Below are 72,089 nucleotides of genomic sequence, written 5' to 3' on the forward strand. Positions count from 1 at the left end.
GTTTTTTGTTCCCTCCTCCATCCTTTTTCAGCTATTCCTTCACTCCAGAGGTCATCCACACCTTTACACTTCTCCCCACAGGCTGGTAACTCCTATTTACTGTATAATAACCATCACCAGCCTTATGCGTCCAGGCCCAAGGCAGGCAAATCCAACTCTCTCTGCTTGATTCACTGGCAGTTTTCATGCCTTTTCTTTTCTTTCTTTCTTTGGTTTTTTTTTTTTTAGAGATTTTGTTCATTTATTTGACAGAGATCACATGTAGACAGAGAGGCAGGCAGAGAGAGATAGAGGAGGAAGCAGGCTCCCCACTGAGCAGAGAGCTGGATGTGGGGCTAGATTCCAGGACCCTGGGATCATGCCCTGCACCCAAGACAGAGGCTTTAACCCACTGGGCCACCCAGGTGCCCCTCTCGTTGCCTTTGAAATAAAGTCCAAATGCCAAACATCACGGGGAGCTCCTGATTCAGTTCTTTTGTGTTCCTTTAGGATTTCTGCAAGCTGACTGCCACCAATCCCCATCTGCCCTCCACATATAGGGGTCTGTGTTTCCTGCCAACTGCTTTTGTCTTGGGCTTGGACCATGGGACCTCATTTCCATACCTTCACACCTTCTCTTCCTCTGGATTTTCTCTGAAATGCTTTACCTTGCTTCTGTGTCCTGCCTCACTACCATTTGGAATCCTAGATGTCTCCGGAAGCCTTTTCATCAATCCAGTCAGTGTAGCTCATCTTTGTAACACTCGAGTTGTATTTTTATTGGCTTACCTCACCCTCCAAATCGTGTACAATTAGTTTAACACTTGAACAGAAGTTTTATTGGATCTCTGATTACATTTTACCATTTTTGAGGGTAGGACCTTTTGAAAACAAAACAAAACAGTACAAATAAACCTAATGATTTTGAGGGGGGTGGGGACAGAGGGAGAGAGAAAGTTTTAAGCAGTCTTCATGCAGACTCTGAGCCCCACATGGGGCTCCATGATGACCCTGAGATCCTGAGCGTCTGACCCTTAACTGATTTGAGTCGTGTCAAAGAAGAATTGTCAATAAAGACACTGCAAGAAAACTGCAGTGTTAGTCAGAAATCAGGAATAGTGGAAATCATAAGGTAAACAAGGGAAATTTTAATTTTTCAACAAGATTAGATAATGCTCTCTTTTCCCTCCCTTTCTCAGTTTAGAAAAACTATTTAAGTGATCCTTTGGTTGAGAAAAGTAACTGGTAGAAGGGATATGTTAAAAATAATCTTACTTAAAACTTCATATTAAGAGCATTCGCAATACATTTTAAGATGAAGTTACTTTTGCAGGGTTAGGAAATTAAAGGGGGTGTAGGCTGCCAGTATTATCAGCCTGTATTGGATCTTCAAATCTGTCAAGTACTTGGTGGTTAGTCAGGGAGAAAACCAAACATAAACCTGATGACTGCTTTTTGAGAAGAGATGAGATTTCCTATGTACGGTAGAAGGTTTATACACTGTTCATTCTTTTCTAGAAGTAAAAGTTGTCGAATATCATAAGTCTGCCAGAATATCCGAGGTTTCAAGAAATAAAAATTCAGCTTAAAACGACCTTCAGTCAAAACCAAACCGTTCTGTGGTCTTGGGGTGCCTGGGTGGCTCAGTTGGTTAGGTATCTGCCTTTGGAACAGGTCAGGATCCTGAGGTCCTGGGATTGAGCCCCACGTCGGGCTCCCTGCTCAGAAGGTCTTACTTGGAGAGAAATGGGGCACTTACCCAGGTGGATAGGAGGTAGCTACCGTAGTAACACCTGCTTGTAGCCGGGTTAATACCCATGTGTTCACTTTGAATTTCAAACCTTAATAAGCATGAAGGTTGGAACTCGGTTTATCTGGTACTACCAAAGCCTCTTTTGAATTTTTATCCCACGAAGGAGAGAGATTATCAGCACATTGGTAAAATTTAAAAAATAAGTGATGTATTTGTAGGGTATGTTCCTGTATCATTCCATATATTCCTGATTCTCCTTTCTTTTGGTTGTGAAGGTGGTAATACATGCTTGGATGGAATTAGGGGACAAAACAACATGAAGGTCACTTTTATTCTGCCCATGCAGAATTACTTTTATTTGACCAATTTATTTGTTTATTCCCTGGACCACAAATATTTGCATAATTATAGTTTTCCTGGCGCTGTTTAATATGCTAGTTCATTGAATTTTGAACGTGCTATAGGTGGTAGTTCCATGTAGAAATGGGGGTATCAGGCAGTGTATGATCCAAAACTAATTGAGTCTCTGGTTTGAAAGACATCAGTTCTGACCTGTTGGTTCTCTGTGGTTCATTTTGGGTTTTTCTTCTCTAAGGAAATTTTTTTGTGATCACTTCATAGTTTTAGGTATTCCTTTTTGTAGGAAAGAAAGCTAACATCCAGTTTCCAGTTTTCTTTTTGTTTTGTTTTGTTTTGCTTTGGGGGAGAATGAAAATATGTCTCTGGATTCTTAGGATCTGTGGCATGATTAACTTTGCTGAAGTCTTTCATGAAAAGAAAAGGTATGGAAGACAATCCAGATTTAATGTTTTTCTACTAAACTTGTTTAACATTGTGGTGCTCCAACGTTCCTATGTATCGGAATCCCCTGGAATGCTTGTTGAAATACATTGCTTGATTTCCGGCTCTACCCACCACCTTCTGGGTTTTTTTTATGAAATAGGTCTGGGGTAGGGTCTGTGAATTTGCATTTATTTCTTAGAAGTCACCAGGTGATGTTAGTGCTGCTAGTGCTGGTCTAGAGAGCGCTATTTGGAACTATTGGTTAGATGACCTTAAATGCGAAAGAGAGGCCAGCCATGTTTCTTAATGAAACTGGAGATAGTTTTATTGTTACAGAAAATTGACGTCTTGGTATTTCACAGGGAATTTAAGAGAAGTGATATCCATTCACGTATTAATTCATTAATTAATTAATTAAAATGATTTTATTTGACGGGGGAGGTGGGGGAGAATGAGGAAGCACAAGCAAGGAGAGAGGCAGGCAGAGGCAGAATCAGGCTCCCTGCTAAGCGGGAAGCCCCATGAGGGACTCGATCCCAGGACCCTGGGATCATGACGGGAGCTGAAGTCAGTTGCTTAAGTGCCTGAGCCACCAAGGCATCCCTGAATTCATTTTTTTCACTTAGAGCTGGAATTAGATGTGGTTTCTTCATAAAGACATTGTGTGTAGTAGAAGAGCACTTATCAATTGGGGAACCATATCCACTAAATTTTTATCATCCACATTGAAAAGTCAGATATTGTCTTGGGCTATTAATATGTGTTGGATTTCAGATACATGTAGTTTTTTTTTTTGTTTTTTTTTTTTTTATATACAATTTTTATTTGTCAATTATACTGCAATGAAGATGAAGAAAATAAAAACATCTACTAGAGAAAGAAAAAAAGGAAGAAGTTTAGTTGTTAACGTATGTGAGATACATGTAGTTTTAAAGGATGTTTCTTTTTAACCTATGTTTGAGCCAAGTTTGATAGTCAGTAAACTAACCTTTCAATAGAATGTTGGCCAAAGAATATGAATAGGTAGTTAAAGAATGACAAATTAAGTTCAGAAACATGAGAATTATATAACTTCTATTACTTCAATACAAAACAATATTTTTGGGAAGTCAAATTTTAAAGACTACAAAATTGTTAGTGCATCTAGTAAGAAGTGGACATTGTAACAGCCTTGGTGGCTAAGATAAGCTGCTTTACATTTTCTGAAGGCCAGTTGGTAGCAATTCCTTTAAAAATATTTGTAGCTTGTGACCCAACATTTGCACTAGGAATTAGTGTTCTCTGAATATGCATTTTCTGTGTAAATTTATTTGTTACATCGTTATTACAACAAAAAATAGCTTCCTGGCCAATATACTCATTAAATGTTGGTAGTATGCTTCATGAGGGGCAGGTCTTTTGCTAAGACCACAAGGGTCTGTGGCCCAAAATGTAGAGTTTGATAGTAATTCTTGCTGCAAGTTAAAAACAAACAAACAAAACAGTCTACATAGAGGTCAGGGAATTGATACAAAACTGTGTTATAGTTACAAATATTTTGCAGGTCTTAAAAATGTCAGCTTTACTTTTCGTATGGTAAAACTGGAAATAACCCAAATGTCCTTCAGTACAAGAGTGGCACATCCATACCAGATGGAATACTTCTCAGCAATTAAGAAGGAACAAACTCTGGATGCATGCAACAACTAGTGTGGATTTCAAGGGCATGATGCTGAGTGAAAAAAAGCCAGTCTGTACAGTTCACACACTGTAGGCAGCCATTCACGTTTTTGTTATCACAAAGTTAGATTAGCAGTCACCAGAGGGTTAGGGCTGGTGAGGTTGGGGGTGGAGTGGGTGGTTGTGACTGGAAAGGGTTACTGAGAGGGAACGTTTTTGTGTTGCTGAAATCTGATCTTGATTGTGGTGGTTGTTACCTGAATCTACACTTGTGATAAGGTGACCTAAAATGGTACACATGTGTTCCAGTGTCCGTTTCCTGGTTTTGATGTACTGTAATCCAGAGGTTGCAACCCTGTCTGGGAAATGGGGTGCAAATTATATGGGACTTGATACTGTTTTTGCAACACCCTGTGGCTCTGTAGTTATTTCAAAGTAAAATGTGAAGTTTTAGAAAGAATATATAATAAGAGGAAGTGTTCACAGTATTAGAATAAAACAAGTTCCAAAGTGAGAAAACATATGATCCCACTTTAATATTTCATATCACTTAATACATTTACCTGGAAGTAATGAGTGATCAAAATATTCTGAGCAGTAGCATGGTGGATTCTTTTGGATTCTTTTGTGAGTGTTAGTATGCTTCTCTATAATGTCGATAGTTTAGATGAGCTGGTATCACTTTTGTTGTTTGAAAAACAGTATTCATAATAAGTTCCAAAAATCTAATTCTGGAATGTTGAAATTTAAATAACAGTTACATTGAGATTGTAAAGTTTTGTTTATATTGGTTACACCAAGTTAGCATTTAAATAGCTCTTAGCTGAGATTAGAGAGTACATTTATCCTCTAAAACGTGTTGTGTATGTAAATGTAAAGCTCTTTTTTGCTCTTGGTATTACAAATGTCCTGTTTGATGTTCTGACTCCCCAGTGTTGTCCAATGTAAGTATATACATTGCAGGCCACATGAAATTTCAAGCTTCATTAACCACAGTGAGAAAGTAAAAAGCAGGCGAAATGATTATTTTTAAAGATTCTATTTATTTTTTGTCAGAGAGCAATAGTGAGAGCAAGAGCTAGAGCAGTTGTGCTCTCAAGCCAGAGAGCTCCTGTGGGCACATGCACAATCCAGGGGGAGGGGCAGGCAGAGGAGGCCGACCAGGCAGAAATGAGAAGCAGGCTCCCTGGTAAGCAAAGAGTGGATGTGGAATTTGATCCCAGGACTCTGAGATCAGGACCTGAGCTCAAGCTTAATTACCTGAGCCACCAAGGTGTCCTTTGGTGAAATCTTTTTTAAGAAATTTAGTTTGTTTAATCAGTTATATCCAGAATATTATTATTTCAATATGTAATCAGTATAAAATCACAGTGAGATGTTTTACATTCATTTTATCATACTGTGATAAAAATCATACTGATGTGGGAAACAGAGGCAGAAGAAGAATTATTAAATTTCCTTACCTCCTGAAAAGCCCTTAGAACAGGCAGCGACTCTCCTCTAGGGACTCAAGTACCCACACCTTAAGGGCTTGCTAAGGGCAAAGGGCAGTCCTAGCCTGACGGACCCCCTCTCCCTCACCAGGACCCTGTGAGCACTTTAACAATTCCTTTGGAAACTTTACCTCTGAACCTGCCAGATAGTGCTGATGATCATTCCCAAGCATATGGCCTACTGATAGACATGTAAAAGGTCTCACAAAAAGGTGTTACTACTATTAGTGAATAACCTTTCCCCCCCCAAAATAGCTGGCCCCTCAAGGTCCTAGAAACCTTGCTTCCAAAATTCCTTAGAGACTGACACCATGTCTAAACCCTTCCCCACCTTATAGATATATAATAGACCACTCCTGAGAACCCCAGGGCAGCATCTTTTCCTGCCCACACGTCCTGTCCCCATTCATTAATACATCACTATTTTGCACCAGAGAGGCCTCAAGAATCCTTTCTTGGTTCTGAGCTGCAGACCTCACCCCACCAAACCTCAACTATGTTCTAGAATTTCATCATTTGGCATCCAGCAGGGGCTGTGGGTCTTTACATTTGGACTCTGAGCTTTGGTGCAAAGTTGGTGAGTCCGTTCTCGCTTCTTCCTTTACTCTCACTTCAGGGCTTTTCAAGGAGTATGGTCTAATTGGAATACTTGCATGTCAGTTGCTCAGGCTTTAATCCTCTAGCCCGTGGCTACTCCACAGGGAAGAAAACTTCAGATTTTTGGCTGGAAGTTAGTACACTGGCCGGAATGTTAATAAGACCCAGAAACTTGATGTCCTCTCTTTATTCCTGTTCTTACATAAAGTTGTCTTTCTTGGGCACGGGGCAGCCACCTCAGTCACCAGGAAGGACAGCTGCCAATCTTAATACTCCCATGTGAGTTTTCTTCCTGATTGATCTAATGTGATCTCCTCCACATGCCTGGCCTCGCCACTTCCTGCCATGGGACTGCCACTGGGAGATGGCCAAAAGCACCCCCAATTGAATTAAAATGCAACCAGGAATCGTTTCCTAGGGAAGTGAGCGGTAAGGACCCCATGTGTTGAAATGTCACATAGACCATGATGGGTTTCAGTCTTTACTGTTTCACGTCAGGGTCTTCTCCAAACTACTTAAAGCTATGAAATTGTGTAATTTCCCCTTGCCAAACATTTTTTTGTTTCCCATGGTTTAAAAATGGTAGGGAAGCCACACAATTTATAGAGTATAGGATGGCACAATATCCTAGTCCATTCACCGGGCACCCATCTGTAACCTAGGATGCGATGGGGAAGAAGAGGGATGCTGGCATCCCTCCAGGGCCTTTTATGGCAGGAATGCCTTCCCGAGAAGGTTGAATGGTGATCAATAGCGAGGTCTTGAGGGACACCTTCTTGAGGGTGGCTTTTGACATATGGGCAGCTCTGACATATCCTGTGTGGGACGCCACCCAGGCATCAGGGAGGATTTGGTAATGGACCTTCTTTCCTTTTCTGGGAGCATGGCCTCAGTAGAATTCTTCAGTCCCATGGACTCTACCGTGGGATGCTTTTGAACCCACTGGAAATAATTTGGATTGCAAAACTTAGGAGAGGACTGAGCTCCTGTAACACTGCATGGCCTCAGTGGGATCTATCAGTTAGATCTCCTGTGCAGGAAAAGGGGTGAATGAACCTAGGGTGCCTTCATTGTTCATGCCTAGGCCATCATTGCTCTACACCAGGACCCCGACCTAAGGGCGTTTTACAGAATGTGTTTGCCTGAACGAGTGAGCTAGTCAACTCCCTCCTGATATATTGGGTGATAATTCCGGTCAATAAGCCTTCTAGTAAACCCAGGTTGCTAGGCCACCCCTAGGAAAGGGGACTCTGAATTTCCCTCTCTCTGTTTCTCCTCATAGATGGGGGGAGGCTTCTCCTTTACTCATTTCTGTGTTAATGGCTAAAACTGGAGGCAACTATGGTTAGTCTAACTCAAGATGCAGACTTTGAGGAATATTCCCAGGCAGCTGCCAAAACTCCCTTTGTTTCAGGGAAATTCCCTTTCTTCTTTGGCCTGACATGGACTGCTTAACCCCTCCTTCCTGGCGGGAAAACATGGCTTCTGCTCCTCTATTGGAGCTGTCCTTTTAACCATTGCTGCTTCTCTAAGGTTTGCTCTTCCAGACTAAGGAAACTTTATTCTTAAGAGGTCTGTGACTTAGAGCAATGTAAAAATATTTATTTGTAAATAAAGCCTTCAACTTTTCTCTCTATCTGAACCCTCTAAAACTCAAAAGGTCTCAGGAAGTACTTTCCTCCATGGCAATCAGTCATTTGAATAAGTTCAATAAGAATCTGTTTTCCTTGTAACAGAACACCATGGGAAACATGGGACATTTTGCCAAGGCTTTGACTGGAATGCCCTATTTGAGAAAGACAAAAAGAACAACTCAGATATGACCAGACAGCATTAAGGAGCTAAGGTTGCCTTTTTGAAACCTGGAGCCATAAAGCCCCTTGAAACTGTTGGCCCAATACCTGGCTTACAGTGTTCCCAGCAGCCTCACCAGGTGAGTAAAGAATGTCACTTTCTGGCAGGTGCTGGAACCTTGGGATACCCTGGGGGACCTCAAGAAGAGGAATTCACCCAAATCCACAGGTATTGCAGGCATGTCTGATGGCAAGTACATGGCTTGGCTTCTGGCCTGGAGAGGCTATAAAAAGTTCAACCTAGAAATTCCTTACAAGAAGTTCCAGTAAAGCAGATTCTAAAAGATCTATATGATCGCTCACTGTTCTTGCTGGGCTTATGTAAATAATTAGGCCACATTTGTTAAAACTGGACTTGTTTTTCAAATAAACTAGTCCTGATTTGCCTATCTCTGGAAATGAGGGTTATTTTAGAGAGAAATTTACGTTTTAATAACACACCTTTATGAAGGTTACATTCTAGATTGAATTGTCTTTAAATGTTTGTTTACCTAAGCAAGAGAATTTGAGGTGAACTTCAGAAAAGTTGCACAATAGCTCATTCAGAGGATCTTCTTGCATTTTTATTCTGTGGGGATAATAACAAGAGCCCATGGCACTTCGTTAAACCACTGGAAAATAAAATTGATTCCCAAACAATTGTATAACTTAACTATCACCTTGACCATTGTACTTCTCTATACAGCATAACTGTTCAGATGTTACTGATCTTGCTTACTGTATTTGGCCAGATTTAAGATGCCCTTTTTTAAAATACAAATGATAGTTGGTTTACTGATGCCATGAGTTTTCATGAAAAGAGTAAGAAAATCTAGGTGTGCCATAGTGCCCACTAGCACTTTGTAATTGCCAAAGCCTTAAAAAGTTAAATATTTCCTGCATTCAGCCTGGCATCCAAAATCTTCTGGAAAGGTAGAAAAAACTAATCATACTTTAAAATGTCATATTACTAAGCTTATTCTATAAACCCAGGAAAATTGAATTACTCTCCTACCAATAGGACTTCTCATGGTGAGAACTGCTCCAAAACAACCTGTAGGACTCAGCCCTTTTGACTTATTATATAATAATATTATATAATAATTATTATAATTATTATTATATAGTAATGAGTTATTATATATATGTATATAAAATATATGTATTTAAAATATCTCTTTCCATAGATCTGTTATTAGATGAAGATTATAATGCCTTATTAAATACTCACTAGAGGCTGCTTTAACGTATAAGATACTCAATGAAGATACTAATCATGTACTCCCCAAACCTGATTTAATTATAGCTGAAAACCCACCCCATGTAAATCTCAGAGACATGGTTTATTTAAAAAAAAATTGGAAGTCACATACAACAGAAAGCCTACATCCAAACTGGAAAGGTCCATATCGGGTCATACTATGTACTCCCACTGCAGGAAAGCTAGAAAGATACTCTTCATGGGTGCGTATATCTAGAGTAAAACCCTAACCTCCTTCACAGAAACCGAGTGAGCAAATGAATGTGCCTTCTTACTCCTCTGAGCCCATAGAAGACCTCAAACTTCTTTTCAAACCAAAATGAAGGTTGTAATTCTCTTTATCTTCCTTTCACCTATCTTACCTGACCATTCCTTTCTACCGTGGGCACAGCAGTACACTGAACTACATAATCAGTTTGTTGGATATGTGGAATTTTGCCTATGTCAAGTACATCCAGGTTACCCTGGTGTGTTTTCCCTTTACAGGGCACTGATTGGCATTCTCTGCAGGATTATATTTCAGATATAATATATGGAGACAGTATGTACCAGGATAACTCTATCACTAATCCAGGTGTTTCTTCCTGGCCCATCCTCAGTGAAACATAGAGTTCACCAGGACTCCATGACCAAACTTTTTCATACTCTCAAACTATTAAAGTCTTAACTGACCTTATAAGCCTACAAATTAATACCCAACAACTAGGGCCTAAGCCTAAGATACAAAACCCTCCTCATTGCTATACCAAGGATGGCATATATCAAATTTGGGATACATATTTGTGGGTCCTACCCACCATTGGACAGCTCAGTCAAAAGGCAGTTTTATGCCAGGAACAAAGAAATCATACATATGATACATGGGCAAAATGCACACGACATCTAGCACGGCTATCATTAGAAATATGTTCTGAAATAATAGTATTCCAGGCTACTGACTGGTTTGCTACTGATTGGGTAAGGTGTCCTGGCATTAGATGGACAGCTCCAGACGGAACCCACTGGCTATGTGGAACTAACCTGTGGCCCTGGCTTCCTCCAGGGTGGATAGGTTGCTGCACCTTAGGATTTGCCTGGATTCATGGGTGCGATACTAAAATCATCACTACTCCAGCTAATCTCCCAGTTTAAAGCAAAGATGGACACGATCTGTTTTTAAGTGCTATGATCACTTCACATCCATTTTTGCCCAATCTTTGGGACTAGAGGATGTCATTTGGCATATAGAAGCCCTTAATAAATATACTGCAAAGGCACTCAGTGATTCACTACATAGCGTCTCCTTACTTAATATTGAAGTCTCACAGATGCACAAGGCAGTCCTACTTAATAAGATGGCCTTAGATGTCCTGACAGCAGCATAGGGTGACACATGTGCAATTATCAAAGCAGAATGCTGTGTGTACTTCCCAGAATATCACAGAAATGCCACAGGACTAGTAAAAATAAGAATACCCAGATTGAGACTCTTCAGGATCCTTCTCTCTCTCTTAGTGATTGGTTAAGTTCCTGGTTTAAAGGAGGACTGTGGCCAACAATTAAATATCTCCTTTTTGGCGTTCTCATCCTTACGGCCTTGATAATCTTAATGTGTTGCCTTGTTCAGTGTTTCTCTGCTTGGTGCCAAGCTCCATTGCTGCAATGACTTCATGACGACAGATGATACTTATACCACACACAGAGACACTTCCTCACTGTCAGCGCTGGATTCAGCTGCCTCCCTCTTCTGTAACTTCCTTACACATTCCTCAACTGATCAATGTTGACCCAAGTAGGTAGGGACCACTCTACACCCCTATTCAGCAGGAAGAAGTTACAGAAGATGAGACCTTCCATCTTCAACTACTGTAAAGATTTAAGGGTCAACATAGTTCAGGGGGGAATGATGTGGGAAACAGAGGCAGAAGAAAAATTATTAAATTTTCTTACCTACTGACAAGCCCTTAGAACAGGCAGAGTGACCCTCCTCTAGGGACTCAACTACCCCCCACCTTAAGGCTTTGCTAAGGGCAAAGGGCAATCCTAGCCTGCCTGACCTCTACCCGCAACCAGGATCCTATAAGTCTACTTTAACAATTCCTTTGGAAACTTTATATCTAAACATCCAAGATAGTGTTGATCAACATTCCCAAGCATATGGCCCACTGGTAGACATTGAAAGGGTCTCACATAAAGGTTTAATTACTGGTAATGAATAACCTTTTCCCCAAAACAATAGCTAGCCCCTCGAGGTCCTAGAAACTTGCTTCCAAAATTCCTTAGAGACTGACACCATCCCTAACTTATTCCCTCCCCAACTTATAAGTACATCATAGACCAATCCTGATAACCCCAGGGCCTCTCTTCTTGTCTACCAAGCCTGTAAATGTACAAAGAACGCCTCAGCATTCTTTATGAAGAACTCATTTCTGATTTTGGTGAATCTTAGCAGCAGGAAATTCTGCAATTAGAGTGTTTTTTTTTTTCTTTATTGAACATTTGTGAGGATTGTGGAATGTGGCTGTCCAGACTAAGTGAAATTCGATGTAATGATGTTTCATAGATTTTTTTTTTTCTCAGTACTTTAGGGTGTCTTAAAAGTTTCAGTATATACAGTGTCTGTTTATTGCCATTACTTTGTGGATAAAAGCTTTAAAAATATCACATTGAAGGATATTATGTATGTGTAGACATATGCAGGTTGGGATTTTAAACGCTGGGTTGCAGTTAATTGAAGTTCACTGAAATTCATGGAACTGGATGATTTCTTGGTTCCGCCAGTTATACTGTGATTTATGTCAGTTTTGGAAGTTTCTAATGCAATAATGAAATATCTTGTTGCCAAATTACTTGTCTAAAGTTTATTGAAAGTAATTTATTGGTAATGTCTCACTCCTCCACCCCCAGGATATGTCAGTAGCTATTTATACATTTCCAAATCTCTTATAGGAAGGTTTTCTCTGTTAAAACTTGTTGGCAAGAGTATGTGTAGTTGGAGATGCCGGGTGGGTCAGTCGGTTAAGCGGATGCCTTTTGCTCAGGTCATGACCCCAGGGTGCTAGGATTAAGTCCCTCATCTGGCTACTTTTTAGGCGGGGAGCCTTCTTCTCTCTCTCCCTTTGCCTGCCACCCTGCCTGCTTGTGCTCTCTCTCTCAAATAAATAAAATATTTTTTTAAAAAGTATGTACAGTGGAAATTTCCTTATTTAAGTTATAATTAAGCTTTATATTTTGAAATCCTTCACTAATAATCCTTCATTTATGGACTTAAATATATTTGCCCTTCTCTTTCCCAGTCTAAGAATTTAAACTCATCACAGACTGACCAGATGACTAGATGCAGTAATCCTCCTATTTACAGATCTTTAAGATAAGAGTTTTCTGTCAAAACACCTGGTGTGGAAGGTGTATTCCCTACAGAATCGTGTACTACAGCCTGAGGGGTCATCATAGTCTTTGCTGTTTAATTAAAAGAAAGACTCGGTGCTTCGCTTTTTCTTTATCGTTCGTTCTTTTTTTTTTATTTTGTTTTTGGAAAGTGTATTACTGAAATAGTTAATACTGTGTGATGCCCCAAGTTAACGTTTGGTTCTGTTAAAACAGGTGTACATTTGCACTTTTTCATGCTTAGTGTTTATTGAATGGCCATTATTTTTTTTAACGATTTTATTTATTTATTTGACAGACAGAGATCACAAGTAGGCAGAGAGGCAGGCAGAGAGAGAGAGAAGAGTTAGCAGGCTCCCCGCAGAGCAGAGAGCTCCATGCGGGGCTCGATCCCAGGACCCTGGGATCACGACCTGAGCCAAAGGCAGAGGCTTTAACCCACTGAGCCATGCAGGCGCCCCTTGAATGGCCATTATTGAGGGAGTAATCAGAACAACAGATGGAGAAGGAGCTTTACTGGGTAACAGGAAGAAGAGTGGGACACCTTATCAAGTCTTCATCGGTAACATACACTCACCCTAATACGAATGCTGATAAGGGCCACCATTTAACCTGCATTTAATAAATGGGCAGTATATTAAGCCTATTTCATGGATTGTCTCATTTAATCCTTTTAAGGGTGTGATTCTTCGCTCCATTTTTCAGATAACAAAATGAGCCTTAGAGTTTACATTTCCAGCTGGGTTTATATTGTACTATTGCACTTGACTCAGATCTTTTCCTACTTCACGTTCATATTGTTTTTAATAATTTTTTTTCTGAAAACGGTATTGCCATCACTACAGCCACCAGTCTGTATGCATCATTAGACACACACTGTAGCAGTCAGATGCCAAGTTCTGTTGTTTTATTATTCCTAAGGTCACTACCACCTTAATTTAAGTCCTCATTCTTTAATTTTTCAGTTCAGTGTGACCTTCATTAATTGCAAATCTCTATAGTACAGACCTACACCTGGACTCTTGGAGTAGCTTTGCTCAGCCATGTGTCCAGTGATCTCTCTAGGAAACATAGAGCTCACATAGCTTGTCTGCCTAGAATTCTTGGTTGCTGCCTGATGGCTGCCTGATTGCCTGAGGAGGTATTGCCTTTTTTCCTTGAACGACCTGTGAGGCCTGGTCACGGTCTGGCTCTGTCCTACCTACCAGCTCATCTTTGCCACTTCTTACCATGCACCTTCAGGTTAAACTTGTGTTCCTCAGCATGTTCTCTCATGTCCCTGTGTTTCCTGAAGACTTTCCACCTCTTAGTTTTACTGGTAAAAGCCACTTTTAGATGTAAGACCAAGCTCATGTAAACTCTTTTGGGAATCCTCTTGATTCCTTTTTTTCTGTGGTCATTGAAGAAGTATGTGTATTTAATTTTATGGTGGAATTTCCTTTTTACATTTTTGCCCCAGATTTAAATTGGAAGCCCACTTGGCCAAGGATTGTGCCTCCGACACACTGTTAAATCTTCAGAGGCAAGGTCCTAATGTGCTACAGCATTTGTACTCTTAGGTATAATTTCAAAGTGTAATCCATTCTCCCAATCTCTAGTTTTAAAATGTTTCCTTTTAAAAATAATGTCCTATATTGGTCAGTTTTTTCTGCAAATAGGGTATGTCTATAAAAATTTTATAAGGCACTGGGGGGGGGCACCTGGCTGGCTCAGTGGGTTGAACTGTTGCCTTTGGTTCAGGTCATGATCTCAGGGTCCTGGGCTCGAGTCCCGCATCAGGCTCTCTGCTCAGCAGGAAGCCTGCTTCCCTCTCTTTCTCTCTCTCTGCCTGCCTCTCTGCCTACTCTGTCAAATGAATGAATAAAATCTTAAAAAAAAAAAAACTAAAAAAAAAAAGCACTTGGGGGGGCGCCTGGGTGGCTCAGTGGGTTGAGCCTCTGCCTTCAGCTCAAGTCATGATCTCAGGCTCCTGGGATCGAGTCCCTACAGCAGGCCCCTGCTCCGCAGGGAGCCTGCTTCCCCGCCCCCCCAAGCCCTCTCTCTTTGCCTCTCTGCCTACTTGTGATCATTGTCTATCAAATAAATAAATAAAATCTTTTTTAAAAAAGCACTTGGCAAATGACTTAGATACACTGCCAATATTCGTTTACTTCTTCTCTTTAGTTTTTAATTTTACTCTTTGTGTAGCCCCTCTTTAAAATTTTGTTTGTTTTTATTTAATTTCTTTTCAGTGTAACAGATTTCATTGTTTATGCACCACACCCAGTGCTCCATGCAATACCTTCCCTCCATAATACCCACCACCAGCCTCCCCCAACCTCCCACTGCCCTACCCCTTCAAAACCCTCAGATTGTTTTTCAGAGTCCATAGTCTCTCATTGTTCATCTCCCCCTCCAATTTCCCTCAACTCTCTTCTCCTCTCCATCTCCCCATGTCCTCCATGTTACTTGTTATGCTCCACAATTAAGTGAATCTATATGATAATTGACTCTCTCTGGTTGAATTATTTCACTCAGCATAATCTCTTCGTGTTCATGTTGATACAAAAGTTGGGTATTCATCCTTTCTGATGGAGGTATAATACTCCGTAGTATGTATGCACCACATCTTCCTTATCCATTCATCCGTTGAAGGGCATCTTGGTTCTTTCCACAGTTTGGTGACCATGGCCATTGCTGCTATTAACATTGGGGTAGAGATGGTCCTTCTTTTCACGACATATGTGTCTTTGAAGTAAATACCCAGTAGTGCAATTGCAGGGCCACAAGGAAGCTCTATTTTTAATTTCTTGAGGAATCTCCACACTGTTGTCCAAATTGGTTGCTCCAATTTGCATTCCGTCCAACAGTGTAAGAGGGTTCCCCTTTCTCCACATCCTCTCCAACTCATGTTGTTTCCTGACTTGCTAATTTTGGCCATTGTAACTGGTGTAAGGTAGTATCTCAGTGTGGTTTTAATTGGAATCTCCCTGATGATGAACATTTTTTTATGTGTCTGATAGCCATTTGTATGTCTTCATTGGAGAAGTGTCTTTTCATGTGTTCTGCCCATTTTTTTGAGATGATTACCCGTGTGTATTGAGTTTGAGAAGTTCTTTATAGATCCTGGATATCAGCCTTTTGTCTGTATAGTCATTTGCAAATATCTTCTCCCATTCCGTGTGTTGCCTTTGTTTTGTTGAGTGTTTCTTTCTTGTGCAGAAGCTTTTGATATTTGACATGGATTTCTTACATGCAGATATGATTGTGTTTCTTTTTTGTAAATATTGTAGTCTTTGCCTTTTTAAAGAGACAATTTTGGGTTTTTATGATCATTGATATGCTTTGTTTTAAACCTGTCTTGCTATTTGTTCTCTGTTTTTCCCACCCATCCTCTTTCCTCTTTTCTTCTACTCTCTTTGGCTTAGTTGAATTGGTTTTTGTTTTTGTCTTTAAATCCAGTTTTTATCATTTCTTCTTAGCTATAACTCTCTGGTTTTAGTTGTTCGTTTAGTATACCTCTTTAGTATGTATCTAAGGTTATCTTCCAGATTTTTTCCCTATCCAGGTCACCCCTGACCAGCTTGGGGATTAGGGATGCCAGCCCGATATAGAGTTGAAATCCCAATATAACTTATGAGTCCCCCAGAACTTACATACTTCCAGCCTACTGTTTACAGGAACACTTACCAATAACATAAGCAGTCAGTTAACGTATTATGTATGCTGTCTATATTTTACACTGTATAATGTGGTGAATTAAGTTAGAGAAAAGAAAATACTAAGAATATCATAAGGAAGAGAAATACTATATGAAAAATACAGTATTTTTCATACCATGTATTTTTTGAAAAGAAATCCACTTGTAATTGAACCCACGTAGTTTAAACCATGTTGTTCAAGGTTCATCTGTAGTTGAAGAGTACAGGTATGTGGCCACTTTCCTGTAACTAGCCTTTCTGCGATAGTGCTGTTGTAATCCTCCGTAAAAAAAAAAATTTATATAGTCACTTATCTTTTAAAGTTATTGCAAAATATATGAGAAGAAATCTTTCCTATTTTCCCACTCCGTACAAGTTCTGGTGCTCTCCATTCCTTTGTGTAGAGCCAGATTTCCATGGGGAATATTTTCATTCTGCCTGAAGGACCTCTTGTAACATTCTTTTTTTAAAAAAAAAAGGTTTTAATTATTTATTTGACACAGAGAGAGATCACAAGTTGGCAGAGAGGCAGGTAGAGAGAGGGGGGGAGGCTGCCTCCCTGCAGAGCAGAGAGCCTGAGCAGGACTCGGTCCAAGGACCCTGAGATCATGCCCTGAGCCTAAGTCAGGGGTTAACCCTCTGAGCCACCCAGGTGCCCCTTCCTGTAACATTATTGTAGTTTGTGTCTGCCAGTGATTTATTCTTCTATTTATTTCTCAGTTTTTATTCTGCTTTTCTTCTGATAACAGCTTTTTGAGCTATAATGCATATATAGTACGGTTCATGTAGTTAAAGTGTGTGGTTCATTGGTCTTGAGTGTATTGGCAGAATTATGAACTGTGACCTCCTTTCATCACCCCCAAAAGGAATCCCCTGGTTTTTCCTTGTCACTGTTCAGGGTGCCCCCAGTCCCAGTGCACACAGCCATCCCCAGTGCTAGGGAACCCCTGATAATCCCTCTCTCTAAAGATTCAGGGTTCTGGGTATTCTGTATAAATGGAATCAGATGACATGTGGTCTCTTGTGACTGGGTCCTTTCACTATCATCATGTTTCTAAGGCTCACCTTGGAAACATGTATGTTGTAGCATGTATCAGTACCTACTCCTGTTAATAGCCAGATGATATTCTGTTGTATAGGTAAACCACCTTTTGGCTATGAATGAATAATGCTGCCATAAACGTGAGTGTACACGTTTTTGTATGGATCCATGTTTTAATTTCTCTGGGATTTAGGCTTAGACTCAGAATCACTGGGACAAATGGTAACTCATTAACCTTTTGAAGTATAGGCTGTTTTCCAATGTGGCTGCACCATTTCATGTTGCCAACGGTGTATGAGGCTTCCAGATTCTGTCCTTGTTTTGAAAGACGTTTTCAGTGGGTATAGAATTCTGGGTTCAGTTTATTTCTTTCAGTACGTTAAAGATGGTGTTCCATTGCTTTCTGGGTTTCATTATTTCAGATGAGTAATCTGCTGCCATCTACCACCCCCTTTTTTCCTTGTCTACAAGGTGTGTCTTAGTTGCTTCTAAGATTTCTCTTTATCCTTGGCTTTTAGCAGTTTATGATGGTCCTTGGTGTTTTTTTCTACATGTTTCTTGTGCTTAGGGTTTGTTGAGCAGCACTGTGCTTTCTACTTAAAGCCTGTAGTCTGTTGGGAAATAAATAAGGAACATTTTTATAAAATTAACTAATGTTCAATCTACATTCCTAATGACTATAGTTGCAGCTGGCCCAGAAGAGCTAGAATTCTTTGAATTGCCCCGGGTACTGTTTTTCCTCCATGGAAAAATTGCTTTAGAATGGACCTTAGAGATCATTTTATCCAGTCATTACATCCAGGAATCCAGTGAGCTTAAGTGACTGGCCCCAAGTCATGAAACAGGTTAGTAGTAATAGAACCTGGACTAGACTTCTGGACTAGTTTTGTCCTCTTCTGCCAAGTCGTATCACCTTTCTGACAGACCAAGCATTAGGAAGATAATAAGAGGCATTCCTCTATACTCTGCAGTATGAGTGCTATTTGCCTTAGATTTTATGGTTTCTTTACATTGAAGATTCAGAACTGTGGTAGACACGTATGTATTTCATAACGAAATAAGAACTGTTTCTTCTCAATTCCAGCCCTCATTTTTCTCTGTGGAAAGCACTTCCATGAAATACTCCCCGTTACAGTCTGAACTATCTTAGACTTCCAATACTTGGGTGTTGTCATAGGAAGCCCTGTGATTTGGTTTGCACAACAGGGAAATTTGATACAAGGGGATTCAGGGTGTGAATTAGCTTTCTCTTGATTTGTCTGTGGACCTAATGTCTCCCAGTGGGAGATATTTATGAATGTGGGTGGTGATTTGTTGTTGTTGCCATCACATGCATAAAACTCCCTAAGATTTCCTTTGTTTTTCAACTCCTTTCCTTTGATTATTCTTCTCCGATGATTTTCTTCATAGATGATTGTGGAGCTCCTGTAGTACTTTGGCAGAGGAGGAATGCTTTACATGCTTTTATCCTTTTTGAAGTTTATGAGATTAGCTCTACAAAACATGCATTGGAAATACTAGATTGTCTCGTCATATGGAACATCTGGTTGTCTTGGAGTTGAAGTTTGATCAGTATGGTTATATGAGGCTTTCAGAAGTACATTTAGAAGTACATGAATAGAGGATTTGTTATAGAAGTTTGAATGGAGTTTGGAAAACTGAAATGTTAAAATATTTTAAAGAATATACTTAAGAAAAGGATGTTTTTTTAAAGGTTAGATATACATATACAGAATAGTCAGATTAATCCTTCTTGGTGTACAGGTCTGTGAATGTTCATGAACTTATTAACCCTGTAATTACAAGCAGTAATAATATTTGCATCATCCCCAAGAGAACCATTTTGTTTTTCATCATCAACAGTGTAGAATTTCGTTTGTGCATCCTCAGTATTTGACATTGCTGGTTCTTTGTCCTTTTGTAATACCAATATAATAGATATAATGGTCTATCTTTGTAGTCTTAATTTGCATTGCCTTAATGACTAATGATAAGTGTCTTTTAATGAGTGCTTTTTTTAAAAGATTCAATTTATTTTACAGAGATCACAAGTAGCCAGAGAGGCAGGCAGAGACAGAGAGGGGGAAACAGTCTCCCCACTGACTGGAGATCCCTAGGTGGGGCTCCATCCCAGAACCCTAGGATCATGACCTGAGCCGAAGGCAGAGGCTTTAACCCACTGAGCCACCCAGGCACCCCATCCTTTCATGTGTTTTTATGCAAGTCACCCATCTATCTCTGGGGAAATGCCTTCAGATATATTTTTTTTGCCCATTGCATTTATTACTCAGCTTTCATACAGGTTTTCATATATTCCAAATAACAGTTTATTAGATACATATTTTGCATATTTTCTCTCCTAGTCATTGGCTTTTCATTTTCTTCGTGGTGTCTTTCAGTGGGAGAGGGAATTTGAGGAAGGTGGTCAAAAGGCACAAATGCCAAGTTAGAAATAAGTACTAAGGATGAAATGTACAGCATCATGACCATGAGTCTGTTGTATTATGTATAGGAAAGTTGTTAAAGGAGTACATTCTGAGAGTTCTTACCCAAGGAGAACTTTTTTCCTTTTTATTGTATTTAGAGAAGATGATGGCTGTTTCAAACTTGTAATCATTTTATGACATATGTAAATCAAATCTTCATGCTGTTCACCTTAAACTTTTATAGTGGTATGTGTCAATTATTTCTCAAACCTGTGGAAATGTCCTCTTTCAAAAAATGGAGATTTTTAATTTTTTAAAACTCAATATATGTATTTTTTTCTTTTGCATGTTATGCTTTTTATGTTTTGTTTTTTTTGAAGATTTTGCTTATTTGACAGAGATCACAAGCAGGCTGGGAGGCAGGCAGAGAGAGGGGTGTGTGGGGAAGCAGGTTCCCTGCTAAGCAGAGAGCCCGATGTGGGGCTCCATCCCAGGACCCTGGGATGAGGACCTGAGCTGAGGGCAGAGGCTTTAGCCCACTGAGCCACCCAGGCACCCCTGCTTTTTATGTTTTATCCAAGGAATCTTTGCCTAGACATGGTCCTAAATATTTTCCTTTACTTTTTCTCAGAAGTTTTATAATAACTTTAGTTTTACAATTTGGTATTTAATCCATTCTTATATATGGATAAGAATATGGATTGAGGTTCTTAATTTTTATGTATGGACATCCCACCTTTTTCTGTACCAGTTATTGAAGACTCTCTTTTCTCTAATGAGTTAAATTGGTATCTTTGTTCAAAATCAAATGATCCTATGTATGCATGTATATGTATCTGAACCTTGTGTTTTTGCCAATACCACACCATCTTTAATTACTATTAGCAGGCATCATAAATCATGAAATCCAGTAACATCAGTCTCTCAGCTGGGTACTACTTTTTCAGAATTTTAAAAAATTACTTTCTTACTCATTTAGAGTCTATGAGGTCCTCTTTTTTCATCCTCATTTCTGTGAAATTTGGTGAGATTGTGACTGGATTGCATTGACTCTGTAGCTAGCACTGTCCAGTAGCAATAAGAACTTCTTGGAATGAGGGGGATGTTTCCCATCTACTCTCTCCAGTATGGCAGTGATTGACAACATGTGACTTGAGCACTTGGAAAGTGATTAGTGAAATTGAGGAAACGAATTCTAAATTTTATGTGATTTTAATTAAGTGCAAATGTAAATAGCCATGTTACTAGTGACTGCTGTGTTGTGTTTCATATCTACAGGTCATTTTGAGGAAAATTGATTTTAACATTAATAAGTTCTCTCACCTACAAGCATGGTATACCTCTTATTCAGTTAAGTCTCTGATTCTTTCATCAGTGTTTCGTATATTGTAGCGTACAGATCTCCTACATATCTTTTTACATTTATCCCTGAATAGTTAATGTGTTTTTTATGCTATTAAGTTGTACTTTATGTTTTATTTCCAGTTGTTGGTAATATGTCAATAATATTGTATTTATTTTAGTATTTTTATGTTTCAGGTATGAAAGAACTTTGCACTCCTGGTAAAAACTCAATTCTTTATTACATTTTACCCTTTTTATGTATTGCTGGATTCAATTTTCTAATTTCTTAAGGAGTTTTGGTTCCATATTCTTGAGAGAGCTGGATCGTTCTCTTGTGTTGTCTTTATTTTTGGTGTTCTGATAATGCTGACTTCATAACACTGAGTTGAAAAGGGTGTTCTTTTGGGAAGGAAGAATTGGTGAAGAATTCTTTCTTAAATTTTTGGTGGAAATTCACCAATGAAGTTGTCTTGTTGGGGGTATTCTTTTGGTTTTGTTGTTTTAGTTGTTGAAGTCTTTAAGTACAGATCAGTTATTTTAAATATATATAGGTCTTATACTTCACCTATTTTTAAGTAACCTTTGATAATTGGAGAAATTCTTTGAGACATCTCATCTAAGCTGTCACATACACAAATTGTAAGTTTCCCTTATCCTTTTAATATCTATAAGACTTGTAATGATGTCTTTTTCTTGATTCTTGGTAGAATTTGCATCTTCTTTTTTCCTTTGACTTAATGTAGTTTTCCGTTTTTGAAACCTTTGGAAAGACTATCTTTTAAACTAGTAGAAAAAGATGAAGTAATACTCATTCCCTAAATTTAAGAAATGTTAACTCTTTTTGTGCATTTGATTTGGATAGTTTCTTTAATTAAGATTTTATTTATTTATTTGCCAGAGAGAGAGAGAGAGAGTGAGCGAGCACAGGCAGGCAGAGTGGCAGCAGAGGCAGAGGGAGAAGCAGGCTCCCCACCGAGCAAGGCGCCTGATGTGGGACTCGATCCCAGGTCGCTGGGATCATCACCTGAGCCAAAGGCAGCTGCTTAGCAAACTGAGCCACCCAGGCGTCCCTAATTTGGATAGTTTTGATTAAAATATTCAAACACTGAACAATTTGCAGGAATTGAAACAGTGAGTACGTCTTCTTTTTCTCCCTCAGTGACTTTCCGAACCACTGTTACTGAAGGAGATCTACATCATTCCTTTGCATATTTCTGTATTTTTTGGTACATATTTATATGAATTCATCATCTGTATAAACCTTTTTTCTAGTTGGAAAAACTGTCTAAATGGTGTACTTTACGTATCTTTTTGCACCTTGGGTTTTTTGTTTTTGTTGTTGTTGTTATTTGACTTAGCTTTGTGTGACATACAACCATGTTGATACTGAATCTAGCATGCATAAACAGAATTCCAATTTTCTTGTAGAATACCAACAGTTTGGGGTTATCAGGTTTCAGGTCTAGAAAAGAGAGTGGAAAATGGGAGGGTGGTAAATGGTATTCGAATCTGTTACTGTACATTTTCCTTATCCAGAAGTATAAACTTCTTTTCGTATGTTTGGTAGCTGTTTGAAATTCTTCTGTTTGTTAACTGTGTTGGAATGTTAAGAAAGTATAATCTTCTGGACATTGTTCCCAGAGTTATAATTTGAACTTTGGTGTTCCTTTCATTTAGTGCCTTTATACACTTTTCTTATGTTTTCTGTCCTTTGTCTTGTTACCTGTAATTTCAGGGTGCAAAAGGACCAGAGTATGTGCCCGTCTTGATTTTCTTTCTTTTATAAGTTTCAGGTAATGTAAGGATGTTACAGTTTTCAGATGGCTCCTTTACTGTTGCTTTTTACTTTGAAATGGGAAGGAAAGCTTCTCCACCTTTACTCTCTGCCTTTCTTTTTCTGGCAGCATCCATTGCATGTGAAGACTTGCTGGGTGCCATCAGTAGGTCACCAGGTGGAAAGGGGATAGCTTTGCATGCTTTATGTGGAGTTAAGAGACAAATCGGGCTCCCAAAAGATTTCCACTAACCAGATATCCTATCAGATGGGAGTTGAGGGTGTCAAGGTGCTAAGAACCTAGGTTGGTGATTTGAACTGACTTGGTAAACTTGGAATTAATAATAAAGTGTATGCCTTTGTGTGTGTCCTACAATCTCGAAGGCATGGCTTCATCTGTACCATACCTTTCTGATTGAAGAGATTGTTCCAGGGTTTTTGGTTAAAAATTTAAATCCACCTCTAGAGATTGTTTTTTGCAGCTCGATGTAGAAGATTTCAGTGCTGAATTTCTTTCCTGTGTTTGTTCTCTGGTGTTTAAGAATCAGTAGCTAATGGTTGTTTGAAATCACTTTTCTTTGGTCTGCTGTGTGGAGGGTTTATACCCCATAAAAAAGATTCATATATTGCAAAACTTCAAACATGATGCGGCCTCAGAATATGTGAGCTACCGGTATTCTGTAGAGGTAGCAGTGCAAATATGCTATGTGGAAATTTTTTTAACTTTAAAAAAATTTTATCTTGAAATACTTGTAGATTTATATGCAGTTATAAGAAATACTAGAGACATCTCACATCTCCTATAACCTTTATCCTGTTTTTCCCGGTGTTAATGTCTTGAATGACTGTAGGAAACAGTAACACATTCAGAAACTTGACACCGACACAATCCAGACTTTATTTAAATTCCCAAGTTTTACTTAGACCTATCTGTGACATTGTCAGGTAGAGGAAATGAGAAAGAAAGAGAGTGTATGCGTAATTAGTTGTAGGTAATGTTACCATACATGTAGTTTGGAATGCCACCATCACAGTGAAGATACAGAGGAAGTCCGTCACAAGAATCCCTACAGCCCAGTCCTCTGCTCCCAGCCTCTTCGGCAACCACTCATCTGGCCTCTCTCCAGTGATGTTGTCATTTCAAGAAAGTTTTGTAGAAGGAATCCTATATATGTTACCCATTAAGTGTGGACTTTTTTTCACTTAATCATAATTTATTTAAGGTGAATTCAAATTGTGTGTTTTACTAGTTATCCCTTTTTACTCTTCAGTTGGTATTCCATGCTGTGGACATACTGAGGCTATAATATCCACCCATTGTAGGTTATTTGAGTTGTTTTTCAGTTTTGGGCTATGATCAGATAAAGCTGCTAGAAACACTTACGTAAAGGTTTTGGTGTGATAATAGGTTTTTCTTTCTTTAGAATAAATGCCCAAGACTATACTTACGGAGCAATGTATTGACTGTTTTTTTTTTTTTTTTTTTTGACCATGTAGATGAGAATGAAATACCTGCTGTTAGACATTGCTAAACAATACACCTTAAATGGAAAACTGTCATCTTAAGTTCCTTTTAATTCTATTACAGTTTGTGTTTGAAAACACAATTTTTTGCCTTTGGTAACTGTGAGAATTTGTTGAAAACTAAATTAGCTTCTACTAAAAATTTTGAAGGGTTGGGTTTTCACTTATAACAGCATTTTTTTAATATTATTATACACAATTCACCTGTCAAACAATTTAGCGAGTTTATACATGTGTCCATTAAACAGATATTTGTGGAAAGAGGGAGAGAGAATCCTGAAGCAGACTCCCCACTCACGATGAAGACCAACGCTGGGCTGGATGCCAGGACCCTGAGTTCGGGACCTGAGCTGAAACCAAGAGCTGACCGTGCATACCATTTGGTTTAAATGGTAAAGATGTTTGTTAATTCCCAAGATACCCATTGAAGGGCAAAGGTCAATATGGCTTCAGATTGCCTTAGAGATCCAGGCTCCCTCTGCTACTTCTTGTTTCCCTAAGACTGGTTCCTCACAGTTGGCAGAAGACCTTCACTGGTAATTTGGGCTTCAGTTCCTGGCTTAGAACACTAAAACTTTGGTTCCTTGTAGCGTACACCATGGAGAGTTTAGGCTACCATAGCATTTTCCAGGTTGTGTAGATCAGAGTTCAGGCTACTGCACCATTTTCTACGTTGTAGCTATTATGTTTATTGGTTCCTGGTTTTCCCACTGCGACCTGCCTAAGGGATGTGAAGGAGTGGTACCTATTACAGAGCTGGGGGAAAGGCTTAGGAAGTCATTCAAGTGAGTTTTAGGAAACAATCTTGGAGCTCTTTTCCCATAGACATAGAACTTGGGGTCGAGCAGAGTTGTCTGACTGGCTCTTGCCAGTGAGTTTGCTGAGGGAATAAATGGTGGCAGTTCTTCTAGGTGAGGTATGAGGTGAGATGCTGTGCTCTGTAGGGTCCTGGGAAGGGAGTTACGCACCTGAGCAAATAAAGAGAAGAAACGGCCACTGGCGAGGGGTGGAACGGTGAGGGGCTGTGTACGTGAGCACCAAGACAGATGGCTGAGTCTGCTGAGGTTTGTAATGGTGCATGAAATGTGCCTCTGATGACCTTTGGAGGTAGCTGATTGTCCTCCTTGACCTGCTTCCTGAGAACTGGGCCCGAACCTATTGACCTCCCCTCACCTGCCTCGCTTCTTCCCCTCTAGGTCTGCAGTAAGCGTCAGCTACTGGCATGATCCTTCCATCCAGCATTTTATAAGACTGTCTAAGGAGAAGAAGGCCTCCAGAATTAACAAAGGCAAGTGACTCCCTCCCTCCCAATGTCCCCTCATCAGCCCAGAGGCCTGAGGTTTTAGGGGTTCATTCTTCAAAAGAGAGAGTTCCAGTGTTCACTCTCTCCCGTGGCATATGAAAGCGCTCATTTCCCAACATCCTCACCAACACAGGGAACTTTTCATTGTGGTTCATCTGTTATGCAAAAAATGTGATCTTACGTATATTTATGTTATTGTATTCCTCTTATTTGGGGGCTGAAATTAAGGATCATTTTTATATGCTTAAGAGCCATTTCTAGTATCTTTTACAGTGAACTGTCCAAGTAAGGAATCACCTTTTTGGCCATATTAAAGTGATAATAACACTATTAGGCTCTGCAAGTCCCTTCTATCAAGGAAGGCAATGAAAAGATTTGAGATGGGAGGGTGACTCATTCTCGATCAGATTGAGAAGTTAGCCAAATGACCCCAAGTCCTTGGGGATGCAGGGAATCCTGGCCAAAAAGATAGAGCCTCTGGGTAGATTTTGTAAGAAATGCAAAGAAAGTTTAAAGTGACAATAAGGACAAGGACCTTCCTTTGAGCTGAGGGTGAACCCAGGCTTTAGGAAGATGGGACCAGGGCTGCCTAAGAGGCCTGAAGCCTCCATTCGGGGCTCCTGAGGCAGCTTTCGTAACCAGAGGCGTGGCCCTCCCTTGGAGCCATGGGGACCTGGGTTCCTTGAGGCAGCGAGTCAGCAGCCTGCCTGCCTTCTTTCTCTGCATGGGCTGGCATGTCCAGAGTGCTTCCCAAGTAGGGTGTGGTGAGCATCATTTCAGTTTTTGTTTCAACATCCAGTCTGTTGTGGATGATACTGTATAACACACAACAAAAAAGATTTCCTAGAAATAAAATGCAAGATAACCTGTAAACTACAAGCTCAAATTATTTATTAGGAGAATCAATAGACACAGAACTCCTATATCACATTGCAGTACATTTCTAAATGCTGCTCAGGTTTTGTTCTTAAGATAGTTACACTTTAAGCAACAGGGCTGTAGAACACAGATTTTATCTCCCTTTCCCCCTTTTATTCGCCATCTCCTTTACCCACGCTCCTCACCCTGGAGCCGAATAAGTCCATTTTGGGGGCAATGTTTGCTCGTGCCTTCCTTTCCTGCAGTCAGTCTGTGAGGTCAGTTTATAAGCATAGAGAGTTTTACCCACACAGGTTGGAGATGAAGGGAACATGGTAAGAAATACATCTTTATTTTATTTCATTTTGCTTGGACATTTATCTGCCCCATATTCTGACCGCAAAATATTATATCGTCTTGACCTCGCATGTTGATGTTTAGCTGAGTCCTCAGTAGTTTGCACCTGGGCACGAAAAGCATATTTCGAAGAGGAACATTAAGATCTGATGTTTTGATGTAAAACACTTGTCCTTCCTGTGTACAATCATGGGACATTTTATGGTAATCTTTAAAGATTTCCTTTATTTATTTATTGGAGAGGGAGAGCATGAGTGGGAGAGCCAGAGGGAGAGAGAAAAACAGGCTGTCATCAGAGCAGGGAGCAGATCCTGACCTGAGCCAAAGGCAGATGCTTTACCGACTGAGCCACCCAGGTGGCCCAAGGGACATTTTTATTTCTAAGATCTTTATTTCCACCATTAAATCATTAAATAGATTGTAGTTACTTTGGTTCCAGCAGGTTTAAGTTAAAAAGAAGAGAATGCGAAAGTCTTGATTTCTCCCATGAGTGCACAGGAAAATCACTGACCCCAAAGAAGAGCAGCCGAATCCTCATTGGCTCTTCTCCTAGGGCGGGCTCTGCAGGGATGCTTTCTGATCTCACTGAGAGATAACTTGTCTCTGTGTCTCTGTCTCAGGATATTTTGCTTGAGTCTATGGCGTCAGTCAGCTGATAAGGGCATTTCTGCAGAAGACAGAATGTCATTGTCAAATTCTAAATCTTGGGACTGGGATGGAGACCACCTTCTGGAGATTAAAGGTAAGTGAACATTCGCCCTCTTCTTTCCCGAGTTGTTTCATTTGTGAAGGTGGCCGCCTGGTTCAAAATGTTAAAAATATATTAATAGGTGACTGCCTCTCTCCCACGCCTATCCCCAGCTACTTGCACCAGCTGCCACCGTCAGCCACGTACTTGATGTCACCTGGTCCCCGGTGAAGAATGGGTGCCTGGCTTCTCATCCTTTGCTGTTATCAACAGAGCTCCTGATAAAAACCCTTATCGACGTGTCCTCTGCATGAGTGGAAGACCCCGCCAGTGGGACTGTGAGCGCTAGACCCCCGTGTCTGCTGTATTCACAATCACAAAGATTTTATTGTCAGCGTGACAGTGTCTTCAGTACAGTTTAGAGATGTGCAAGGCTGGTGATAGTGATATGTACAAAGGCCTTTCATAGCTGCTCCCTGATTTCATCCCTCACCTGCTCGGTTAACGATCAAGAACAGTTTTATCTTCTCTCACAGGAAATGAGACGGGTCCGGTTAGTGGCAGAACCAGGACCAAATTGACTGCAGGTCCCACAAGTCCAGGTTGCTTCCGTGTTTCTCTGTACAGAGCCTTGTGCTTGCTCAGGGAGGTCTTTGTGGTCCAGCAGTCAGTGGTGCCTGTACCTCAGTGGCCATTGTGTGGTGGAAGGAGCTGGATCAGAATGTAGGGGCAGATCATATGCAGTAGGAACAGATGCCACTGGAGAAATGCCTCCTCTCAGCCCCACGTCCTTTCTAATTGGTCCCGAGGTTTGTTTTCTCCTTCGTGTCATATAGTTGGGTTGATCAGGAATACATCTGACATTTTCATTTCTGGTCCAGGTACACTGAGTCTTAGGTACCCCTTCCAAGGATAAGGTTATCTGGCAGTAATAAGGACTGCAAATAGCACAGGGTAGAAGAGATTTAGTGGAGGTGTTTTGGATCAGTCCAAAGGGTTTTTTAAAAAACTCAAGTCCCCTTGAAACAAAAGAATGCCTGTTCCAATCATCTTCATGTTCATTCCCTGCTAGAGGGTAAAACTCTTGACACTTGCCACTTGACAATGGCAAGGTCTCCAGTATCTTGTAGGTCTTCCTTAGCATAGGAAAGTTCTTTTGAAACCCTTCCCTCTCCTTACCTCCCCCACCTTTCAAGGGTGTATCAGTTCCCCCCACAACACTGATGCCACTCTTTCTGTGCACGGATCCTGTCCCCGTGCTTTAATAAAACCACAATTTTGCACCAAAGAGGTCTCAAGAACTCTTTCTCGACATCGGCTCTGGACCTCACCCCACCAAACATCTCCTACATTCCAAACCTCTATGACTGCTCCCCTGTCTACCTGCCATTTGGCATTATTTCTATCTTTTCCTACAAATGACGGCAAAGGAGGCACTGCTAGGCTTTAGGGGACAGGCATCAACTCTGGAACAGGATCAGTGCACATGAAGATCATGGAGTGGAGTAGCAACCAAATTAAACACAAAACAAAGCCACTAAGCGAAAAGTTATGGGGGAGGGACCCGCAAACCCTCAATTGCAAGTTTAGAAAATGAGAGGGGAAGGAAAAGCATTTTGGTACACGCACACCAGAAGAACTGTAACATGTGCTTTGGCCAAACCTCACTCCCCATTTGACCCAATCGTTGGGGGAAAAAACAAAAAAGCAATAGCTGTGGAAGACTCACACTTGGGTATCTCATCCAGAATAAGCAGTCAGTAGGTCCAGTACAGCCAGCAGCCCTAAAGACCTTGAAAGCTGTGCCCCAGATAACTGGGCATATGACCATCACCTCCAGGAGCTCTCAAAACCACCACTGAGTGATTCCTATTCCAACAGCCAGTTGGTCTACAAACCCTGGTGTCTGCTGTCATTTCATAGTGGATATTGTTTCCCGTCAGGCATTAAAGCAGAAACCAAAGAAACCTTGAGAGGATCTGCATCCAAACCCAGAGGGAGAAAGGATTTTTTAAAAGCTCTTTAAAAAAATAAAAAGAAAAATAAACCTAAAAGTCGGCCCAAAGCGTTTCCACAGTTCTATCCTCCCAGAGGCCTGGGTTTGGAGGCAGCAGCACCTCTACAGTCCCTCCATGGATAGCAGGAACTCCAGAGGCAGATCCTATGGGCCCGGACCTCCAATTAATTCTTTCTTGCAATTAGGCACTTGGAGGCTGAGGATCTGCATAGGTAGGGTGCCCCCAAAAGGCAGAGAACTCCTCCCCCAGAGCACAGCGTCCATGGGGCCTCAGGCATATCAGTGCCCAGAGTTTTCGCACAGGGCAAACCCTGGTGTGGGGGGCAGGGGAAGGCTCAGGTGCAGTTCCCCCAGGGCGATGCTGGGCATGGCCAGGACAGAGGGTGGTGGACACCCCCTGCAGGGGTCATCTTGGAAAGGCCAATCCACCAAGTAGCTCTTCCCAGAGTCTGGCACCGGCCCAAGCTGGCCTCCAGTCTGTGGCTTGGCGCAGACCCAGACCAGGTCCCCTTTTGCCTGGTGCGTGGTGGTGGCAGGGGATGGGAGCCCGCCACCAGGAGAGCCGCCAGCCCTCCCATTCTGGCTCCTGACCTCACCTGGCACAATCCCAGCCCGAATGGGCGTATTTACAGGCCAGGGTCTGGTTGGCCAGCTGCTTCACGCAGCAGAATTGCTTCTTCATCGTGGCAATGGGGTGGGCAGCGGGTCTCCCGCGGGGCAGCTGCCAGTGCAGTTCTTAACCCTATCCCCTAGACTAGCATCAGTTAGGACTGGCAAGGGTGTTGGAATCAGGACTCTGCTGCTGCACACCTGCCACTCTGTGCAGGCGGAGGACCCGCGGACCAGGCGTATCCACCATTCTGCCCAACGCCTGCCTGGTCTAGGTGCACAGCTGTGGGAGGTGATAGAGGCGCAGCGTGGGCAGTGGCCAGTGAACCACCAGAGCAAATAATGACCAAGCTGTCCCTGAAGAACTGATGGGGCAAGGAGAGACAGAGTACTGTGGAGCCACTGGAGGCTGGAAATACACAAAGTCTCCATGAGGGCCACCCTCTGTGCAGATATAGACCTCCGGAAGTGCTCTGAGGATCCTCTCTCCTAGCTGGATGTATGTATATGACCCTGTAATTTACACCAGAATGAAAAATGTACTATTGGGTGGAAAGACCATACCACAGGACTTTGTGTATTGTGATCCCACTTAGGGGAAGTAGAGGGCCATGTGCATTTTCTGGGGCTAGGGACCTGGGTGCAGTCAGGCACGATCATGCACTAGGGGCACACCCTGGAACGGCACCAAGGAGGACAAGGGGCCCAGGCCTGGGTGGGAAGTTGTGGGGATGAGCTGTGGGGACAGGGACCCGGACCAGTGGCCAGAGGGCCTTGGCTGTTCGGAGCTACCTGACCAGCAGAGGCGTGTGGAAGTGAGCGGCAGGAGGTGGCGTGGGGGGGTGGGGGGTAGGGAAGGGGCATGCAGGCATTGCCTGGAAAGGTCTGTATGCTTAGGCACAAGGGAGCTCTGGAGAGGGGGGTGGGGGAGGGAATTGCAGGCGTTGCCTGGTAAGGTCTGTATGCTTAGGTACACCTGAGCTCACAGAAGGGGGCGGCGGAGGGGCATGCAGGTGTTGCCTGGAAACCTCTGTAGGCTTTTGATTCTTAGCCTTGCGCAGCTTGGGGTTCTGGGACACTTGGCGGGGTAGTCCGACTGGGCTGGACGCTTTTGTACCGCGGACCAGGACAGTTGTATGACCGTCAGATGTTCTCCTGGGCTGGTAGGCTGGGCTCTGGCCTAGGCCATTCCCTAGGGGCCGTGGACAGCAGCCAAACCTCTTTGACCAGGGACATCGATATTAAGAGACATGTGCTGGGGAAAGGGACTTTCCCTGGGGATGCCAGGGATTTGGCTGATGTCATCTCAACCCAGACACAGATCAGTAGACTCCTCCATGAGATTGAAACATTGGAGGCTGAAGTAACTCATTGGAAGAAGTTGTGCCAGTGTTCCACCCAGGGACCAAATACCATCAACACAGAAATACTGTGGAAACTGAAGAGCCACATCAGGGACCTAGAGCAGCGGCGGAAGCGGGAGCTGGACAAACATCAGCTGGAGGTGGCGGGGTTGCAAAACACCCACCGGCAGAAGCTAGCAGACCTCACTGACCGGCACTGCCAACAACTTAGAGACTATCAACGGATGGATCGGCTCTCCAAAGAGAAGACTGGGAAACTCACTCAAATTATCCAGCAAAAGGATTTGGAAATTCAGGATCTTTCTAGGAAAATCTCTGTGGCTTCTCACTGCCAGAATGGGCACGTGGAACAACTTCAGCGCCAATTGCAAGAGTGTACTTTGAAAAGCGAACAGGTCTTGGTGGTCCTAAATGAGAAGACGAGGGAGAATAGCAATCTGAAAAGGAACTATCACAGAATGACCAATCGACTTGCTGCCAAAGAAGCAGAACTCCAGAAGATGCAAGAGGAAAATCAAAAACTGTCCACTAGAATAGAAAGCAGTTACATAGAGGTGTTTAGAGAAATGATTCGGTATTTGTCACACATTATTCGAGAAAAAGACCTGGAAGTGGATGCGTTAAGTCAAAAATGCCAGACTTTAATGACAATCCTGCAGACACCCTGCACTGGTCATGCGGTTGGAGGAGTTTCTATTGATCAGTTCCAGCAGCTTCTACAGGAACGGGACACATTAAGACAGCGGGTGACAATCATGGAGGAGTGGAAAGAGCAGGTGCTGACCATGGTCCAAAATATGAAGCGTGAGTCACCCCAGCTTCAGAGAGATCTGCGACAACTCCAGGCATGGGCTTGCACCAACAGCGAGGTTCTGAAGCTGCAGACAACATCTCTTGACCAGATCCACACTTACCAAGGACATGAAATACACTTACAAGAGCTAGAGAAGGAACTGGCACAACTTCAGCTCCGCATCGGGGAGCTATGCAATGCCAAGGACCTCCTTTTAGGGAACCTTGACGCGATTTTCCTCCCTCCCTCCAGCGACACTGAAGAGGCAGCCGACTCTCTGAAGGCCGTTAAATCTGACCAAGTGAGTGAGTCTTCTCAGGTGCTCCAAGAGGAGGTAGAAGAGCTCAGAAAATCAGTGCAAGGAAAAGATAAAAAGATTCAAACCCTCCAGGAAGATCAGCAGAGACGGATTGCTTCAGGGGCTGCTACGGGGGAAGGAGAAGGCAAGCCACAGGAACACAGCGATTCCGATTCCCACATGGAGCAGCAGAAGGAGAAACAGGCTGTTCTACAAGATTTCCCTCAGGCTCAGGACCTCCGAATCCCAGCAAAAGTGAGGAACTGCTTTCTTTACAGGAGAAGCTCAGGGGCCAACTGAGTGAGAATGAGCTGCAGAGGCAGGCAGTCACCAGCCTGAAGGAGAGGATAGCAGATTTTGAAATGGATGTGTGTCTGCTGAAAGAGGAAAATGGAAAGATGGTGGAAACATGTAGAGAAAAGGACATGGAAAAACAGGCCTTGCAAGAGACAAATCGGCTTCTGTCAAAGATGCAGAGGGAGGAGGAATCCCAGCCTGCTGTGATGAAAGAGAAGGCACTTTCTCTGGAGCAAGTGCTGGGAGAGAAAGAACACGTAGAGAACGGGGAATTGAACTGGCATATGGAGGTCATTCAGTCAAAGCAGGAAAAGGCAGTTTTGGATCAACAGGAGAGAGATGATGTCGTGTTGGCACAGAAACAGAAAGAAATGGAAACCTGTGCCCACCAGAAGGAGGGTCACCAGTTACATGAGAGAGAATTGCGCCTAACCCAGGAGCTGGAGAGAGGATGGCACCTCGCTGCAGAAGCCCAAGATTCTCGTTGCCTGGAAAGTTTGGCTTCAGAAGACCAAGTGGCTCAGATAAGAGAGGAAGTGACGGTCCTGCAGGGAAAACTCGTTTTGTCTTCCGCTGCCATGGAAAAGGGCAACCATAGAGCCAGTCTGCGGTGGAGTTGCTGCGGGAGCAATTGCACATGGTCACCCAGCAGAAAGAGGAAGCTGCGCTCCGGCTTGCTGCCTCCCAGGAAGAGGGAAGGCACTATGATAGAAGGCTAGTGAACCTCAAGCTGGAACTCACTGAATGGATGGAAAAGGCAGACACCCTAGAAGGAAAACTGAAGTCGTTACAGGGACAATGGCATCAAACAAATGTTGACTTGGAGGTGAAGGAGGACCAACTCCAAGAGTTCAAGAAACAGAATGATGTCCAGCAGGAAATACTGGACGACACACAGAAGAAACTCTTGACCTTAGTAAGTAAGGCTGAAGGAATGGTGGACAAAACCCTCCTAAGGAGACTCTTCGTGGGATCTTTCCAGGCAGCTGATGCGGAACGGCAAGAAGCATTGAGGTTGATGGCAAGCACACTGGGGATCCAAGAAGACCAGCTGCGGCAGCTGCGTGGTCAAGAGCCTGCGGGTGTGCCCAGTGGGGTGACTGGGGAGCCTGGATCCAGAAGCGCCCCCAATGCACCTGGGAAGCCAAATCACCAAGCTGTGGCCAATTCTTTTTCAGGACTTTTTGTCCAGTCTCTAGAAGGGGAATCTCATTCAGCTTCTCCATCGCCAAACACCTCTGCTCATGACATGAAACCCCCAGATTCAGGAGGAACAGGACAACTGTCTAGGAAACAAGGCCCACCACGACTGAATGCTACCCTGGGATCCACACCTGGAAAAAAAGATGTCAAACCCCGAACCACAGCTGTGTCTCTTATTAACGCACCTGGACCGGAAATGGATGGGTTGGAGCACCTTCTTCTAAATGTTATCTCTGATTCTTTACCCAGATACATGCCCTATATACTGTCACCTGCCAAGAAGGTTGGAATGGCAGCCAAAGACCTCTCAAAGAAATAGATGATTGTCAAGCCAGAGACGAGACAATGCTTTGAAGATCCCAAGTCACTCTGTGTCTACCTTAACCCCAAATGCCCTTTTTCAAAATGTAAACTATTTGCAGTTCTGCTTTCAGCTTAATAAGCATAGTATTTTATGAGTTAACCAAAAAAGGGGTCATTTAATAACTGCAGAAGTATTTGCCAAAATGAAAACAGTGGTGACTTCTTTTTCTTTTTTTAAGATTTTCTTTCTTTCTTTCTTTCTTTCTTTCTTTCTTGACAGAAATTGGGAGCACACAAGCAAGGGGAGAAGCAGAGGGAGAGAGAGAAGTAGGTTCTCCACTGAGCAGGGGAACCTGTGACCTGATCCTTGGACCCCGGGATCATGACCAGAGCCAAAGGCAGACAGTTAACAGACTGAGCCACCCAGATACCAGAACAGTGGTGACTTTGTTAGGACAGCCGACACTGCTGGGCTTGGGGGCTGTGGTCAAAGGATTCTTCCAATAATGTCTGCAATGCTTTAAGGTTTTCACAAGGGTCAGGTGTCTTCGTATATCTGATCTAGGGAACACATCAACTCGTTTTAGTCTTCCAAATTTATCAAATCACGAGTACACACTCCTTATATGGGAAACAAAGTGAATGGCACGAAAGTACAAGATGAATATAAGGTTAAAAACAAAAAGGCAAGTTTGCTTTTCCCAGGTAAGTCTCATTTCTGTTAGCTTATTTTTTAGTTTCTATTTTTTCAAAATCATTTCCTTTTCTGTTGTCTGCAAAAGCACTCTATGGGTAACCTGAGTCCTCTTGGGCCTTATGTATATTTTTCTAGTTAGGAGTATTGTATTCTCTGACTTGTTTTATTTTTTTCCCTCCAAATCACTCTGCCTTGGAGACCATTTGAAATGGGAATGAATCCCATCTTATTCTTTAAAAGAAAATCCAGCTGCTTATGGTTCTACCCTACATTATGCAAATAGCTCCCCTTGATTAGCATTTAAGCGGTTTTTACCTGGAATATCCATGGTCAACTCCCTTGTTCATTTCTTCAAAAGCCCCTTCAAATCTTCCTTTGCCCTTCGAGGCGAATTGTTCCATTGCACCTTGGAAATGATCCATTCAGATTTCTTTAAGGACCTCATTCCATTTTCCATTCTGCTCTCTCTTCAGCCTGCCAAATATGGTCATTCCTTCCCTGCTTTCCTGTTGTCAGTGCTCTGATTCAACCACTGCTGTCTCAGACTGGTGCAGTAGACTCCCTAACGATCTTGCTGGTTCCACTCTTAACCTCCCTTGAATCCATTCTGAACTCTGCTGTCAGGATGAACTGAGATGAACATGTGACGTTACTTCCCTTCTGTAATTACTGGAGAGTTTCCCCACTGCCTGGGGTTTGACCTTTAAGAGAGCATCCAAGCCCTTGCCTTTGCGGCCTTCCTTCCTCTTCATCGTTCACATAAAGGCTGCCCTTTAGCTCCAGGTGAATTCTTGCAAGCCCCAAATAGATTATTATCCAAACAACTTCAAGTCCATGAGCCTCCTCTTTGTGCCTTGACAGAGGTACAAGTGAGAAAGATTTCATCCTCTTCTTCACCCGTTGGCAAAGGGAGGGATTCCAGCCCTAAAGCTATGCAATGTCCACATGCAACATAGCTGAGATCCACCGTAATTTGTTACCGACCTATCCTCATGGCCCAGGGAAGGAGGACACACACATCATGCAGGGCCATAGGGGACGTTGCACCTGGGAACAGAATGGACAAGGGCTGTGGGTGCAGACTATGTAGTAAGAGGAGAGTGAAGGTGAGCCCTACTTCCTGCAGGAGGGAATGACTGGTTTGCTGGATCATTCCACAGGCTGTCAGGGAACTGGAACTTACTACTTGGGGAGAAACTGTGCCTGGTACCTGTGCTTAGGAGGCCTTGTTGGCCAGAGGATCTGATTTGTGGGAGCAGAGTGAGAAGAGAACATGGAGTGAGGCCATTTGAGGCCATCTGAATCTTAATCAAACTCGGGCTTTCCATCACAGTGGACTCTGGTATTTGGACATCCATTTCATCTGAGACCCTTAGTGCATAGTAAAGTGCTTCTCCAGGACGTGAAGCTGTACTGTGAGCAGGTGGGAGACGTGGTCATCAAAACGAAAATGTAATATCTTCCATAGATGTTCACGCAGTTGATCCCAAGGAAATCCCTGGGTGGCCAAGGGGTAGAAGGAAGAGCTGAAGTCCTCCAGCACCATGGAATCTGGCAATGCACTGTGGACAGAAGCCTCCACCTCCACCTGCAGGTAGGATAAGCAGACTTTGGCTTCAGCCTGTAGCAAGTAGGCCTTGGTGACTCTATTAAGCTGGTGGGGGTGCCATGACCCAGAGAATAATAGACAGCTGGATAGGAAGGCTCAGAGCCTGTGAGAGACTCTGTTTCCAGGAGAGCCCAGTGCATGGCCTGCAACTGCTGCTTTCATGGTCTATAACCCAGGTCCAAGGAGGGCTGTATCTTGCATTGGGATCCCATGGACAATTGACAGATAGCATGGGTGGTCCAGGGACTCCAGGAAGGAGAGAGGAGGCTTCTGAAGCCTTTTCTCCTGGGCAATAACAGGTGATTTTTTTAAAAAAAGATTTTATTTATGTAGTTAAGAGAGAGCTCTGACTGGAAGAGGGTGTGGAAGGGAGAGGGAGAAGCAGGCTCCCCACCAAGCAGGGAAGCCCCCTGCCAGGCTTGATGTCAGGATCCTGAGTTCAGGACCTGAAAGTAAGGCAGATGCTTCACCAACTGAGCCACCCCATCACCCTCAACAGGTCATTTTTACTTGCCTTTTGTTGAGGGGAGACCCTCCTGACTTCATTGTGAGCACAATGACAAGTAACAGCCTAAATGGGCTTCTGTAAAATTTATAAACAAGGAATATGTTGCCTCAGAACCCAAAAAGTACTGAAAGATGTTGGACTTCTATGTCCTTTTTTTTCTTTTTTAAAGATTTAATTTGTTAGTTGATAGAGCACGAGAGAGAGAGAAGAATAGAAGGGGCTGGCAGGGGCAGAGGGAGAGGGAGAAGCACGCTTCCCGTTGATCAGGGAGCCTGATGCAGGGCTTGTTGCAGGACCCTGAGATCAGGACCTGAGCTGAAGGCAGACACTTAACTGACAGAGCCACCCAGGAACCCCCGCATTTGTAGGTCCTTAACAAGTTTGTCAAATAAATTTCCTCACAGTAGGATGTCTTTTTTTTTTTTAAAAGATTTTATTTATTTACTTGTCATAGAGAGAGAAGCGAGACCAAGCACAGGCAGACAGAGTGGCAGGCAGAGGCAGAGGGAGATGCAGGCTCCACACCAAGCAAGGAGCCCAACGTGGGACTCGATCCCAGGATGCTGGGATCATGACCTGAGCCAAAGGCATCCGCTCAACCAACTGAGCCACCCAGGCGTCCCACAGTAGGATGTTTTAAATGTGATGTCACACCTATGTTCCTGGAGAAAGATGGGTGTAGTAAGTTCCTACCCACAAAGGTTGCCTATGATAGCAGAGCGGTTTGGATGCTCTTTGTATAACAAGGTATATCATGTGTCCTTCAAGGTTGAGGCAAACATGCCTGTGAGGATGTTGAAATAGGCACTGATCAGAACATCTTGGCCAAATCTATCATAGCGAAGTATTCACCATCTTTAAATTGGTTGGGCTCCCTCATTTTTAAAAAAATTTTTTTTAAATTTTATTTATTTATTTTCACAGAGAGAGATCACAATTAGGCAGAGAGGCAGGCGGGGGTGTGGGGGAAGCAGGCTCCCCACTGAGCAGAGAGCCCAATGTGGGCCCGATCCCAGGACCCTGAGACCATGACCGGAGTTGAAGGCAGAGGCTTTAACCCACTGAGCCACCCACGTGCCCCATCCCTCATGGTTTTTTAAATGACTTTATTTCTTTATTTTAAAGAGAGAGCAAGAGAGAGAGAGAGATAGCAAATGAGCGGGGGTAGGGGGTGATGGCGGGAAGGGAAGGGCAGAGGCAGAGAAAATCCCATGTGGACTCCACCCCGATGTAGCTGGACATGGGACCCAATCCTATGACTCTGAGATCATGACCTTCGCCAAAAGCTTAACCCACCGAGCCCCCCAGGTGTCTCAGATGTTTTAAGGGGACTGGGGTTTATTTTAATCAGGTATGGTAAGACAGGCAGATATACAAGTAACTCTCACAACGGAAGAAGTGTTTTTGGACTCACAGATCCCATGAAAGGAGGTGCTGGGAGGCATGGAGGGCCGCCCCGGGAAGCACCAGGCTTGGTCAGGAGAAAGAGGAAGTGAAGGGACAATAGGGGGCAGACCCTTTATCATGGATTCCGTGGGAAGGGGCAGGGGAGTCTGGGTAAGCACGTTTAAGACTGCCTAGTTTGTGTCATCTCAGTGGGTTCTGGGACACAGTGGTGTCTGGAGTAGTCTGTCCTTACCCCTGGGGTGATCAGGGCAGGGCATAGTGGCCCAGAGTGTAAGAGTTTCTTACAAGAGGTGGTTGGGGTTAAAGCCTCTGATTTGGTTGCTTTACCTGTGAAAGGTTTGCTGGCAGGCAAGCTGCTGACCATCTCTAGGAATTCAGTAAGCCTGCCAAGGACAGTCCCTCCAAAGTCAGCAAGGCCTGAGATGTCAAAGCATTAAATACAGATGATAGAAAATATGGTTATTATATTTGCTATAAACAGGATTTGAGCCCTCATAATAATTCCATTAAGGTTAGGCAACCAGTGCCTCCTAGCAACATTAGAGTTCATTCAGAACCTATGATGTAGTGGCACAAAAGCCAGTCGGCCTCCTTTTATTTTTGCCAATTAAATTATTTTAGTAAATTTTGGATTTCTTTTTTATCAAAGATTTTATTTATTTATTGGAGAGAGAGAGAGAGAGCGCAAGTATGTGTGATAGAGCAGGCCTCAGGGGGAGTAGCAGGGAGAGGTAGAGGGAGAAGCAGACTGACTCCTTGCCCAGCAGGGAGCTTGATATGTGGCTCTATCCCAGGATCCTGGAATCAAAACCCAAGCTAAAGTCATTGACTAACCATGTGAGCCACCCAGGTGCCCCTGTAAATTTTGGATTTACAGTTGGGTCAAATTTTGAACCTATGTTGAATTAGTCGGGGCAGGTGGGGGGTGGGTTCTGCCTCCTGTATTCAGATTTCTCTCTTCCACTCCTCCTATGCTTGGGTCTGTTTCTTCCTGGAAGAAGAAACCCCTGTGGGGTGGGGGAGTGTCTCATTACCCTGCTCCTCTTTCTCGGGTTTTTTTTCCCAGAGTGTCTCAAATCAGCATCATCAGCCTTGGAGCTTCCGTTGTGGCAATGGTTGTATGGTTTCAAGTCTCCTGGTGTAAGTCAAGTGGGAATTGATCCCCTCACTGTGCCACAGGGGTCCCCCGTATGTTTCCCCCATAATCCTGAGGATCAGGATCCTGTGCCAAACAGATTAGGCAATGGGGTGGTCAGTGGAAAGGCACAAGACCCACAGTCTAGTCGTTGATGAAGTAAAACCATCTTCTGCTACAGCCCTACCTTCTCTCAGTATAGACTGTTTCCCTTCCCCCCTTTTCCCTCTCTACAGATTTCCTCAGGATAGATTTTCATTTCTAACCACACAAAGCCATGAGATTTTGTTTCTGTACCCATCTAATCACATGGAGCACATGCTCTGCATGTTTATGGGGAAAGGGAGCTGGTTTGGTCAGCCCACAGATGGCCATCCTCTTCTTGTGGGAATGCCAGTCCATCTCCCATTGTTCGAGTCCACAGCCAGGAAAATCATTCTTTCCATGGCCAGAGTCAGAGCCTCAAGCCCCCGAATCACAAGATTAGTCTTTTGATGAGCTGGGGAGCAACAACACTACGAGAAAGGCAAGTGTGCTGGTGAGGTGTTTGGCACTGGGAGAGAAGTGGAACACCAAATGCCCCCCCCTCCACTTTTCTGTTTTTAATCAGCTGGTGGGCCCTGGGCTGCCATGGATGTCTACCTGAAAACCTTGAGGGCTCAGGAAGACACATGGTAACAGGGAGAGGAGTGGCAGCTCGGAGTCGGGCAAGGCCACTCCCAATGCCTGAAACACAGTGACTCGGGAGGCTGCTAGGGAGCCATTCTTACATTTCCCTGGGGCCGCGGTCTCCCTCCTTTGCACCCACAACACAGAGGGTCAGCCCCAGGACTGTGCTTGAGGTGCATTGTCCCCCATAGACCTGTACATCAGCCCCAAGCACTGGGCCATCACCCAGTCCCTGGAACTTCAAGCACACAGGTCAGCTTGCCCTGCAGTTGCCAACCTCAGGGTTGTGACTAGTAAACTGTTGGAGACCAATGCAGGCCACATAGGTGACACCTCTTCCCCAGATACAGCCAATTTTCATTCATTCTCACCTTTTTGGCAAGGATGGGGTATTATTTTGGAAATGGATGGCGACCTCCATTTGAGAGAATAGAACATGAGCCAACACAACTTGCCAGTGATTGCCAGTTCCCTCCCAGATCGTCATTGTCACCCCTGAAGGCAGTGACTTAGCAAAGCAGTAGGCCAAGCTGACCCCATGTCTTCATTTAATGTGGGGACACCCTGTTTGTGATGCCACTTGTTTGAATCACCTTCTCCTCAGGTCCCTGATGAGGCCTGAGGAGACCTGCTCCAGATGTTTGGGGATCCCCTGACACCTGCTACATGTGATTAACAACAGTTTACTAGTCACATATACTCACACTTCAGGGGAGAGGATACCAAACACGGTGCAGGACTGCACAGAGATTGCACTTGGGAACAGAGAGAAGGAGCAGCGCCTTGGAAGGACAGACTTGGTTGAAACAAGAGGGCAGGCAAGTCCTGGTTCCCATGGGAGGGTATGAGTTGCTTCCTTGAAAAATTCAGTGGACTTCTAGAGAACTGAACACTACTCCCCAAAATCCAGTAGGCTCTATGTCTGGTCCCTGTGATGAAAAGGGTGTTTGGTTAAGAGACCTCCCCTGTGATAGGGAGAGGAGAACGTGCATGATGCCATTTGAGTCCCTCCTTGATCTTCAGGTGTCAAGATAGCCCTTATTACAGAATCTTAATTTCAGGACTTATGCCATAAGAGGGTATGACAAAGTAATTCTTACCTTATGTAAAGTAACTTGTATTCCTCTATGCTAGCAATGAATATGTGGGCTCCACAATCAAACACACATTCACAATTACTCGTACAAAGAAACTACTTCGGGATAAATCTAACAGTGCCTGTCCAGGCATCCCATGCTGAAAGCTATTTAGCACTGATACAGGAAGTCAAAGATATAAATAAATGGAGAAATGCACCATGCTCGTGATTTGGAAGACTAAGCATTGTAAAGATGTCAATTCTCCCCAGACTGATAGAGTTAATGCAGTTCCTATCAAAGTCCTGTCAGCTTTGTTTGTTTGTGTTGAAATAGACAAAAATATTCCAAAATGTATGTGGAAGGACAAAGGAATTAGAGTAGTTTCAAAAACTATTTTGGAAATAATACTAATGTGTGAACACAGTCTACAGAGTTTCATAAGTGAGTAGTTAAAATAAGGAAGGCTGTGTGCTATTTGCAGGACAGATACATGGGACCGAGCAGAACAGGGGCACCTGGGTGGCTCAGTGGGTTAAAGCCCCTGCCTTTGGCTCAGGTCATGATCTCAGAGTCCTGGAATGGAGCCCCACATTGGGCTCTCCCATCAGCAGGGAGCCAGCTTCCTTGTCTCTCTCTGCCTGCCTCTCTGCCTATTTGTAATCTCTGTCTGTCGGGTAAATAAATAAAATCTTCAAAAAAAATTAAAAAAAAAAAAAAGAACAGGGCAGAACAAAGAACCCAGGAATAGTCTCCACAAATAAGCCCAACTGTATTTTGAAAAGGGCACTAAAGCAACTCCAATGGGAGAAAACTGGGTTTGTACTCTTTACAGCCTTCTAAAGCTTGTGGAAGTCAGAGAGGCCAAACTCAGAAACAGCATCAGCAGAGAAGGATGATGGTGGTGTGACCCAGGCCCTACCAGGTGGGAATGGGGAAGGAGAGAGATTGGGTGACCCGGGTTGTGTGGGTGGGGTCCAAAGAGCTATCTATTGATGGTTTCCAAAGGCCTAGGGAGATGGGAAACTGTCCAATCAGCATGTGGGCACAGGCGCCAATGAGGGGGAGGGTTGTTAGGATAGCTGACGGGGGGGCGGGTCACCAATATGCCTCTGCTGAGTGCGGGGCGACCAGCTCCCATTTTCCAGCTTTCTGTGAGGCTTGCTTCTTGCCTGGCATCTCTGGATCCCTCTTCCTTGCCCCGGTGGGTGCAGAACCTCCAGACCCATGGCCACTGGCCTGAGGATGCCCTTTTTCACCTCCTGTACTTCCTCTTCAAGGTTGACGCAGAGGATGACAGATTGAGCGGCCCCTGGGAAGATGCTTCTCTGTGCAGAGGTACCTGTGGGGCATGATGTCAGGACCCTATGTCCTTGGGGCTAGGGCCTTGCTGGTAGGCAGCCTGTGTCTCAGGAATACACTGGATTGCCAAAAGGTATCTGTCAGCTCCTGCGCCCCTCGTTTCGTATCTGTGAGGGGCCCAGAGCAGGGCTTCATTTATGGAGCTGCTAATTATCTCAAATGTGTTGTGAGAAAGGGAGAGTGGGAATGCAGCCTGAACCAGGCACATGGTCTTTCGGCCTTCTTGGGGCTCAAGTCCTGCTAAAAACCCGATGTGAAGCGAGTGAGTTGTAGTTTTGATGGGGGAGAAGTTTCGGTTCTCCCTCTTCAATAGTCACATTCCACTAGGGGTTGTCAGGATCTCCACTGTGCACCTGAGATAGGGACAATTAGGGGTGTGTGTGTGTGTGTGTGTGTGTGTGTATGTGTAGGGGGAATGGCCTTTTGGATGGGTAGTGGGCCTTCAGTGACTGGAAAGCCTGATCAGTAGGACTGACAGGATGTGTGAGGGACTCACCAACTGGTTGGAAAAGACAGGAAGGATATAATGATCCGTGAAATTCATCATTACTATTTTGCATTGAGTGCTGAAAAATACAGCGTGCATTAGAGTTTATCCTTTACTGAGTAGTGTTTAAGCTGAGACCAGAAGGCTAAGAAATAAAAGGCGGATGTGGGAAGGTGTTCAGTGAGAGCAGGGAAGGCTGTGTACTGTTACAGGAACTGAGAGAATGTCCTTGAATCTCGGGCCACGTGGGGACTGTAGGGTGGGGAAAACCAAGGTTTGGGGTGAGGACTTGGACTTTTTGTAGGTTCTTGGAGACTAATCATAGTGATTTAAAACATGATGCCCAGGCCCAAGCTGATCCTAGCTCTGCCTCTTATGAGCCGTGTTACTCTACCATTGTAGGTCTCATTTTCCTGAAGGAAAAAATGGGGGTGATAATAATCCCACTTCATAGATGATTGTAAAGATGAAATGATATTTAACGTTAATAAAACACTCAGAGCCATGTCTGACATGTAGTAGGTGTCGGTGGTTGATTCAAGAAATAAATAGGGGCACCTGGGGGACTCAGTGGGTTAAAGCTCTGCCTTTGTCTCAGGTCATGAACCCAGGGTCCTGGGATCCAGCTTCACATTGGGCTCTCTGCCAACAAGAGGCTGGATCCCAGGACCCTGAGATCAGGACCTGAGCTGATACCAAGAGTCGGATGCTTTGCCAAACTGAGCCACCCAGGCACCCTTACAGGGCATGTTGCCTTAGGAAAATAAATTGCAAGGATAAAGAAAGAGGAGGGAGAAAGTGAGGCCTGTAATTAAAAGAGGCTTGAGAGGCTTGTTAACCGATTGCAAGGTATGGGTCTTATCCTCACTCAGGATTTAACAAATACAGAGAGTCAAAATATTTATGACATAATCAGCTAAATTTCTTTTTTTCCCCAAGATTTTACTTATTTAGAGAGAGATCACAAGTAGGCAGGGGCAAGGCAGAGAGAGAGGAGGAAGCAGGTGCCCCGCTGTGCAGGGAGCCCAATGCGGGGCTCGATCCCAGGACCCTGGGATCATGACATGAGCCGAAGGCACAGGCTTTAACCCACTGAGCCACCTAGGCGCCCCAATCAGCTAAATTTGAACTGTGACTTGACATGTCATGATATTGCGAAATTATTTTGAAATGTTTAAAGAGTGAGGATAGTTTTGCGGGCATATCTATGTGTGTGTCCATCAAGGGCAATTTTGCTCCCTAGGTGTTTGGCAAAGTCTAGGACATATTCGGTGGTCATAAGCACAAGTGAGGAAGAGGCTCTCTGCACCTCATGTATGGAGATCAGGGGTGCTGCTAAGCATCGTAGTATACTCAGGACAGCGCCCTCAGCAAAGAATGATGGGGCCCAATATGTGGGTCATGCCAAGGTTGTGTAAGCCTGTTCTGGAGACAGGTGTTGACGTAGCCATGGGTTCAATGACAGGATGAAGATAGTTGTTTCAAAATGTTATGGGGGCTGTGGGGATGGGCTGTGAACTGAGAATTATTTAAGTTATTGACAGGAGTTCCTTATACCAGTCTCTCTATTTGGGTGTGTATATATGTATCTATCTGTATGTTTATATCGTGTGTGTGTGTGTGTGTGTGTACAGTATGTGTGTATATTATATGCAATTGTATATTTCCATAACAAAAGCTCACAAGCTTGCTAGGGGTGATGTAGAGTCTGTGTTCACGTGGAATCTGGTGCCAACACGTGGGGAGGGTGGACAAGCTGAGACGGGGGTTCGCAGGAGCGGCAGCAGTGGCGTCCTTAGCAGGCTTGGTCTGCAGTGGAATGTTGGTGGTGTCTGGCTGTCGAGCTTCCCTTTATCCCTGTTGTATTTTCATTTTTTTGTCTTGTTTTTTGGCCTTCCTAACAACCTTCCAATAAATTCTTTTTCTGTTAAATTTAGTCAGAACCAGTTTCTGTGAAGCAAGAATTCTGACTTACACAAGAAAAGGGTGAAGCTGATGTATAGAGAAAAGGTGATCTGACTGTGGGAGGAGAGAGAGGAATTAGGAGAAACAGATATATAAAAATATATGTGTCATTTATATATCTAACAACTAAAATTTACAGAGTGTATATATAGATAGATAGATAGATAGATATAGATAGATAGATATATCTATATCCACATACATATGTATATAATATTTGAGAGAAAGAGAATCTCATGGTTTCTGTTTTTCTTGTTCTTAACCTCTATCCCTCTCAAGACAACAGTTTAATTCTTGTCCAGGGATATTATGAGATAGCCCCATTTTTTTAATATAAGAAACTCTCCTTTCTACTTCAATAAATGCAAGTGGTTTTCTGTCACCTGCAACCCACGGAAGCTCAGCATAGTTTAGATTGTGATGTGCTCACCTAACCACGTCTTTGCTATACTTGCTTTTTCTCACTGCTGTGCAGAGGTTCCACAAATGTCTGTTTCATGGGCACACGATTGTCATTTGGCTCCAGACAAGGAATGAATGTGCTGTTCATGGCAGCAGAGGCACTCTGGTCTTCTTGGCCTTTCCAATAATCATTGTAAGTGGACACATTTATTGAGAGTTCATTCTGTCAATTGTGCCTGTCTTCCATAAGTTTTGCCAGTAAGCCTCAGTCTCTCTGAACACCCCTGACTGTAGGGTCCTCAGTCCTTGGGTTTGTGAGGCACAAGGAATGAATGAATCCAGCGGGGTCCCTTGAGTGACAGCCTGACGGCCTCTCCTGGTGGGTCCTATACCAACAGACAAAGGCCATTGCAACTTCATTGAGGAAGGTGGCATATAATGTGAAAGAGTGTACAGGCAGGATAGCCTGGGTTTTCCGAGAACAGGCTTTGAGTCAAATAGCCTTAGACTATCACCCTATTTCTACCCTGTGCTCCTGTGCTTCCTTAGGCATGTTTTTTGACCTCTCTATCCTCGGTTTTCTTGTCTATAAAATGGACTGTTTTATGGATTAAATGAAAAAAATGTATATATATGTAAATTCACAGAGAAGATGGCATATGGGGAGCCATGTAGAAATGGTATTTTTATTATTACTCAACATTGTGGTTAATATTATAGGAAAGTTCTTCTGGTATAAAGAGCATGAAGCACGAGATGCTCCATTTGGCCCCTTCCAGGCCCTGTGGTTTCCATGATGCCACTTACTCATCAGCTTATTGATCTTATGCATGGGTGACCCCTTCTGGGCCAGCACATTAATTATGCAGCCTTGGTAGCTCCCAGGGGCCTGGTCTTGTGGGGAGGGTTTTTGTGTTGGAGCTGTTGGGTACTGGCTACCTGGACTCCATCACCTTCTACCTGTGTGACACTCGGGACCTAATCACCCTGTGAGAGGAAAGCAATTCTGGCTGTTCCTTTGGGTTGTTGATGATGATTAGATGGAATGGTACATATAAAAAGCCTGGAACATGTCAAGAAATGTTTGACCTCATTCGATTTTCTTACTCTTTTTTACTAGCTCCCAGAACAGCCCACTTCTACCCATTTCTGTTTCAGAGAGGTGAAGTGATTCTGCGAAGGCCATAGTGTTAGGCGAATAAGGTGAGGAAAAGACATTGCAGGTGTTGTGAAGAGCATGAGTAAAAACTGGGGAGTAAGAACCCGCTGTGAAGCTGCAGGTAACCAGGCATAGCTGGAGAGCCAGATGTGGGTGAGGGAAGGGTGAGGGATGAGTTTAGGAAGGACTTTGGATGTTGTGCTGAAAGACAGTGGGTCCCTGAGGGACTTTTAAGTTGGAGTGACCTCGTTTAATTTGCATTGTCAGAGCATTCCTGAGGAGAGGTTGGAGGAGGAGCCAGTAGAGACAGATTGACTCCAGAGGAGGAGGATTTTCTCTGAGGGATCATGGCAGCCAGTGCAGAGGGTTTGAAGCAGGAGTGAAAGGATCTGGGTCCTTAAGGAAGGCACAGCCCACTGGGGAAGAAGAGGCCTGCATGGGAGGGAAAATGATGTAGTACAGTGCCCATCACAGATGCCAAGAGCATGTAGCCTGGAACTGCCGGTCACACAGGACTATGGTGATGGGTTCCATATTCACGGAGCAGTGCATTCAGATCAGATGGGATCAGAGCAATAGATTCTGCCAGTTCTGCTTTGGTCAGTAAAACTCAGGATTTAGCTTCCTAAAGTCCTGCTTTGTTAGGACTGCTCTCTCTTCTCAAGGGGTATATGTGTGTATTGGAATAAGGGACCAACATCCTAGTTACAAAATCAGGAGAGAAACCTTATTTTTGTCTGTGAGATTCTACCTGCCTCCAGCCCTCAAATGAGAGTGCAGCATTGTTTGTCATCAGGCAGATGTGATTCCAAGTTCACACCCTGCCACGTCACTGTATGACCTTGAGAAGAAAACCTCATTTCTGGGTCCTCGGTTTTCTTATATAGACAGTGGGAGTTATTATGCTGTCTTCTTCCTAGAGTTGCTGTGAAGATGAGATAGTGCATGTGTGTTTGTTATCTCAGAACATAGCGTGAAGTGCAAAATGGACATTAAGCATTGTTTCTTGCCTTGTCATTCGTGACCTTGTGCCCAGGTCAGATAGTTTGGGTTCCCATCCTGACATCAAGTCGTGAGAGCCATTTTGTTTCTATACAGATTTCAGTGACTACAAGAGAGTCTGAATACATGACCAAACAGACTTGAATTGTCCTCAGTAGTTCGGAGCCTCCGATTTCCAGGAATGTTTCAAGGATCCCCCTGGGGGCATAGCCCACATGGAACTCACTCAGAAGCTTTTTGGGACTTGGTGACCCTTCTCACTGTGATAATGGCACAGCTGAATTTCCCAGAAGGGATCATTAATCAGAGCAGCCACTGATCCTACAAAGGCAGAGCTGAGCTCTTTGCCAGGCATCTAGGACAAATAGGATTCTTGCTTATGATTCTTGGTTTCAGTCCACCAGGGAGAGAAGGAGAAGCAGACTCCCCCTTTCCATGGAGTAGGTCATGGTTCGATATAGACCATGGATTAGTTTTCAACTTCCCTTACCTCTAAACTCAGCACTTGCTTCCTTCTACCCTGTATACCCCACAAATCAGAACAAATGCTGAGCTGCTGGTATATATGATGGGCCTGAGGAGGAGGAATGCCAAAAAGTAGAGCAAGGACATATCCCATATCTTCTTGCATATTCACTGTATGTCCACTCCAGGGTTTTGATCCTGTGAATGAATAAGAAAAAGAAATAATAAATGGAACTTCATGAGTCTATGCTTTTCTTCACAGCATCCTTCCTTTCAAATAAAATCCAGAAGCCATATGCAACCATGCCAAGTCATCTGTGTCACTCAAGTGTAGAGCCCGTCTCCTGCAGTGAAACATGCAGATCAAATGTGAATGCTTTTCTGTTGCTGTCTAAAGCTGCTTTCTACCAGGATGGCACTGCAGAGCTCATTGCTTCGAGGAAAGGACAAACATGGAAAAATTAGTCCTCAATTTCAGTTCACAAAAGGGAAACTGAAGATCTCTTGCATGCAGAATAGAACCAGGACCTATTGACTCTGCTGAAGAATTTATGATCTTGAGTATATCATTGACATTGGCCCCAGTTTTTTTGTCTGTAAAATGGGGAGATGAAGTTAGATCAAGTGTCCCAGTAGGTATAGTCTTGGCTCTTGGCTTTCTGGGTTGGATAATACTGATTGTGGAAGCTGTTCTGTGCATCGCAGAATGTCTAGAAGCACCCCTGGCCTCGACTCAGTAGACGTCAATAGGATTTTCCTTACTGTGACCAACGGTGTCTCTAGACGTTGCCAGATATCCTTTGGATATAAAATCACCCTGGTTGAGAACCACTGGATTAGATCTGTTAGATGATAAGCAATTTAAAATTTTCCAAGCTGGAGTGAGAGTCAGGGCTCTGCTATCTCCTGGTACCTAGCCCTGTGTGTGGCATTGTGGCAAGGATTCAGTACAAGCTGAACAAGTGAGATGAAATAGACAGTTCCTTCCAGTTCTAGGTCAGTTCTTTGGCAGCAAGAGAATCACTAGATGGTAACGATCTTATCACCCATGTGACTGCCTCTATTTGGGTACTGTTTAACATTCCTGGATAGAAGTAGACTAAAAATACCACCCGGTGCTATGAAACAAATAGGTCTGTCTGGAAGTTTAGCAACAAATAGTGACTATAATTATCAAGGAGTGTCCACTCAATTTCGACAGCAATCTCAGATCGTGTCCCCTGAAAGATAACTCTGAATTTTATGAATATGACAAAAAATTTAGTTGAGAAAAATGAGTCCAGATCTTGGAATATCATGATCTGAACCAACGTCAGACACTTATCCTGGTGAGCCACCCAGGTGCCCTCAGCCTGTTTTTTAAAATGGGATTTTACTGGAATACTGCCATACTCATTTGTTAACAGATTGTTTAGGGCTTCTTTGGTAACACCAATGGCAAAGTGGAATCCTTGGGACATAGAATCTTTAGCAAGTAAAGTCCAAAGTATTGACCATGTGGTCCCCTTATAAAGAAGCTTACTGGCCCCTCTTGTAGAGCACAAGTTTTCTCAGGGATGCCCTGTTGCACAGTAGGAAATATGCTTATATTTAATGAGCATGTGTTAGGTTGCGCCATATTAAATTGTCATCTTTGTAGGTCAAAATGGTCAGATATTGGTACTTATATATATGGTCCACATAATGTAACTTTCCAAGCATAGATACATGGAGTACAGTCTGTGCCCTTAAGGACACGCACATAGGTACACACATGCACACATGCTACTGCTGTCAGTGAATGTAGGAATCGTTATACTAGAGGCACAAACTCAGTATTTCAGGAGCACAGAGTAGCGTGTGCACGGTTACCAGTAAGGGTGAGGGAAAGGGACTAGAAACTTGAGAGGCCTCCAGAGAAGTGGCTGTGTTTCTGGCTGCTGTGCATTTGAGCTGCACGTCATGGCACCTGTAGGATTTGTATTGGGTCAAAAGAAGCGTTTTCTACAGGGGTGGGGGTGGGATTGACATTGAGCTATAAGAAACATGCTGCATTCTTTCGTTCAAGCACAATTGCCGTTCATCCTGGAAAACAGTTGCTTAGAATTAGAGGACATTAAAGATCGAGTGAGCATGACTCCCTAATTTTTAGATGAAGGTTGGAGGCAAAGGGATCGGTTCAAGGTCTCCCTGCTGTTGACCAGTTGTTTTTTTGGCAGGACTAGAGCCTATGTCTTCTACGCCCCAACTCAAGGTGATGTCCATCAGGCCACTCGGAATGCCAAGGTAAGAGTCAGAGAAATCACCTACTAGGGACAGTGGTGGCAGCCAGGCCTGGGCTTGCATTCTGGCTCTGGTACTCACTGTCTCTGTTACTCATCACAGGGTTTGTGAGCCAGAATTGCCTCCTACACAGACGCCCTCAGAGTAGAGGTTTAGAAAGCTCAGAGTCTGAAACCAGACTCTCTGAGTTTCATCCCTGCACCACTATGTGCTAGCTATGTCACCCTGGGCACATTACTTAACTTATCTGGGCCAGTAATATAGTGATAGTACTACTACTTACCTCACTGAGCTATAGGACTGAGTGATTTTAGGATTAAATGCAGGCATAAGGCACACAGAAAAATGCCTGGGACATGCTGAGTTCTATATGCTAACCTTATTAGAAGAAAAACAGTGGATTGGGACATCTCAGTGGCTCAGTTGGTTAATAAGTGTGTGCCTTTGGTGCAGGTCATGATCCCTTAGCCCTGGGATGCAGCCCTGCCATGGGCTCCTTGCTCAGCAGGGGGCCTGCTTCTCCCTCTACTACTGTTCTCTTTGCTTATGCTCTCTCATTCTCTCTCTGACAAATAAGTAAATAAATAATAAAATCTTTCAAAAAAGAAAAAAAAAGTGTAACCTAGGACTGTTCTAAGAACCAAGGAGAGTAATTTAGGGGAAGCCTTTTTCCATACTTGTAGAACAATACAAGTAGAAATGTATTTTTCTTCTCTTTGTAAATTGAAAGACTAGCATCCTGGAGATTGATGGTGATGATTTTCATTTCTTACAGCCTTACTATTTGCCAGGCACGTGACTTCTATTAGTTAAGCGTCACAAGATCCAGAGATGGTTCTTAGTTTTGGCTGACAGTTGTGACTGCGTAGCAGAGTGTAGGAGGACAGAGTGGTGTGGACTCTGGGGCCAGGCTGCCTGGGTCTGAATCCTTGCTCAGCCTCTTACTGGCTGTGTGAACCCAGCTGTGTTGCTTACACCCTGAGCCTTGGGTTTCTAGTCTATAAATGAGAATGATGAATATAGTGGTTTTGAGGATTAAAGGAGATAATTTTGTGAAGTGCTTAGGACAGTGTTTGATGTATACTATTTGTTTAAGGAAGAATGAAATCGAGAAGCAGACTCCTTGCTGAGCAGGGAGATGGATACAGGGCTCAGTCTCAGGACTCTGAGATCATGATGTGAGTTAAAGGCAGATGCTTAACTGACTGAGCCGCCCAGGTACGCCTGTCATCACCATTTTCACTATTACTGTAGGTAGAGTGCTGTGGACATTCAATATATGCTGGGGATTAACTCTGTTGATATTATTGATATCACTAGTAGAGCACAAAGCCTTGTACACAGTAGGCACTCAGCACACAGGGAATCAATGAATGCATACTCTAGAGCCAGGCTGCTCAGATTCCCATTCCGGCTCCACCACTTTAGAGCTTTGTGATCAGGCAACTTATTTAATCTCCTTATGCTTGTTTCTGTCTCTGTAAAAGAGGGTCTCAAAGTCCTAAATTAATGGGGTTGCTGTGAGCAGGATGTAAGCCAGCCCATGCGCGCACGCGCCTACACACACACACACACACACACACACACACACACACACACGTGAGGTCACACTGCCCTCTGCTGACCACCCCGTGTAAATGCACATGTACGTCCCCTGGGCCTCCTTCCACCCTAGGTCCAAGGCATCCCTGTACCTGCCTTAATGCGCACAGACACAAGGACGGACCTCTGTGTCCTCCTTACCTCCCTTCAAGTCGGGTCCGGGCTGCTCCCCACAGCTGATTCAGCACCTCAGGATGTTCGCTCAGGTCGTTCTCCCCCTCCATGGGCCCGATGAGGTTCCTGCAGGATCGATGGCTCTTGCTTGGTTTCTGAGCAGCTGCCCAGGCCAGGAGACCCAGGCCTTCAGGGCTCGGGTTTTGAAGGCTCCCATCTACCTCTGGCCTGCAGGAAAACTGTCGCAGGGAGACAGATACCTGGGACCTGGTTCTGTCATGGGCCCCAGACATGAAGAATGCGCACTCCATGATGAGGAATACAACACTCGCACGCTCCCCAGAGTTTCTCACCTCACTGCCTCTGCTCAGAGAGGTGGGTGAATATTTAACCCTCCCCAAGCTCTAGGTCTTGACTCTAGCAGTTTCCCTTGGCCTGAAACATAATGGAACTCTCAATCTTTAACTTAAATATTGATGCAAATTCTGCATACTCTTCCCATTTGATTAGCATGTTTCCATCTGAACCCTGCATTTAGCCCATCCATGTCTGAGCCTTTCAGGGACTCCTATGGTGTCAATCCGCACTATTGGTCAGAGGGAGGGTCTTGCCACACTTGCCAGCCAGTCCTGGAATGTGGTTGCAGGACCACGTGAGGGTTTACGTTCTTTAGAGCAGAATGCTGGACACCAAGACCGCTGCTCTCATCCAGAAAAGAGGATGCCTGACACACCATTAGAATTTTCATAGGAATTGCACTGAATCTATAGATTGTTTGGGGTAGTATGGGCATTTCAATCATGGTAATTCTTCCAACCCATGAGCATGGAGTATGTTTCCATTTGTTTGCATCTTCTTCGATTTCTTTCAGCAGTTTCTGGTAGTTTTCAGTATACAGGTCTTTGCCTCCTTGGTTAATTAGACTCTAGGTATTTTTTTTGATCCATTTATAAATGGGATTGCTTTCTTACTTTATCTTTCTTATAGTTCATTTGCCTTTACCACTAACTGGTCTCAAGTTTTACCTTTATCTCTCTTGCCATCAGTAACCATTATTCTGACTTCTAAAACCATAGATCAATTTTGCCTTCTCACTTATACAAATGGAGTCATACAGTCTGTGCATCTTTGTGTCTCACTTCTCTTCAAATAATGCCTGTGAGATTTATACATGTCATTGTCTGTATCTGTACCAATAGTTCATTCTTCATCATTTTGTAGAATCCCATTCTTTGAACATACCTAAAATGTACTTCACTCTACTTTTGGTGAGAGAATGGAATTGTTTCCAATCTGGGATAACATGAATAAAGTTGCTATACATATTATAGTACATGTCTGTTGCTGAATACTTGCAGAGATTTTATGATTGATATATATCCAGGAGTAGAGATGCGGAATCGTAAGGTGTACATAGTTTAAGTTTGATTACGTTATTACCACACAGTTTTTTAATGCCTAACATATACTCCTACCACAGTGGAAGCTGAATAAAATTGAATAAAAGTTCCAATTGCATAATTATGCTGAGCAAAATAAGTCAGAGAACAACAAATATCATATGATTTCACTCATGGAAAATCATTGATGAGCACTGGATTTTGTACTGTGTGATGAATTACTAAATCCTGCACTTGAAACTAATATTATACTTTATGTTAACTAACCAGAATTTAAAATAAAATTTAATTAATTAAAAAGTTCCATTCGCTCCATACCCTCAACAACACTTTGTATTATGAATCTTTCAAACTTCAGTTATCCCTATAAGCATGCAGTATTATTTCATCAGAGTTTTCGTATAATTTTAAGGGCCATGTAGTAGTTCCTTCTGTCAAGATGATAAAGTTTTTTAGTTTACTAATCTTTAATTGTTGGAAGCTTGTTTTTGTTTTCTTTTTAATTCTTTACAAAACACCTGGATGATCATTCTTTAATATAAAATTTTTCTGTGCCAATATCAGAAATGAAAAGAGAGTTATCACTACATAGGCAACTGGGTGGCTCAGTGGGTTGAAGCCTCTGCCTTCGGCTCGGGTCATGATCCCAGGGTCCTGGGATTGAGCCCTGCATTGAACTCTCTGCTCAGCGGGGAGCCTTCTTTCTCCACTCTCTCTCACCCTGCCTCTCTGCCTACTTGTGATCTCTGCCTGTCAAATAAATAAATAAAAATTTTTTTTGAAAAAGAGTTATCACTACATATCTTGCACTTAAAAAACTTAGGGGCGCCTGGGTGGCTCAGTTGATTAAGTGTTTGCCTCAGCAGTTTTGGCTTAGGTCATGGTCTCACGGTCATGGAATCGGGCCCCAAGTTGGGCTCTGTGCTCAGGAAGGAACCTGCTTGAGATTCTCTCTCTCCCTCTACGCCTGTACCAATCTCTCACAATCTCTCTCTAACATACATAAATCAATCTTCTTTAAAAAAAAAAAAGATAACAAGACAATACTACGAGCAGTTTTATGTCAACAGATTCAACAATGTAGACGAAATGGAAAGATGCCTTGAAAAATATACCTTAGTGGTGCCTGCGTGGCCCAGTCGGTTAATCCTCTGCCTTTCGCTTTGGTCATGATTTCAGGGTCCTGGAATTGAGCCCAGATTGGGCTCCCTGCTTCCCCCTCCTCTGCCTGCCTGTCGACTTGTGATCTCTCTCTCTGTATCAAATAAGTAAAATCTTTAAAAAATATATATAACACCACAAAATAAAACAAAAATCTGAATGATTCAATATCTATACTAATAATTGAAATAATTATTAACAACTTTACCAGAAAGAAAGTCCTAGATCCAAGTAGTTTTACTGGCAAATCCTATCAAACATTTATGGAAGAAATAACACCAAAATTAAAAAACCGTTTCAGACAGTAAAGGAGCAAGTAACACTGGGTGTTATGAGGTTTTAAGCCTTTGCCAATGTGAAAAGTGAAATCACTTTAATCTTATTTGTCCTTTCATTACTAATAAGATTGGATATTCTTTTAAAGATTTTTGTTTGTTTTTTCAGAGAGAGACAGTGAGAGTGGGAACACAAGCAGGGGCAGTGGGAAAGGGAGAAGCAGGCTTCCCACTGAGCAAGGAGCCTGATATGGGGTGTGATCTAGCCATGACCTGACCCAAACGGAGATGCTTAACAACTGAACCACCCAGGCACCCCAAAATGTTTCTTTTTTTAAAAGGAAATGTATTTATTTGAGAGAGAGAGAGAGAGAGAAAGATACCACAAGTAGGCAGAGGGGCTGGCAGAGAGAGAGCAGGGGAAGCAGGCTCCCTGTTGAGCAAAGAGCCTGATGTGGGTCTCGATCCCAGGACTCTGAGATCATGACCCAAGCTGAAGGCAGGGGCTTAACCCACTGAGCCACCCATGTGCCCCAGATTGAAGTTTTTTGTATATTTGCTGTCCTTTTCCCATTTTAAAATCTTTGAGAGAGGGAGAGAGAGCAAGGGAGAGAGAACACACGTTTGGAGGGGAAGGCAGAGGAAGAGAAAGAGTCAGAGAAGAGAGAATCTCAAGCAGGTTCCCCACTGCATGGGGAGCCTGGCACTGACATGGGGCTCAGTATGACAACTTAAAGTTCATGACCTGAGCCAAAATCCTTCAAGAGTTGGACCCCTACCTGAGTGAGACTGAGCAGAGGGTGGTGTGCTCAATATGAAAGTAAAAGTGCTCAGTTCACAGTCCCTCTACCTCCACGCTATGGTCTAAAATACCTGCTTGTCATTAGAGCACTTTTGACCTAAGTTATCATTCAAAGATTGCAACTGTGGAGAGACGGATCATGAATTCAGTCACTTCTCATTTACTAGATTTTCAGTAGTGCCCTAAGGCACAAGGAGAAAAGGTAGTTTGGTTTTGATGGAGAAAGGAGACAGGTCGTGAAAAACCAGAATATAAAAACGATAAAACACAGTCCTGAAGGAGGCCCCATGCAGCCTGATAAGTGGAGTTAAAGAAGCAAAACAAGCCCTCTGGCAAAATACTTCATTACACACCAGGGCCTGTACCATATTTATCTGGGGGATAATCTGTTCAGGGAATCAGAAATGTAATAAGACAAAGAAAAGTGCAGGATTATAATTCTTCTTGGAGAGACTGAGAGTGTGTGGCTGGAAGTAATTTGGGATATTGTCTAAGAAACCCATAAAGGACACATGAGTCAAAGGAGGAAGTTGCTAACCACCTACCTGAGCAAAGAAGATAAGTCCAGCTGCAGGGCTTTGCTTCTGACTGAGAGGGGCATGCGAGTTTAGGGCCAGAGGTGCTCTGCTTGGCACTCTAGGGATGAGGCTGCACACTGTTGCCTCTATCTTTCTTTTTCATCCTTCTCCACGCAGCAAACAGCTTTTCCTCCAAACAGATGTTGAACAAGTGTCTAAAGGATGTTGGTTAAATTTTCATTATGAAGAATATCAGGGTCCATGAAGGGCTGCCCATCTCAGTCTCACCCTGGCTGCAGGAAGGTGGAGAGAAGAGAAGTGGAGAGATGCTGCACTTTTCCTGGTACTCACATGAATCCTCAAGCTCTCCAGCTTGCTCCCTCCTCCCTTCCTGACAAAACAAAGAGAAAAAGAAGAAAAGGGTAAAAGTCGGAGGATGTATTCGGTTATAAAACACCAGAACTCCTTTCCCCTGCCTATAATGTAAGGGTGATAGAGCTCCGACATCTCCAATCCCCCATTCCAAAATTGGAGAAGCTCTGAAAAATAAAACTGCTTCTCTTATCTCATTTGATGCAAAACCTGACCTATCAGGAAGTGAAACTCTCTGAGGTCTTTATCCTAGTCAGTAGACATATTCATATATTTCAATGCAGAAATATTTACTGGTATGATTTCAAGATGCAGCTCCATCGTTTTATGTACCAGATCACCTTTATAAAAGCTGAGAAACAGTGAAATCTAAAACAGGTTAGCCCTATGCTTTTCAGGTAAGAAATAATATTGAAAGATATTTCAGAAGCGATAAGTGAAAGAATGTTCACAAAGCACCCAGAACATGCCTGACACCCAAGAAACAGGAATTTCATTTCCTTCTGCCCATGTTTGGCTTGTTTGGAGAGGGAGCCCTTCTTCAGAAATTAGCTCCAGGCTGGATAACAGGAATCAGATATTACCAATGAGGTACAGAGTGAAAATATTTGCAACTTCTACAACAGAGATCTAATATCTCTAACATATCCAGAACTCTTAAAGAAGAAAAAGACCAAACTTGGTAGGAAAATAGGAAAACTACACGAATAGATAGTTTACAGGAAATGATAAGCAAATGTTCCTTAAACATTAAAAAAAAACAAAACACAGAGGGTTACAAAAGGGAAGGGATGGGGTGAAAGGGTAATTGCATGATCGGTCCTGAGGAGGGCAGCTGTGGAGATAAACACTGGGTGTTACATGCAACTAATGAATCTTTGAACACTGCATCAGAAACTAATGATGTAGTATATGTTGGTTAATGGGACATAATAACAACAATGATGATAATAATAATAATAAATAAGCCACCCTTGGGAGACTTCTTGTTTTCTGCTCTCTTCAACCCAGGTCCCTGTTCCCTCTTCTGGGTGCTCTCTCCTTCGTTTCAAACTCCTGTCCGAGAACCACAAGTTGAACAATGTAGAAAGCAAAGCAGGACCAAACTGCAACAACAATCAAATACACAACCAGAGTAGGAGGTTCCAGCCCTCTCTCAGCAACTCAGCACAGTCTACAGAGCATCCATAAAATACAGATCTTGATGGCAAACCATCTGAATCCCACAGCTGTCTCCATACATCTGTCCACATCCACTGTGGAGGACACGTTGATTTTAGGCACAGAAACCATTAGAAAAATGTTCCCGATTTACTTTGGCCATAAGGGAAATTTCAATCTGTTTCAGAGGCATGAAATCACACAGAGCATGTTGTGGTAACATAATGTGCTAGAAATCACTGATAAAAAACTAACCAGAAATTCCCATATGTTTAGACATAGAGAAGTACCTCTAACAATAAAATAGGAGTAAAGAAATAGAAAAGAAAAAGAGCTACATTGGAACCAAATGATATGAGCATGATACAATCATAATCAAATGTGTCTTTGGCAGAGAATATCTTGGAAATGTGGTGTGAGAACACTATATGGTCTCAAAATCATGCCTCATAGACTGAACCCTATAAATCCTATGTGATGAAGGAAATCACAAACCCATCCTGACATAGGCCTCCTGTCATTTGCTACCAATATCCCACGTCCCTCCTCCGACCCTGCACAGTCCCCCAGATGGACTGGCACCATGTGGTATCCCCAAGAGGCTCCACCAAGCATTTCAGGCATTCCTCTGACTCAGGAAGTTGGAAGCAGTCTTGTAGACATGCTCTGACCAGTAATATGTGTGAGGGAGTGAGATGTGCCATCTCGAACAGAACACCTGGGACTGAATCAGGTTCCCCCTCTGTCCATCTCCTATAGCACCCGGCAGTTACCTATAGTGGGTGCTCTATTATTCTGGTCCCACGAAGACCGTGTGGACATGTGGCAGGTACTAGAAACAGACTTCCCTAATAGAAGCCACTAAGGCACAAGGCTACAGGTTACTCACAGTAACATCTGGCCCTTCCTAACTGGCACGCATCCCTCCCGTCTTCTCTCTGTGAGGCAGCACAGCCTAAAAGGCGAAGCATGAACTCTGTTGTCTGAGACACAGGGTTTGACCTCCACCTCTGCCCATGTCTTCACTCCAACCTCATGCAATTTACTGTGAGTCTCTGAGCCTCCATTTCTACTCTATAAGGTGGATGGTTATACCGTCTCAGGTTTGGGGTGATTAAGGAAATCATACATGTAAAGTTTGAGTCAGCAACTGGCACATACAGTAAATGCTCAATACATTTTTGCTGTATACCTTTATGTCTTGATTGTAAACATTCTGAAAGCTCAGAAATGTATTGTGACAAAGGAAGGACTTGTTCAATTTTTGGCTTGTGCATCCTTTTGAACTATGTTTTTCAACAAATAGTGTAATATTTACATTCATTGACAGTATTTTTTCTTTTAACAAGGTTCTGTGCACTTTTAAAGTTCCAAATTATAGCTCTGCCTCGCTTTTTAAATTATTTAATGTTAAATATTGCCGATAATTTAATCATTTTTCTATTGTGGGGCATTTTCATAGGCTGCACATGGCATCAAAAACAAATGAGGTAGATTAAAGTATATCATGTATTACAGGCTAGAATAAACACTTTGTTCACTTTTGTTTATTATGTATCTATATATGTCTACATATATGTATATATGTATACAATTTAAGATATACTCCCAGAGACTCTAAGATGGTGGAGAAATAGGAGACCTTCATTTCATCTGGTCACAGGAATTCAGTTACACAGTTATCAGATCATTCTGAACACCTGTGAACTCACCCATAGATGTAAGAAAAGAGTAGCTCCAACTCTAGAAATATAAAAGTGACCTCTTTCTACAAGGTAGGACCTGTGGAGAAGTGAATTCGCGTTGATATATGGGAAGATAAACTGCAGGGAGGTACCAGAAAATGATATAGTAGAGGACTGCAAAGTAAGGACTTTTAGAAGTTTGCTCTGATGAGGGCCATTCCTGCCTGAACGGTACCCACGTGGTAAAGCAGGGCAGAATCCTAGGTGGGACAGTGTCATCTCGAGATGCCCAAGGCCACAGAAATAACAGGGTTCCTGAGTGTGGCAGAGGTCCCAGGCATCAAAGCGGGGACTCTTGCTGGAATCATCAAGCCCCAGAGTGGAGTCTCAGCTCCAGGCTGCCATAAGCCACGAATTGTGGCACAATCAGTGCCAGCAGGGACTCAGCAACAGCACACAGGCAAGATCCATCCTCCTCCCAGAAGGAGTGGCTTGGGTGTGCCCTGAAGGAGTCTGTAGGGTTTGGAGATTCAAACAGGGTCCCACCCTGAGATACAAATGCTCAGTCACAGGCCGGGTGAGCACAGAGAGCAGATGGAGACCAGGGAGCCAGGAACGATTCACTGCTTTTCTCTGAGGGTGCACTGAGGAATGGTGCCTCAGACACTTGGATCCCGGCCTGGACTTTGCAAGGCTTCCTTTTTCATACTCATCCTCTAATGAGGCACAGCGAACCTTCAGGGAACAAAAGCCAGAGCAAACCAGAGTAGATTACTTAGCTTGGCACCTAGGCAACAGCAGTGCAATCCTGCCCCGGGGCAAAAATGCCACAGAATCAAGGCAACAGGCTCCTTCCCCAGAGGATCATCAAGAACACACAGCCAAGTTTACTGATCATTGAGAATGCCCAAACCCCAGTGCTAGGGGAATATAGCATATAGAATTCATGGGTTATTTTCCCCACGATTTTGTCCTTGGCTTTTTAAAAAATATATATTTTTTATTGTGTTGTTAGTCACCATCAAATATATCATTAGTTTTGGAAGCAGTGTTCCAAGATTCATTGTTTATGTACAACAGCCAGTGCTCCGTGCAATACATGCCCTCCTTAATACCTACCACCAGTCTCACCCATCCCCCCCAACGCCCTCCCCTCTAAAACCCTCAGGTTGTGGGGCACCTGGTGGCTCAGTGGGTTAAGCTGCTGCCTTCGGCTCAGGTCATGATCTCAGGGTCCTGGGATCGAGTCCTGCATTGGGCTCTCTGCTCAGCAGGGACCCTGCTTCCCTCTCTCTCTCTGCCTGCCTCTCCATCTACTTGGGATTTCTCTCTGTCAAATAAATAAAATCTTAAATATATATATATATATATATATATATATATATATATATATATATCCCTCAGGTTGTTTCTCAGTCTCTCATGTTTCATCTCCCCCTCTGATTTCCCCCAATTCACTTTTCCTTTCCTCTGCTGATGTCTTCCATGTTATTCCTTATGTTCCACAAGTAAGTGAAACCATATGATAATTGACTTTCTCTGCTTGACTTAGTTCATTCAGTATAATCTCCTCCAGTCCCATCCACACTGATGCAAAAGTTGAGTATTCATCCTTTCTGATGGCTGAGTAATATTCCATTGTATATTATGGACCACATCTTCTTTATCCATTCACAGTTTTGTCTTTCAGTTTTAATTTTTTGTTCTCTTTCTTTTTGTCAACCAATTTATTTTATCCACACTTCTTTAATCTTAACTTTCACTTTTGTACTTAACTTTGTAAATATTTAAGTTCCTCTTTCTTTATAATTTTAGGGTGCAGTTTCCTCAAACACACCAAAATACACCTAGAATCTAGGGTATTATTCTTTTTGCTTTAACTGCCTAATCATACTGTCTTTTCTTCCTCTTCCTCTTTCTCTTCCACTTCTTCTTTTTATATGTTAAGTATTTTAGTTTAGTTTTGTTTTGTTTTGTTTTCTTCAAGTCTTTTTAAATTTTCATCTTCATGGATACATTCTATCCTTTCCATATATTTAATTTTATTTTTCTGTATATACCTGTGTACATATATATAAATATATATATAAATGTATATACTTATACATTTATATATGTATACATATATATGTTACAAGATTAAATATGTGGAAATCTGTAAATTTGTAAGATATAGAAGTATTTTTCATAATGTATATTATATAATACTGTATAGTGTATGTATTATTTAGTTATATATATATTTCATATATATATTTTTGCAAGATTTTCTTTCTATACAATTTTGAGGTGGTTTTTTCTAACAAACCAAAAGATACACTCAGGATATGTAGTGTATTGCTCTGTTTTCCCTACATATCCCATGATATTCTCTCTGCTCTGTTCACATGGCTAACTTCCCTTTTTTTCCCTCTTTTTTTTTGTTTTTGGACTTTTAAGTTTCATTTATAGGTAATACAATGGCACTAACTTCCTATCTTTTTATAGTTACTCTGAATGTAAATGGATTAAATGGATAATCAGAAGGCACGGGGTATAGGATAGGATGAAAAGGCCAAGACCCATCCATAATGTTATCTAAAGAGAATCAGTTTAGACCCAAAGATACCCCCAGACAGAAAGTGATGGGGCTTGGAAAAATATTTATCATGCTAATGGACATCAAAAGAAAACTGGGGTAGCAACCTTTATCAGACAAATTAGATTTTATGGGCACCTGGGTGGCTCAGTGGGTTAAAACCTCTGCCTTGGCTCAGGTCATGATCTCAGGGTCCTGCGCCCGAGCCCCACATCAGGCTCTCTGCTCAGCAGGAAGCCTGCTCACCCCCCACCTGCCTACTTGTGGTCTCTGTCAAATAAATAAATAAAATCTTAGAAAATTCAATTTTAAACCAAAGACTGTCATAAGAGATGAAGAAGGCTACTATATCATACTTAAAGGCTTTATCAAACAAGAAGATCTAACAATGATAAATACTTGTGTTGCTAACACAGGAGCAGCCAATTATATAAGCCAATTATAGCAAAATTAAAGAAACACAGCAACAATAATACAATAGTAGTAGGAGACTTGAACACCCCACTTACAGGAATGGACCTATCATTTAAGCAGAAAATCAACCAGGAAACAAGTGTTTTGAATGATAAAGGGCACCAAGTGGACTTCACATATATATTCAGAACATTCCATCCTAAAAAAAAAAAAAAAAAAAAAAAAAAAAAAAAAAAAAAGACATTTTCTTGAGTACACATGGAACATTCTCCACAATAGATTACATACTGGGTCACAATCACATTTCAACCAGTACCAAAGACTGGTATTATTCCTCACATATCCTTAGACCCCAGTGATGTGTGAATTTGTAACTTAATCATGAAAAGAAATTTGGAAAGAACTCACATGGAGGCTAAGAAGCATCCTACTAAAGAATAAATGGGTCAACTAGGAAATTAAACAATAATAGAAAAAATCATGGAAACAAATGAAAATTTAAAAAGAAGATCCTAGCAAGCAGGATCCAACAGCACATTAAAAAGATTATCCGCCAGGACCTGGTGGGATTCATCCCTGGGCTACAAGGATGGTTCCACATTTGCAAATCAATCAATGTGATACAACAAATTAATATGAGAAGAGAGAAGAGCCACATGGTTCTCTCAATCGATACAGAAAATGCATTTGACAAAATCCAGCATTCGTTCCTGATTAAAACACTTCAAAGTATAGGGATAGAAGGAACATCTCTGAACTTCATCGAATCTATCTATGAAAGACCCACAGCAAATATCATCCTCAATGGGAAAAAGCTTGCAGCCATCTCGTTGAGATCAGGAACAAGACAAGGATGCCCACTCCACTCTTGTTCAACATAGTATTAGAAGTCCTAGCAAAAGCAATCCGACAACAAAGAGAAATAAAAGGTATCCAAATTGGCAATGAAGAAGTCAAACTCTCTCTATTCGCAGATGACATGATTCTTTATATGGAAAACCCAAAAGACTCCACCCCCAAACTACTAGAACTCATAACAGCAATTCAGCAACGTGGCAGGATACAAAGTCAATGTGCAGAAATCAGTGGCTTTCTTATACACTAACAATGCAAATACAGAAAGGGAAATTAGAGAATCGATTCCATTTACTATAGCACCAAGGACCATAAGATACCTGGGAATAAACCTAACCAAAATTAACAAAACAGGAAACAAGATGTATTGGAGAGGATGTGGAGAAAGGGGAACCCTCTTCCACTGTTGGTGAGAATGCCAGTTGGTGCAGCCTCTTGGGAGAACAGTGTGGAGATTCCTCAAGATATTAAAAATAGAACTTCCCTATGATCCTGACATTGCACTCCTGGGTATTTACCCCAAAGATACAGATGTAGTGAAAAGAAGGGCCATCTGTACCCCAATGTTTATAGCAGCAATGGCCATGGTCGCCAAACTGTGGAAAGAAACAGATGCCTTTCAACGGACGAATGGATAAGGAAGATGTGGTCCATATACACTATGGAGTATTATGCCTCCATCAGAAAGGACGAATACCCAACTTTTGTAGCAACATGGACGGGACTGGGAGAGATTATGCTGAGTGAAATAAGTCAAGCAGAGAGAGTCAATTATCATATGGTTTCACTTATTTGTGGAGCATAACAAATAGCATGGAGGACATGGGGAGTTAGAGAGAAGTGGGTTGGGGTAAATTGGAAGGGGAGGTGAATCATGAGAGGCTATGGACTCTGAAAAACAATCTGAGGGGTTTGAAGTGGCGGGGGTGGGAGGTCGGGGTACCAGGTGGTGGGTATTATAGAAGGCATGGATTGCATGCAGCACTGGGTGTGGTGAAAAAAATAATGATACTGTTATGCTGAAAATAAATAAATTCTTTTTAAAAACCACTCAATGAACCATCTGACATTTGGCAACTGGATTTCATGCAATTTCCTCATCTCATGGATAAAGTAGGTGTTAGTTAATGTGCCTATGTCTTCTCACTAGACAAACGCTTTCCCTTGGAGAAAGGCCAATGACTCTTCTGCAGCTAAAATCTTGTTAGAAAAAAATTACCCTCCCAGGGAAGCCCTCTTGAAGTATACACAGTGACCAGAAAACACATTTTACCCTGCAGGCGTTTCACCAATTTGCGATGTTTTGCTAGTTTTAGAACAATTTCATTGTATGTTACTGTCCTCTATCTTCAAAGTTAAGCTCACAGAATGACCACATTACTGGGGACTCCATTGGCAAAATCTACGGAGACTTTCCAGCTCCCTGGGTCAAAGGGATTGCTGTCACTCCTAAATCTCATGTCCACCCCTTTGTGGAAATCAGTCTCTCCCCCTGGGAGATAGTCACTGGATTTGATTTGAATTCGATGTGCATTCGACCACTGCCTCTCTGGACCCACAGTTGGGAAAAGGGGATGTATTTCAATAAAGCAAAGATCGAGTTGCCTCTATTCAACCTAACCATGATGCAGTATAGCAGACTTTTTCTCAATGCACTCCCAGGGGACACTTACCCTGACCGCCACACCTTGCAACCTGATTCTGTTGGGAAAGATCCCACAAAGATTCTCTCCAACCTACCCTGAGAGGCCCCTCTCCAATACTGCTAACCAAACCTTGCACAGCCAAACCCCAAGAAAATCGATGGTTGGGTCCTCAGGACACCTTTAAAGAATTCGCCAAAGCCTGACTCAACCTGTACATCGTCTGGTCCCAAGAAGGGTGCTACTGCACCAACTGAAATACAAAATATCTGGGGAGACAGCCTTCTCCACATGTCCGGGCCAGGCCTGCATTTCTCTCCTCACTATTGCTCCTTCTCCATCTTCGGTGCAAAGAACATGCCACTTTCTGCATCTCCCAGTCTCTTGCAGAAGGAGGAAACTTCTTTGGATTATGTCCTTTCCAGAAAACACTTATTTTGATATTGTGAGCATTTCTAGACATTTAGAAGGTTGAGAATTCAAAAGTCGTTCCTTTACCTCTAGTATTAACTGAATCCTGATTCTAAGCCAAATGCATGGTTTCTGAATTTACAACATATCAGACCGCTTTTGATAACACATAGAGTTCTAAACAGTTCTTTTGAAAAAAACAATACTATTTGGGAATGTCCCGGAAGTATTCCTATTCTTGCAACAAGTTTTCTAAGGAACGCTTCATATTTCAGTGTACTCTATGTCCCCAAACACACTCCCTGATTTCATCCGGTGCACTCTCCCAGTATTTCACTATTTCGCTATGAAGCCACTCATGGAGGAGACTTTCAGGAGGCATACAGGACTCTGAGTTGGCCTTCATTGGGAGAAAATCTTTCTCCTTCAGTCCAAACAAGTGCCAATAAATATTTTCAGTGGCTCTTTTAATACACAGGGTCCTGGTTTTGAACTAACATGTGGTTTGGAATTGTCCCCATGCTTTGGTTCTGCCCTTGTTGTCTCTCAAATCCTGTGTAGAAACACTGTCCCCAGTGAGGTGATGCTGACTCACTGATCTCAGTCTTGAGCAGATACAAACTTCACATGGGAAGCTGATGAAAGTTTCTGCCTTCTAACCCTCCCTGCTCCTCAGTGGTTACTTGAGTAGTTTACAACTGTGATGCACATACCCTCCAACATGACACATGCCAACCAGAAAAGGCTTTGCTGGCACTGAAACACAAAACCACTAAATACAAAGAACTTACTGTCAATTGAAATTCCTCCAAGGAAACTTTCCTAAAGTTTTAATTTATATTACAATCAACTCACACACTGTTCTATTCATTTCAGGTGTATAATCGTGATTCAGTACTTCCATGCAACTCCTGGCAATCGTCACAAGAATAAGCCGCAATCCCCATTACCTGTTGAACTCATCCCGCCCACACACCTCCTCTATGATTACCAACAGGTTGTTCTCTAGTTAAGAGTCTGTTTCTTAGTTTGGCTCTTTCTCCTTCTCTTTGCTAGTATGTTTGATACCATAATTTCCACAAATGAGTGAAATCGTATAGTACCTATCTTTCTCTGACTGACTTATTTCGTTTATCAATGCAAATCATGATCAGACGGGACAAAGTCATAAGGGGAACGTCACAGCAGAGGGAAAAGGTTTTGGTAGGGGGTGTTCTGACACACTACCACTCCAAATAAATGGGGAACCAACAGGAGGACATGGACTTGATCTTGCACATGGGTGCCCCACTATTCCAGCTAGCAGAGCTCTAGTCTCATCTCTCTCCAGCCCCCTACATCCTCCAACAGGACTCCCCCACGAAAAGCCATAAAAATTTGAACTATGAGATGCCTCCAATGCACTTCTTGTTCTTCTTTCAAATTGCCCCCTGTCTCTGACAAGAGTGAACGTATCCGAAGTTCCCCAATGTGCCAAAGGATCAGTCACTGCTTCTTTGGCCTGCATTCAGTTTTCCTTCCTTCTCAACAAACCCAACATTTGCTGATACTTCTAACCTTGAAGGTTACAAACTGGACAGCAGTTTGTTTTTACCTGGGATTCTGAATCCAGCAGTAATCTGCAAGTATGCCCCAATTGCATTCTTCTAAGACACCCTGAGAGTCAGCAGGTTGTGTTTTCAGCTCCCAACTACAGGCTGCTCCTCTTCCTCTTAATTTGAATCGGGATTTCTCCCCAGAAACTGGTCTGCTTCTGTAAGAAACCAACCATGGCATCTCAGTTATAGCATCACAGAATCCCTCCATCCACAGACTAGGCCCTAAGTAAAATAGGTCTTATTCAACTACCCTCGAGGAAAACGAGGAGCAAACCATGGGAACAATACCAAAAATGCAACAACGTGGTGGCTCACCTACCAGCAGGTCTCAGGAAGCAGCCTAGAGCCCCCTCCTCAGCTCTCAGCCAACAAGGCCGCTTCTGCATCGCACCACAGGAGTCACCAACTGCTGCAAACACAGCTCTGGCCCTCTGAGGGGTACTGGGTCCTAAGCTGGTGGCAGAATCCCTTTGGGCTCTGAAGAACCCAGCCTCAGATGATGCCATGGTGCGCATTTGGCCCCATGAGGCTGCTGTGCCCATGCACAAACAGCCCCCTGCCAGCTGGAGGTGCGCGGTCGCCCTCTGCTGGATACTCTGGGAATCTCTGCAAAGCTCTAAGCAGGGGAAGGGGTCAGCTCTGAGGCAGTTCTGGTCCCAGGGAGCCTGTTCTCTACACTGAGACAGACCTTTGTGACAGCGCCTCAGACACAAAGAAACTGATTCCTTCTCCTTTCTGTGTGAGTGATGAATGAAGCCAAATTTAACAATTTTATTATGTAATGTGTAGTGCTTGCTCCACTCCCTTCAGAAATGCTACAGGGGCGCCTGGGTGGCTTAGTGGTTTAAAGCATTTGCCTTTGGCTCAGGTCATGATCCCAGAGTCTTGGGATCAAGTCCCACATCAGGTTCTCTGCTCAGTGGGTAGCCTGATACCTCCTCTCTTTCTCTCTCTCTCTCTGCCTGCATCTCTGACTACTTGTGATCTCTGTCAAATAAATAAATAAAATCTTTAAAAAAAATACAGACTACAGACGTACAAATGTAAAGTAACAGATAACTTTGTTTACCCACCCAAATATTCCTACTACATAAATCACTGACACCCATTACACTATTTTAATTTTTTTTTCCTTCTTCCTTTTAGAAGAATTTCCAGTCAGGTCAGGGTATATGAAAGTCCACTGAATCAAGACATCATCTAGCACTATGATCTTGAATGTGAGACTTTCTTTTCAACCTTGCCAATAAAGTGTTTCGGGACACAGAGGTGACAGGGTCAAAATGCAAAGCTAGACAAAGCTACACAGGCATTATGAATTTACTGCATGTCTCTTTAGATCATGTTTTCAATGAAAGGGGATTTAGACACAGTAGATGGATAAAATCATTTCCATCAGTCTGGTAAGGAACCAATATTACCTTCGAGTACTAATTGCCATCTCTTTACTAGCAGAAGAAGTCTTGGTGAAGTAGACGTTTCTGCGTGGATGTAAGAGAAGGCTGCAGGGGTTGAAATCATCCACCTAACATCCTGTGTCAGGATGCTCGTTGGACATATATCTAAGTGTATAATTACCATACATACATTTCATATACTTGTTTTGTATATACTTCTATATGATATGTACTTGTATCATTATGTATCTATTTCTACATTCAGATGGTTTAACCATCTAAATCTTCTGCATCCTTACTGATTTGGGGTCTGCTTTTTATCAGCTGCTGAGTGAGGGCTGTGAAAATTTGCCTCAGGGAAGATTTTATTTTTCTTGGAGTATTTTTTTAAAGGCTGTTTTATTTAGGAGAGAAAGCATGAGTGGGGAGAAGGGGAGAGTGAGAAGGAGAAGCCGACTCCCAGTGCATGGGGAGCTGGATGTGCGGCTCCATCAAAAGTCCCTGGGATCATGACCTGAGCTGAAGGCAGATGCTTACCTGACTGAGCCACCCAGGTGCTCCTCTACTTGCAGTCTTGTCAAACACTCCTTTATAGGTTTGACGTCTATGTAACTAAGATCCACAGTTTTACTTTCCTGGGTAAACTACAGCTTTTTTCATTTTGTACCAACTTTCTTTGTATCTATAATGCTTTTGGACTGATATCACTATAGTCAGAGCAGCATTTCCTTCATTGCTGTTTGCATGGTTCATTGTTTTCCCACTGTTTTATTTTCCAAATATCCATAACGCTAATTATTGGAGGATTATCATATCAAATTTTACAATGGTTGGTCAGTTGGTTGGTTGATCAAGTTGAGGATTTTTATCTGATCTTCCTGTCCATTCGCGTTCATTGGGACCCTTTTCTCTTCAACTTTACATTCACCATCTCATGATCTGCTCTTTATTTGTCCAGAATTCTCTATTTTTGCTTCTTTTGGAAATCAGTTATTATCTGATATCATACCCTTCACTTTGATTCTGCCCCATGAGCAACATGGGAATAGCCTAGTTTTACTAGAAGGAAGTGGTGTTAAGTTCGCCATGGTTCCCACACTCCATGTCTTGTTCTCCAACATCATTTCACCCAAAGACCTTAGCATCTACTGAAAACTGGTGGCTGAATTTTTACATATGCTTTTGCAAGATGATTTCTTCTTTCCACTTTCTACTTCTGTCTTTATTTCCGAGCAATCTTTCGCTTCTCTCCAATCCTGATTCTAAAGGTTCTCTTAAGTAGTACTCTAGATTTACAGATTATTATTCAGTGTTGGGAAAGCACTCCTGCTGTGATACATTTTGGTGCAGGTTGTCTTGATTTGGTCAATGGTGACCCTTTCAAGCTGGCTCCTGCATCCTTTTCACATGAAGATATCCTCCTTCTCAGTCCACACAGGTTCAGACACAGAAACCCAGAGGCTGAGGAAGAATTCCCATCTGCTTGGGTAAAAAAGTCTCTCAGTCTATACCAGAGTCCAGGAAGTTTGGGAAACAACCTGAAGGGTCTGATCAAGGTCCTAGTTGATAAGTAACCTCATCAGAGGTGGACTAAAAAGGCCCTGACCTGAGGTCAATAGCGTCTTCCCCCAAGACAGGCACTCTGACTACCCTTTCCTAGGAGGGCCTGATTTTTTAAAAAATATTTTCTCTCCTCCATGGAGAATATTTTGAGTTCTATTAGGATTGAATACCCCCTTTCTCCCTTCACCAGTAACAATCAAGTGGCAAGTGGCTCTACAAAAGCTTGGAGAGTCTTGAGTGAAAGGGAAGTCTCCCTCTTGGTTGATATCCTAGTTTCCTCCCTCCCTAGCTGTGTGCCTGTCGCTGAGCCTCAACGTGCTCACTTTCAAAATGGGGAGGACAATGAGATTTATGTACTGTAGGGCACTGTCCCCTGAGAACAGATTCATTAATAAAGGTCTTTGGAGCATAACTGACATAAACAATCAATAAACATGACATCCCATTACTTACATTTCCTTCCCTCGCATTTTTTTTTTCCTGGCTTCACAGCTGGATCATCTAGGTCACTATCCTGCCTTGCATGCATAGATTTTAAGTTCTCCTACCCAAGGGAAAAATGTAAGTTGATTCTCATGACTGAGCTTTGAGATCTCCCAAGAATGTTTGTGTTTTAAAAGGTAGATCCTCTCCTGGGACACAGAGGGACAACACCCACCATTGTTGGCAGCACCAGGAACTATGAGAGTTTCGGTGCCTCAGAAAGTGACTCTAAGACAAGGATGTGAGTACAAGTAGTTTCTCTGGAAGGATCTTTGGTGGGAAGAAATGATGGGAGCTAAGATGTGAAGAAGGAGGCAGCCAACACACAAGACAGAGTGTTAGTTTAGAGGGCACTGCTTGGGCAACTCTGTCTCCATCCACTGGGAACGTTTTAAATACATGCAGAACAGTCCTGAGTCATTCCATCCAAGTGCAAAAAGACCTGCATGGGATGAGTGTTGCTTTTATGGACATTGGTTACCTGGCTCCCGAGCTCACTGCCATGGCCAAAGAAGCCAAGGAAGCCAATGGACACCCTCAGGCAAAGAGCTGCAGGCAACTGCGGGAGGCAGCCACTGTGTGGACAAGACAGGGCTTGCCAGTGAAGACACCAGAGGGCACCAACCCTCTCCTCTCCTCTCCTCCCTATCATGCCCCATGGGATCTGAAATACTGAGAAATTAGTGTAGTGCTGCCCATCATACACCAAGTGACTGCCAGGATGCCTTACTTTCCTGATCACTTACAGTCCCAACACTGATACTTCTTAAATAACAAGTAACTTCTGTCCCATGACTACTCCAACCACACTCTTTCACTCCAGAAGTTTCAGTTCAAGCAACTCTTCTTCCAAGCACTGTTCAAATCTTGCCAGGAACAAAGACATGCACCTTTAACAAGGGATGGAGGATTATCGACAGTCTATACCTTGTGCCAAGAGCAGCGAACAATTTTGTCCTCCAAGAAAAAATTCCCATTCCTTGGAGTCTCAGAAGGCATAGGATTTAAGAGTGCTCACTATTCTTGAAATCATTATTAATAAGCACAGCTTTACAAGCTGAACAGAAATTGACAGTATATTGTGGTAGTGACAAAATAAAAAATGTAATCATGTTCCCATCCTATAAACATTAACAATTAACTATGCATCTTGAAATCAACCATACATACATATACATTATTCATACACACACACACACACACACACATATATATATATATACATATATAAAAGATTTTATTTATTTAC

General features: G+C 42.8%; 1 long non-coding RNA gene across 2 annotated transcripts; it reads left to right on the forward strand.

The window, feature by feature from the left end:
- Positions 1-27,649: 27,649 nt before the first annotated feature.
- Positions 27,650-42,592, forward strand: LOC123391592. 2 transcript variants are annotated; one of them, XR_006606284.1, is made up of 3 exons: positions 27,650-27,773; positions 36,769-36,894; positions 42,540-42,592. It is a non-coding gene; the product is annotated as an uncharacterized LOC123391592 (long non-coding RNA). The 2 variants fall into 2 exon arrangements; XR_006606283.1 differs by lacking the exon at positions 42,540-42,592 and adding an exon at positions 39,891-40,040.
- The last annotated feature ends 29,497 nt before the right edge of the window (positions 42,593-72,089 follow it).

This window comes from Mustela putorius, unplaced genomic scaffold (genome assembly GCF_011764305.1).
Source record: "Mustela putorius furo isolate JIRA1106 unplaced genomic scaffold, ASM1176430v1.1 tig00000250_pilon_pilon_pilon, whole genome shotgun sequence".
In the NCBI taxonomy this organism is placed as follows: Eukaryota; Metazoa; Chordata; class Mammalia; order Carnivora; family Mustelidae; genus Mustela; species Mustela putorius.